We start from the raw sequence: 72,089 nt of genomic DNA on the forward strand, positions 1-72,089 counted from the left end.
ATTTGCTTTGTAGATCTTCCCTCCTCCCTTTATTTTGAGCCTATATGTGTCTTTGCACATGAGATGGGTATCCTGAATACAGCACACTGATGGGTCTTCACTCTTTATCCAATTTGACAATCTGTGTCTTTTTAATTGGGGCATTTAGCCCATTTACATTTAAGGTTAATATTGTTATGTGTGAATTTGATCCTGTCTTTATGATGCTAGCTGGTTATTTTGCCTGTTAATTGATGTAGTTTCTTCATAGTGTCGATGGTCTTTACAATCTGGCATGTTTTTGCAGTGGCTGGTACCGGTTGTTCCTTTCCATGTTTAGTGCTTCCTTCAGGGGCTCTTTTAAGGCAGGCCTGGTGATGACAAAATCACTCAGCATTTGCTAGTCTGTAAAGGATTTTATTTCTCCTTCACTTATGAAGCTTAGTTTGGCTGGATATGAAATTATGGGTTGAAAATTCTTTTCTTTAAGAATGTTGAATATTGGTCCCACTCTCTTCTGGCTTGTAGGGTTTCTGCCAAGAGATCCGCTGTTAGTCTGATGGGCTTCCCTTTGTGGGTAACCCGACCTTTCTCTCCAGCTGCCCTTAATATTTTTTCCTTCATTTCAATCTTGGTGAATCTGACAATTTTGTGTCTTGGGTTGCTCTTCTTGGGGAGTATCTTTATGGTGTTCTCTATATTTCCTGAATTTGGATGTTGGCCTGCCTTGCTAGGTTGGGGAAGTTCTCCTGGATAATATCCTGAAGAGTGTTTTCCAACTTGGTTCCATTCTCCCTGTCACTTTCAGATACACCAATCAAACGTAGATTTTGTCTTTTCACATAGTCCCATATTTCTTGGAGGCTTTGTTTGTTTCTTTTCACTCTTTTTTCTCTAATCTTGTCTTCTCTCTCTATTTCATTAATTTGATCTTCAATCACGGATATCCTTTCTTCCGCTTGATCAAATTGGCTATTGAAGCTTGTGTATGCTTCACGAAGTTCTCGTGCTGTGGTTTTCAGCTCCATCACATCATTTAAGCTCTTCTCTACACTGGTTATTCTAGTTAGCCATTCATCTCACCTTTTCTCAAGGTCTTTAGCTTCCTTGCAATGAGTTAGAATGTGGTCCTTTAGCTCGGAGAAGTTTGTTATTACTGAGCTTCTGAAGCCTACTTCCGTCAACTCATCAAACTCATTCTCTGTCCATTTTTGTTCGCTTGCTGGCAAGGAGTTGTGTTCCTTTGGAGGAGAAGAGGCATTCTGGTTTTTGGAATTTTCAGCCTTTCTGCTCTGGTTTCTTCCCATCTTTGTGGTTTTATCTATCTTTGGTCTTTGACGTTGGTGACCTACGGATGGGGTTTGGGTGTGGATGTCCTTTTTGTTGATGTTGATGCTATTCCTTTCTGTTTGTTAGTTTTCCTTCTAACAGACAGATCCCTCAGCTGCAGGTCTGTTGGAGATTGCTGGAGGTCCGCTCCAGACCGTGTTTGCCTGAGTATCACCAGAGGAGGCTGCAGAGCAGCAAATATTGCTGCCTGATCCTTCCTCTGGAAGCTTCGTCTCAGAGGGGCACCTGCCTGTATGAGGTGTCTGTTGGCCCCTACTGGGAGGTGTCTCCCAGTCAGGCTACACGGGGGTCTGGGACCCACTTGAGGAGGCAGTCTGTCTGCTATCGTAGCTCGAACGCCATGCTGGGAAAACCACTGCTCTCTTCAGAGCTGTCAGGCAGGGATGTTTAAGTCTGCAGAAGCTGTCTGCTGCCTTTTGTTCAGATATGCCCTGCCCCAGAGGTGGAATCTAGAGAGGCAGTAGGCCTTGCTGAGCTGTGGTGGGCTCCGCCCAGTTTGAGCTTCCTTGCCGCTTTGTTTACATTGTGAGCATAGAACCACCTACTCAAGCCTCAGCAATGGCGGATTCCCCTCCCCTTCATCAAACTCCAGTGCCCCAGGTTGATCTCAGACTGCTGCACTGGCAGCGAGCAAGGCTCCGTGGGCATGGGACCCACTGAGCCAGGCACAGGAGGGAATCTTCTGGTCTGCCGGTTGCAAAGACCATAGGAAAAGCACAGTAATTGGGCAGAAGTGTACCATTCCTTTAGGTACAGTCCACTCACTGCTTCCCTTGGCTAGGAAAGGGAAATCCCCCAACCCTTTGCACTTCCTGGGTGAGGCGACGCTCTGCCCTGCTTCAGCTCACCCTCCATGGGCTGCACCCACTGGCCAACCAGTCCCAGTGAGATGAACCAGGTACCTCAGTTGGAAATGCAGAAATCACTCATCTTCTGCGTCGATCTCACTGGGAGCTGTAGACCAGAGCTGTTCCTATTTGGCCATCTTGGAAGCAACCCACCTCTTTTCTTTATAAATTACGCACTCTCAAGCAGTTGTTTATAGCAATGTGAGAACAGATGAATACAGATACAGATGAAGCTATGCATAGCAGGGGAGGTGTGAGGGAAAGGGTGCACAACTTCCATGCCCTCCATGGGTTTGCCACCATCCAGGAACTTCCATGTGTTCAGCTATCTGGAAGCTCCCAAACTTAGTCCTCCAGGGATTTTATGAAGGCCTCATTACATAGGCATGATTTATTAAACCATTGGCCACTGGTGATTGACTTTATCTTCAGCCCCTCTCCCCTCTCCCAGTTAGAAGCTTAGGCTGAAAGTCCCAATCCTCCAATTGTGTCTTGGTCTTTCTGGTGATCAGCCTCCAACCAGAAGATACCTAGGGACTGCCAGCCACTGGCCAATCATTACTGCACAAAAAGATGTCATTGTAGAGTTTCTAAGGATTTTAGGAGTTGTATGACAGGAAATAGGCTGAAGACCAAATATATATTTCACATATCACAGGTGCTGTTCAATAAAAGAGAAGGATTTGGGCAGAGTGTGGAATGGATAATATTAATCATATAATTTGGAACATATTGAGTTGTGAGTATTGGTCAGACATGCAGCCAAAAGGATCAGTAATTATATATACATACACGTGCACACACACACACACACACACACGTATATATTTACCATATAAATATATGTATATATTTACCATATAAATATATGTATATATTTACCATATATGTATATATTTACCATATAAATATATATATGTATATATTTACCATATAAATATATATATGTATATATTTACCATATAAATATATATATATGTATATATTTTTTGAGACAGAATCTTGCTCTGTTGCCCAGGCCGGAGTGCCACTGTGGCCCACTCTAGCCTCCATCTCCCAGGCACAAGTGAAGTAGCTGGGACTACAGGCACGCGCCATAGCACCTGGCTAATTTTTTAAATTTATTTTTTGTAGAGACACTGTCTTGCTGTGTTGAGCAGGCTTATCTCACACTCCTGGGCTCAAGTGATCTCCACCTAGGCCTCCCAAAGTGCTGGGATTACAGGTGTGAGCCACCACACCTGGCCAGCAATTGGATATATTACTTTAGAACTCTGGAGCAAAATTTGGCCCCTAGACTTAGAGATGATAGGTGTATATGTTGTCCATGCTAGTGACCATTGGCAGTGAATAAGAACACCTAGATGAGATGAGCGGAAGGCTAAATGGCAAGATCATTAAATGAGAAGATGAGAGGAGGGAAAAGGATGGAACCCTGGAAAATACTAACATTCAAGAGATAAGTGGAGGGGAGAAAATAATATTATCCTGGAAGGCAAGAAATGAAGAGTTTTGAGAAGAAAACAGATAACAGTGTAAAATGCCCTTGAGAGGCCAAACAAGGAAAAGGCTGAAAATTCAATTATTTTGAGAAATTAAGAATTTATTGCTAACTGTGGCAAAAGCAGCTTCCGTAGACAGAGTGAGACCAAAAGATATTGGAGTGAATTAAGGTGAGAAAGGTAAAATAACAAATGTAGACCCCTCCTTTCAGTTCAAGAAGAAGGTTTGAAATTGTATTGCTAGGAGAAAGGGAGAACATGTTAACTAGGGCCAACTAGAAGGATCGGAGGTAAGGCTGGAGATCTTAAAAGAATAGTGATACCAATTTCTATCTGGTCTACCTTCATCAGCATCGTGTATAGGTTAGAGAAGGTGGGTAGCTGGGTTCACCAGGATTGGGATTTTGCCAAGTGGGTATATAGAAGAATGAGGAAGAATGGAATTGAGAGTGTTAAGCAAGAGAAAGATTGAAAGGATGGGGCTTTGTTTTTAGGCTGCCTAGAGAGGAAATATAAACTAAAGGAAGCTGAGAAATTGGGGTGAAGTAGAAGAAGAATCAAGGGGCTTAGTGACTTTGATGCAATTAAAAGCACACATTGATAAGAAGATTGTACTCAGACATTGTACAATTTAAATTGTAGTTTAAGATTTCAGAAATGAAGCAATTCTAATTGATGACAAGATCTAGGAAGTAATTTAGAGTGTAGGCTAGAAAAAACTAGATATCGGGAAAAGATTAATGATCTGTGAATCTTGGATACTTGCGTGTGCTTATATGTTGATGCGATGAATCCATTGGAGAGTGAGAATGTATCGGTCAGCAGGAAACAGATGAAATACCTACTCTAATTCTAATGTGGAATTCTAACTCCACACAATGTGGAATCTTCTAATTCCACATTGGGATATTTGAGGAAGGAACTACTTACAACAGTGCAGTTACAATATAGAGAACCAACAGGATTGTAGAGAACCCTGAGGCAAGAAACAGTGGAACAATTACCTTAGATTTGAAAGGATGAGGGGAAGGAGCAATTACCAGAACCTGGAAGAAGGCTGTCTTGAGAGGACAATGACTTTGGTCAAAAGAAACAGCCAATCCAAGAGGACTTTTCTGGGAAGAAGGCAGAGGAATAAATATAGTAGTTCCCCTTATCCATGGTTTCTCTTTCCAAGGTTTCAGTTACCCATGGTCAACCACAGTCTGAGAATATTAAATGAAAAAATTCCAAAAATAAATAATTCATAAGTTTTAAATTCTGCACTGTGCCAAGTAGCACAATGAAATCTTGCTCCATCCGGCCTGGGAAGTGAATCATCCCATTGTCCGGCATATCCATGCTATTTACGCTCCCTGCCCGCTAGTCACTTAGTAGCTCTCTCAGTTAGCAGATCAACTGTTGAGGTGGTATGGCAGTGCTTGTGTGCAAGTCACTCTTATTTCACTTAATAATGGCACCAAAGCACAAGAGTAGTGATGCTGGCATATTTTTATAATTGTTCTATTTTATTATTAGCTATTGTTGTTAAACTCTTACTGTGCCTAATTTACAAGTTAAAAGTTATAGGTAAGTACATATAGGAAAAACATAGTATATATAGTGTTTAATGCTATATTTGCTTTCAGGCATCCACTAGGGGTCTTGGAACATATCCCCTGGATCGGAGGGACTACTGTACTCTTATCTCATGCTCTTCTTTCTCTCAAGTACCTTGCTGGGGCTTCCCCATAGCCAAACCCTACCAGAAAGTAGAGGGCAGAGAAGTCTGTTGATACAGTTTATATAGACTTTGGCCTCCCCCAACACAGAGCTGGGTAGAGAAGGATGTAAAGTTGTTCTGGAGAGGCAAACAGACAGCCATCCAGCCTAGTGAGATTAGAGACACTAGCTAGAGCAGGGCAAACTGATGATGCATATTTCTGACAAATTGGAAGAGATTGAGATCCAAGTCTCAGATAGTTGAATGGAACTTAAATAGGAACCATAACTTTGTTATTCTGAGAAGAGAGAAGTAGTAGAAAATGGGTTATATTTGCAGATAGCTTTTTATGGATTTCAATTTTTCTGTGAAGACATCTATTGAGACATAGCACAGGGAGGATGACAATGGTGAAAGTTTTGGCCAGGTCTGATTTGTGTGACCATCCCTGGAGGAAGAGGACACAGAGGAGAGGGAAGTCTTGTAATTGACAGGCTTTCCAGTGTCAAAGGGGTGAGTGAGAAGAAGTTTTCCCAAGCAAAATAGGGGTGTTGAGAAGACAGTAGCTGCAGATACCCATCACAGAGATGAAACAACGCGTTGAGCCTAGCAGCAGCATGTGACAGCTCATTTGTTTTCTCAGAAAGACTGCTTTATATGACAATACTCACGGTATGTACATGTTCCAATGAGTTCTTTAAAAGTCTCAGTACTTTTTTGTCACACATATTATTCAATTCTTAAGATTTTATGTAATGGCTAATGAGCATTAAGAAGCAGCATTCTAGTGATGCTTCCAAGGACAACAGCTAACACTTCTTGAGCACTTATGTGAGCTGGGCACTATGCAAACTGCTTTCTATCCATAATGTTATCTGATCCTCATAACTCCTATGAAGTACTGAAGTAGGCAGTCACTTATTGCTGTTCCACTACCCGTTCCCCTTTCTTTTTTCTTAGTAGTGCCCAGATTTTCTCTGGGGACAAAGGGGATCTTCCATTCTTAGCAACATTGCTAAAGAAGGGCAGATAGTTCCAGAGGGAGTTAGATTAGTCAGTCACCCATCTCCCTTGTCTCAATAACTGACTGGTCAGAGCTGGGCACGTGACATAGAGTGTTTCATCAGGAACTTGGGGGCTCTTGTTGGGAATGCTGGGACTCCCTCTTCCTCTGAGTTGCATGTGGTATGAGCATGGGAGGCCTAGAACGGCTGCAGCAATGGGGGGAGCTGGCCTCAGAATGCGATGACCACACAGAAAAGGGCAGAGCTGAGAGAACATTAGAGGTGCTGAACTTGGAGCCCAAATAACATAGTGAACCTCTAAATCCAGACAGCTGGGGCAGCACTACCTCCAAACTGCAGTTCCATGAGCCAATAAAGCTCCTTCTGAGAAAGCTGTCGATTTTCTCTGAGATGCCATTTTCAAAATGGTAATGATAAAAAGAATTTTGCTTGCTTATTTTTAGAGTTAAATGAAATAATATTCAGTGACAAATATTGATACTCTAAATACTTGTCGTTCTTGTAGATTGTGACAGTGTACCATCCTGAATACACTTTCATGGGATTGATTAGTATGTAGCTCTTTCTAACTTATGTACGTATACTTTAGAAAGTTTTATACTGCACAAGTATAAAGAGGCAAAATTATTTTAAGTAACGTGCATTTAATTTTTTTCTATTACAATATTATACCCATTATAGAAAATGTAAATGGTCTATATAATTTATAGCTGTACTAAGTGTTTACGGTCTTTCTACAGAGATTGAGCATTGGGTCTTTGTTCAGCATCTAAATTCTTCATTATTTATTGTTCCATGGGAAATTGCCTTGGCTTTGACTATTTTCAACTTTTAATGATTGCAAGAGCATTGGACATTAGAGACATGAGGATTACCTGTATTTAAGTGGTCTCTCAATTTCTTTTTGTTTCTCAGATTCTGCCCTTAGGTTTGTGTTTATAGCATTTTACACAAAACAAGACAGGTGTGATCCTTAAAAGTTGTTTTTGGTTTTGTTTTTGCCTGCAATATATTCATTAAAACACCAAAGAGAAATGAGATACATTTATGTTCTTATGGTTAAGGACCTATAATGCTATTTGTCACAGAAATAGAAAGATGGGAAAGTAGAAGAGTAAATATATATATAACGAGTTCATTTACATGGTTTCACATGCTTAATCTTGCAAACCCAACTCGTCACAATAAATTTATGAAAACAAAACATTAAAAAACTTAGAAAGTAATAATAAACTATAAACACAATGCTACTGAAGCTCAGCTACAACAGCACATTCTCAGCTCTAGTTTGGATGGAACACAAGTGTTTTAAATTGCATTGGGTGGAGGCCCCGGCAGGAAGGAAGCATCGGATATTGCTGGAACATATCTTTGTTTGAGCAACAGCTAATGAAAAAGGTCACCATTATGCTTTGCTTTCAAACACTGGGTCTGTTTTGAAATTAGTACTGCACATTTCATCACAAATGCTGGTTTATAATCATCGAGGTACATAATCCTGCAGTATTAATGTTGTTTTCTCCTAAGTCACAAGTAAAATCCAAAGCTTATGTTCTCACCACTGTTTTGATCAGCATGTCAGTAAAAGATAAAATGACTTTCTATTTATGGACTCTGGGATTCCTGATTATTTACAAAATTCCAATCTTGAATTTAGAGGAAATTCAGCCTTCTAATTTTTTTCCTTCAGTTTTAGTGTTACTTGTACTCTTGTTAAACTCATCGCTGGCATTTGAAATGCAAGGCTTTTTGGACTTTGTTCCCTAACATTTATTGCATTTGTTTAGTGGATTATGTGAGTGGCACAGAAATCCTAAGAAAGAGCTTAACTTTTCTCTGCAAAGTGTTTGCTGACAAATGCGATAAACTTTAGAAGACCACCTTCTAGGAAGGGCTGACATATCGAGGACAGTAAAAACAGTAGTACCAGACATTTCTGCCACAATTTTTTCGGCAGTGGGGGGGAACAGAAATCTATTAAATAACTCAGTTTATATTTTTGGTTCTCCCTTTTGGCTAGGCTGTTGTATTCCCATGTCCACAGCACGTTCCACTGTGGGAGCCTGGAGCTCTTAGAATAAACTTTGGGAAAGGCTGGGTCCACCCTCTGGGGATAAAGGAGCCAGAGGGAGGAAGGGGAGGGGGTAAAGGAAAAGGGAAGGGGGCGGCTGTCTTCCTGTGTTTGGATGACCTTTCCTTATGTTTATCTGGAGGGACTGGGCAGCCACGCTGTGTTTGGTGTCAGCCTGCCATGTTGTCACATGTGATCTCTTTCTTAGCTTTATGTGTAGAGAGGACCTTTTCCTCTACTGGGAGAACTAGATTTAACTCTCTGAATTATGAAAGAAAAAAGGTGTACAAGACTGTTAGGCATTGGGGCCCAGAGATAGAAGTCTTATGAAACATGCACATATGCCAGTGTGCAGCAGATTCCCTAAGGGAAAGGCTTAGGCATCTCTTGGAGCCGTCTGAAGGCGGGCACACCTGTACTTCTTTCTTCTTGCTGAGAGCTGGGCTGGAGGCTGTCTTGCTTCTCCTGAAGCCTCATCATTTAGTACAATGCCCTTCACTTGTGGGTATTCCTTAACTATTTCTTGAATGCATGAGTGAATGGATGAATACATGAGCAGAGTCACAGAGAGGTGACTGGGCAACAGGCAGTGAGGTTCCTACAATACTTAATTGATTTGCTAGTCCCTGCTCTAAGAGCCCTAAGTAGCTCCACTTTAAAGAAACCAGTTTCAAGCTTCTCCATCTGACATTCCTGGTGGGTGAATCACTTGTTTCTTATGGGTGGGTGAGAATAACACCTCTGGTTTCCACCTTTCTTTTTAATTTTAGTGCTGACGTCATCTGACCTGACCTTAGCTTGAATGTTATTTTCCCAGAGAAGCTATCCCTTAATCATCCTACTCTCCCACGCCTGAATTAGATCCCCCCATATACCTCTTATGAATCTCTATTATCTTCATAGAATGTAATACAATTTTTAATTATATTCATGTGGGTGATAATCCATCCTATGTCTGATTTCTCCACTAGATTACAACCTTCTTGAAGATAGGGGACCATATTTATTTTCTCATCACTGTGTTCTTTGCACCTGGCATAACACCTGGCATATAGGTACTATGGCATATAGGCTTAATACCTGGCATATAGGTCCTCTATACACATAAGCACTCAGCAAGCCTGTGTTCAATTAATGAATGAGCAGATTAATGAGTAAATTATATTTGGAAGGAGAATTCATACCAGGTTACTGAGCAGGGTTGGGGATAAAGATCAGAGTCCAAAAGCCCTATCCCAATCAGACCTTAGACACACTAATGAGTTTGAGATTCTGAAGAGGATGAAGTGCTTAGCAGACATAAGTGACATTGGGCATTTTACCTTTGGAAGCTAACTAGTAGTCTGGACTCCTGGGAGTACCAGAAACTTTCTCTTTTAACTCTACCCAAAGTAGCAACTTCTTCCACCTTCTCAGTAATAGCAGTATTCTTGGTTACCAGGTATCTGAACCACAGAAAGACTCTCGATGTTTTGCTCTTTTTCACATCACACAGCTTCACAATACCTCTTGTTAGTTTTTTCCTTTCCATTCCCATGAGGGCCTTTTAATCTAGTGAATTAGTTGGTTTCTTTCTCTTGCAAGTTCCAGACACACAATTCCAATTAGCTTAAAAGCAAAAACTGGGAATCACGTTGTAGGGAAGTTGATGGGGACAACTGGCTTCAGACGTGTCTAGATCCAGGGGCTCAGATGTTGCTCAGGACTCCACCTTTCTTGCCATCTCCCTGCTAAGTTTTTAAAATGAACACCTATAACTCCTGACTCACAATCTCCTCATAGCACCAGGAAGGACCCTGCACCCATGTGACTGTGGAATGAAGTGGAATCTGTCACTGCAATGGGGAGGGAAGGAAGGCTCTGATTTCTTGGCCTGGGCAACATGTTCAGATTTCTGCTTGTATTGTGGCTGGGGGTGATGAGGGTACAGTCATAGACAGAGTTCCTCAAGGAAAAGAGGAATTGTGTTACCCAGATAAGCTGTGGAAGAGGTGCTGGATAATCAAAAACAATAGAATGCCTTTCTGCAACAGCCATCCTGATCCAGGTGCAGTGCTAGGCCCTTAACCTACATGCATCAGGATATACAAGGGAAATGAGGCCGCACTGTGGAATCAGATTGCTTTGGCCCAAATCCTAGCTCTTTCTCTTACTCTCTCTCTTATTTTGGATGAGTTAACCTCTCTAAGTCCAGTTTTCTCATGATAAAACAGTGATGTAAAGTATTCAGTAGAATATTACTCAGCCTTAAAGAGGAAGGAAATTCAGCCTCTCAGCTCCTCCCATCAACAGATGGCCCAGTCTTTAGTGAGGCACCAGCCATGTCCCTGAAACACCATGATGAAAGTGAAGGCCAGAGTAAATGAATTTGGCCATAATGGGCGCCTGGTCACCACGGCTGCTTTTAACTCTGGCAAAGTGGATATCATCACCATCAATGACCTCAACTACATGGTCTACCATGGAATCACATGGTTCCAGTATGATTCCACCCACAGCAAGTTCCACAGCACCATCAAGGCTGAAAACGGAAATCCCATCACCATCTTCCAGGAGTGAGATCCCACCAAAATCAAACAGGATGATGTTGGTGCTGATTATGTTATGGAGTCCACTGGCATCTTCACTACCATGGAGAAGGCTGGGGCTCACTTAGAGGGGAGAGCCAAAAGGGTCATTACCTCTGCCCCCTCTGCTGATATCCCCATGTTCGTGATGGGCATGAGCCATAAGAAGTATAAAAACTTCAAGATCATCAGCAATGCCTCCTGCACCACCAGCTGCCTAACCCCCTGGCCAAGGTCATCCATAATAACTCTGGCATCATGAAGCAACTCAGGATCACAGTCCATGCCATCACTGCTACCCAGAAGACTGTCATGGCCCCTCTGGGAAACTGTGTTGTGATGGCTATGGGGCTGTCCATTACGTCATCCCTTCATGTGTCTATTGGTGCTGCCAAGGCTGTGGGCAAGGTCATCCCCAAGCCGAACAGGAAGCTCAATGGTGTGGCCTTCCATGTACCCACTGCCAATGTGTCAGTCATGGACCTGACCTGCTCTCTGGAGAAACCAGCCAAATATGATGACATCAAGGAAGTGGTGAAGCAGCATCGGAGGGGGCCCTCAGGTGCATCGTGGGCCACAACTGAGCACCAGGCTGTCTCCTCCAACTATAACAGTGACACCCACTCTTCCACCTTCAACACTGGGGCTGCCATTGCCCTCAACAACCTCTTTGTCAGGCTCATTTCCGGGTATGACAATGAATTTGGCTACAGCAACAAAGTGATAACCTTCATGATCCACATGGCTTCCAAGAAGTAAGAGCCCCCAGACCACCAGCCCCAACAAGAGCATGAGAGGAAGAGAGAAGCCTTTAGTTGCTGGGAAGTCTCTGCCACACAGTCCTCTACCACACTGAGAATCTCCCTTCCTCATTGTTTTTACATCAGACACCCTGAAAAGGGAAGGACCTAGGGAGCCTGACCTTGTCAGATAACATTAATAAATTCTCCTGTACCCAGCCAAAAAAAAAGGAAGGAAATTCTGACATATGCTATAACATGGATGAGCCTTGAGGACATTATGCTAAGTGAAATATGCTAGTCACAAAAGGACGAATACTGTATAATGCAACTTATATGAAATGCCCAGAGAAGTGAACTTCATAGAGACAGAAAGTGAAATGGTAGTGCTAGGGGCTGGGGAGTGGGGTGAATGGGCAGTTAGTGTTTAATGGGTACCGAGTTCCAGATTTGCAAGATGAAAGAGTTCTAGAGATGGACAGTGGTGATGGTTGCACAACAGTGCAAATATACTTAAAATCCCTGAACTATACACTTAAAGATGGTAAAAATGGTGAATTTTATGTTATGTATATTTTACCACAATTTTTAAAGAAGTGACATAAGGGTTAAATGAGACCACAGATGTCAAGTATTTAGTGCAGTGTGAGTGAATACGTAGTAAGTGCTCATAAATGTGAAATATTATTCTCATAACAGCCCTACAGATATTATTATCTTCATGTTTATAGTTGAGTAAGTGGAGATTTGGGGGTTAAGTAAGTGGGCCAAGCCCACCCAGCTAGAAAGTGGTGAGACCAGACTCAAACCCACTGCTTGAGTACTAAGGCCCTGCTATTTTCTATTATGCCATGTTACTTCCCAGCACTCTGCTTGCCAGCTACCACTGCCTAATATATTTTTTTTTTTTTTTTTTTTTTTTTTTTTTTTTTTTTTGAGACAGAGTCTCGCTCTGTCGCCCGGGCTGGAGTGCAGTGGCGCAATCTCGGCTCACTGCAAGCTCCGCCTCCCGGGTTCACGCCATTCTCCTGCCTCAGCCTCCGAGTAGCTGGGACTACAGGCGCCCGCCACCGCGCCCGGCTAATTTTTTGTATTTTTTAGTAGAGACGGGGTTTCACCGTGGTCTCGATCTCCTGACCTCGTGATCCGCCCGCCTCGGCCTCCCAAAGTGCTGGGATTACAAGCGTGAGCCACCACGCCCGGCCAAATATTTTTAAATATTGCTTTGATTATGTTAAGCTTCTGCCTAACAAAACTTAAGGGATCTACCTGTGGTCTAAAACACAAATGCCTCTTCCTGATACAATTCTTTTTGCAGTCTGACCCCAGTTACTTTTCTAGCCTCATTTTGATGTCAAGGCTCTGCTTTACCTTTCTTTGTGTTTTCTATGCTCTTAGCATATGCTAGTTATTCTGCTGGAACACTGTTGAAACTCTACCCACCTTTTTTGGGGGATGGGGGGGACAAGGTCTTATTCTGTCTCCTAGGCTGGATGGAGTGCAGTGGCGCCAGCACGGCTCACTGCAGCCTCCACTTCCTGGGCTAAAGCTATCCTCTGGCCTCAGCCTCCTCAGTATCTGGGACTACAGGTGTGTATTACCACGTCCGGCTAATTTTTTATTGGTTTGTATAAATGGGATCGCAATATGTGGCCCAGGCTGGTCTTGAACTCCTGGGCTCAAGAAATCCTCCTGCCTTGGCCTCCCAAAATGCTGGGATAACAGGCGTAAGCCACGACACCTGGCCCCTACCCATCTTTTGATGCTCAGCTCAAGACCCAGCTCCTTCAGAAAACCTCACCTAACTGGGAGAGAGACGGGTCATTTCCTCCTCTTCACTACTACAGTGTTTATTATTTGATAGCAACACATAATGTACTGCTTAAATCAAAGTTATTACTTCAGCTGTTCATGTCTTAGCCCCACAGCAGTGGAGAGCAGGTATTGTACCTATTACTGCTTTAAATTTCCCTCAGTGCCAGGTTAGTGTTTTGCATTAAGTAGCAACTTGATAACAATTTCTTAAGGATGCTGATGCAGGAAATATGATTAATGATGACTAGTTCAAAGAGTCATGATTTGGATTTAAGAAAAGCATGTATTATTTTCTTTTTGCTGGAAAAGATACTGGAGTTTCTCCTTGTACTTTTAGGTCAGTTCAGGACATAATGATTCCTAGTCAGCATGGAAATGAAAAGATTGAGCCTGGTTAAAAAAGCAAATCTGCTGGTGAGCCTGTGTGAGAGGTAGATGTCTCTTGCTGATTACATTCTGAGAAACAGAAGCAGGCAAAAGTGTTTACAGAGCAACCAGAGATGAGGCAGTGGTTACTTTGAGAATATCTCAAAAAACAGAAGAGGTCATTTTAGGTTCTGCAAATAGTGCCTCCTATGCAAATACTTCAGTATCTACATAGGTACTAAAAATGTTAATCATGTATAAGCCCCTAAACCTTTCTAAATAACGCTGTCACTCACCTCCAGCCCCTGCTCAAAGGTCCTCTGTGGACCATGTAAAGGATCTGCAGACATGCCCAGGAAAGAATCAAAGCCACAGTGCTGGAAATGGCAGCATCAGCCAATATCCACCAGGATGCTCTTGTGTGCCAGTCCTGAGTGGTCATGGGGTTTGTTCTGATTGGTCAGTTTCTGTTCTTTAAATATGTTGAATATCACCTCTGGGCAGAGAGAACAGCACTGGAAGTGAAGGCAGTTCTGTGTGGTAGGAGCGCAAAGCACCAATGAGAGAATGACAGAAGATGGGTCAGGAAACACAGGTAAGGACCAGAACTTGAAGGAATTCAGACCATTTGGGCAGACGAGCCATAGATAACTATTAGGAAGAAAGGTATTATAAGCGGCTGTACATTTTTGAAGGATGAACAAGACTATTTATTAGGCTTTTGTAATGGACCTGATGAGAGGTGAGGAAGACTTGAATGAAGAACTTGGCAGTGCCAATAGGTGGCGGGGGGATGAATATAAGAGATATATTTTGAGGTCAAATTGACTGGATTTATGATGGAATGGAGAGAGTGGGAGTAGAGGTGTCAAAAGGAATCAGATCTGAAATGTGAATATTCTAATTGGTGGTATGTGCTAAGAATACATTGATGGTTCAAGTTTATTTTCACTGTCTTACCTCAAAGTTCAAGGAATAAGTTGTGGTTAATCATACATATGATACATGAACAGAGCAGTTGAATGTGAGGTTGCTGGCAGCTCTTGAAAAAGGCAATCACCCTGCCTGACCACATTTTGGTTCAGTGAGAGTCTAGACTGGAACAACAACTCATTTAGAATTGCATGAGACCTGCTTCCCATGGCTGAAAGAAATATGGAGAACGTTCTGAGGCTGCATGAAACTATGAAACAGCAGGAACTATGAAAACAGCAGTCACATACCTTGGGACAAGGCCATTTTATAACCAATTTACAAGGCATCATTTCTGCTTCCCTGCAGTAGTCAGGCCCTGGGTATCATTGGGATTGGCACAGTTTTTTTGAGTCTTTCTCCGCCTCACAGGCAGTCGGGCTTAGAGAGCTGTGATGGGGATGGGCAGGGTCTTGGGTCTGGGAAGTCCCAGAGGAAAGACTGCGTTCTTTCCCCAGGTTGAAGCTGTCAATCACCCTGCTGAAGGCTGGATTCACAGAGACAGAAAATGTAAAAGGGCTGCTTTGTGATATCCATGGATGTGCCCTCATGGCCGTGAACTTCAATAGTTCTTAACTTTACTTGCCTAAGTAAGGGAAAACATAATAAACCAATAGGCAATTTGAAACATTAGTAGACTATTATGTTTCATCTGAATTTTAGGTCTTCACTTTTGTAACTCAGGATTTTATGTGAAGCTATATTTCTTTAAAGATGGCAGCATTTTCTTCTTAAAATGAGGATCAGGACTGTGGTATCTTTACAGTATTAAAAATAAACTGTGCTTTGGACCTGCAAAGAAATATTCAGATGTCATAACCTGAAAATAACCTCTGAATTTTCCCACACTCTAACAAATCTCCAAACTGCCAAATGGATATGCACCAACATTTCCAGATTCCCCTGGGAACACATTTGAGAATGCTTAGTTCCAAAGAAAGAAAATGTTAGGGGAAAATATCCACACTCAAAAAATAGGGGTTTACACCAAAAGTGCCCTCCTGTCAAAAGAAAGTATCTCAAGTGTAACACGGTAAAAAATATATATATACACAAGATAAATTATTTATACAATAAGAAGTTCAGTTGTAATTTAGCTTTCTTGTCCACAAGAAACATCTTATATAAAGATGTTTAAAGCAACAACAAAACAAAAAAATTACACCTCTCTTCATTTATTCATATATATTATTATTTGGTGAAAGACAAACACAATTACTTCTATTCTGTCTTTACTGAAAGGAAGACAAAGAAATAAAAGTATCTTCATTTTTTTTGCCCTTTTCTCCTACTGCTATGCTTGTCTTGCAAAACCCAATCCCAGTGTAAGACCAGCCAAATCATTCTTTACGCCTGCTCCTGAGTGGCTGAACATTGATGAAAATCACCTAAACTGCAGATTGATGCCACTATAAATACTTGGTTGCCTCCTTATCTACAGGACAATCTGATGGACTAGCTCTTCCATTCTTCACAACTGTTTCGTATTGTCATTCTCTTCAAACATCACTTCCTTTTTATCTTATTCTAAATATGTGACTTTGAATAATATTTCCTCTAGAAAATATGGGCAAATCATAACCAAAACTCCAATGGGATTTTATAATGGAATATAAAGCAATTATAAACACCGTCCAGAAAAGTAAATACATAAGAATAATCAATAAAATGAGAAAAATGAGAAAAATGGGAGTAATTTGACCTATCAGTTATCAAACAAATTATAGATCTACCATAATTAAATAATGTTAAATTCCTGCTGGAATAGACAATACATCCATGGCACAGACCAGAGACCACATGTAAGGGTAAAATAAGATAAAGGTAGCATTTCAAAATGATGAGAAAGGATAGGATATTTAACAAATGGTGTTGAAAAGTTGGCTATCCATTTGAAAAAAATACAGTTATATGTCTACTACTTATCAATTTTGAAAAGTTAAATAGATTTTAAAAGCTATACATTAAATATAAAACAAAATTTCAAAAGTACTAAATGGACATATAAGAGGGTAGTTATAATTTTCTTAATGGGAAAGGCCTTATAAAGCAAGACATAACCCAAGAAAAAGCAAGACTTTGTTTCTGTACAGTTCTGCCTAGCAAAGCACTGATGCTCCTTCTTTTTCTTCCTGTAATAGCAGTCATGCCTAGTACCCAAGAATTAACATTACTCTCTGTCCCTCCTCTTTATGCATCTTTTTATCTTCAATGGATTGCACAGGGCCTGGCACAAAGTATGTGCTCTAGGCTTATTGATTTCACTTGACTGAACTCAAATTACTTTGATTGTGCTACAGTCCTGGGGAGAAATAGACTTTAATCATCAATACTTAATAATACCCAAATGATAATAATCCTTCCTCATTTATAAAAAAATTTTTCATAGGTTATTTTATGAACCTCCTCTCCCCTTCCCCACAAAAGCCCCCAAAACACTAGAAAGTAGGCAGGAAAGATGGTAGTAGTAAGGTTCCCAATTTACCCACCTTCCCCATCCCCTGCTTCAGAGACATTGAGTAGTTTCCCCAAGATCTTGGTCTGGGTCTCTTCCAATTAGGTCATGCAGTCTCTGATTACAATTTGATGCAAAAAGCCAGGTGGGGCATTTGAGATTCCATTCCTTAATTCTATAGAAACACACAGTGTCTAGAAAAATAGGTTAAAAACTAATGTGTAAGGCCTACCCTCTTTTTCTACAGAGATGGCATATAATCCCTGCTAAAAATACCCAAGCCAAGTCACGTCATCACTTTTTGGTTTTTCTTTCTGTTGGATGGGGTTGTATCTTGTGCACCATTTCAAATCCTCCTGATCTCACCTCTTAGTCCAGCCACTGCACCAGGATCCCATTTTGAGCCAGTTTCAAAGGTACAACCTGACATGGCCTTGTCTCCTCCTGCACCTTCTACCTTTCACTTCCTCCCCTGAGGCTCTGTGGTGTCCACTTGGCATTTATGTGTGTGTAACCCTGAAGAGAGGGGAGTCAGTGCTCATGGACCACCCCTGATAGATGGGAATGGGAACCTTTGGGTAAATGCTGCCCCTTTCAGTTCCCAGGATGGACAGTTCTGAGACACATTTCATAAGTTTCCTCAGGAGGTTGTGTGGGTCAAGGCTGCCTGCAGCCTTGAGCAACTTAGTGATCCGAATTTGCACTGGACTGCCTCCTTCCCCTCCTCCTCCTCCTCTCTCCTGCTCCCTGGGATCACACTCCCAAGTGTACAACAGGGGAGCCATTGGCTCAGGCTCTTGTTGCGGGGACACCCAGACCAACTGGGATTAGCCATTTTCTTTTAAAGGAAACTATTGCTGTACAATACTTCCTAACATTTGTTTCATACTTTCAAGCATCCCTATTTCATAGTCACAACAAACTTATGAGAGAGCCACAACTATTTCCATTTGATAGATGAGGAAACTGAGGCTCAAAAGAAATTAAGTAACTTGATGAGGATCACAACAGTGAGAGGATGGTGGAACCAGGACTCAGCAGAGGTCCTCTGAGAGGGGAGGTCAGGGCCCTCTTTGCTATAACACAGCTGCCTCCTATCAAAATGTTTGCAGAGTGCTTTGATGTCAGTGCCTTGCACTCTGGAAAGTGTTCCTTCTCGCTTATCAGCCCTCTGCTGTAACACTCACAGCTGTTACCAAACATGTCCCCGCTTTTTCTAGCCACAGACACATTATGCACAGATGATTTTTTTGTTGTGAACAAGTATAAAGGAATAGATCAGTAGCTGGAGAGGAGAATGTGGGACAAGGATAGGGGGTTTTGAAGGTGAGAAATATGAGCAGATGTATACGCTAAAGAGAATCACCTAGATGAGAGGGAGGGATGGATGATGCAGGAGAGAAAGAGTGAATGAGAGGCCATAGGTCCCAAGGTAGAAATAAAGAGCCTATCTTTCGAAGACATGAGAGTCAATTCCTCTGTTACAACCAGAGGGCGGGAGAAGAAACTCCTACAGATAAGTTCAGGTCTCTAGGTAAATGGCGATCTCCCTTATTCAAAAATACAAAACAAAGGGATGTTCTTTGGGTCTTATGCTGCACACTTCATGAACACAGGGGCCATGTCTGTAGCCCAGTACTGATATTTTAGAAGGCTCTCAGTAAACATTTGTGGTTGCTGAATAAATAGATATGAGTAAACATACATTCCCTTTACCACCAAAAACTTCTGAGACTAACACTAAATGATTAAGAAATGAATAAAAATGTCATTAAGAATTTTAGTAAGAGTTCAAATGACCCACAGATAAATCACTCCTCCAATCCTTGCTATTTAATATCGGTACACATGAGGTCCCCAGAAAACTGCCACAACTGCCCGAGTATGGGGTGGTGGAGTCCTCACCTGGCAGCAATACCTGGGCAAAACAGACACAGGGGTTGTAGTAGACAAAGAGCTCAAGCTGAGTTCACAGGGTGGGGAAACAGTGAAGAGGAAGGAGATCCTCAGCTTCCTGTCCCAGGTGAAGAAAGGCATCTATGGCCTGGGAAAATGGGCACTCCATGCCTACCCCCAGCTGGATGAAGCCATGTAGTAGTGTCCAGGTGCCACCCTTTCAAAGGCACATGCTGGAGCGTGCTCAATAGAAAGCAAACATGCTCTTTATAAATATACTGGAAACATTTCCCTATGAGGACCACTAGAGGAACTGAGTATGTTTAATCCAAGCAAAAAGACTCAAGAGGACCACCATAGTAATTTCCAAATACGTGAAAGGCTGTGATCTTTCCAGCACAATCCCTTTAAAACCTCTGAGTCAACCGCTCTTTGACCTCAGTTGAGCCTCCAATTGATTAATCCTACTTCCTTTTTGCTATCTCACTTTCTTCGTTGGTTAGCTCAGATTTCAAAGGCCAACATGGTAATCAATGTTGTGTTTATACTCTCAAATTTCTCACTCTCTCACCTATTTGGTGCTTGCTTCAGTGATAAAGGGGGGCAGGAAAGGGGGAGTCAAAGGCCCAGGCATGGGACAAGGCAGCCACCTAGGGTCCAAGACCTCACTTTCAATTCATGAAAGGGAATCTTTCTTCCCCATGCCTGCTGTTTTCTTCCATGTGGGGACATGAACTAGTGTCACACTCTTGGCTTCCTTTTACTCTCCCACTTGCCCTTCTCTACTGCACTCTTGCCAGATGGAATAACATACTTGATTAGTGGCTTTGGAAGGAGAACTGAGCCTGCGCCAGATTGGGACACCTTCCTTGCCTCTCTCCTCTTGGCAACAAGCGCCTACAAGGAGCCACTCATTTCCTGACCTATTTCCTCCATGCTGTTAGTTTCAGAGAAGCCTACCTTGGAGAGGTCTGGGAGGGTTCACTGAAGCTTGGGTCTGGATGGGTAAGCCTGTCTAATTCTGGTGTTCAGTAAGTGAAAGGTCAAATCTAAGCCACATTTCCCAGTTATTAATGTCTTTCCTTCTAAAGGGAGCTTGCTGCCTTCGATGAGCATTGATTTCCCTCTGTTCATGGAGGATGAAGGCAAAACTCCCAATGGAATCAATCTGTTCTTCTCTCCCTCTCTCTCTCTTGTCTCTACCCACCAACCAGTCTGTCCCTGGAAAGAACATGCCCTCGACTGCACCTCTGCACCAGAGGCTTGGATAGGTGCAACACAAATGCTTGTCAGATCAAATAAAATAATGATGTTATTATGTCTTAAAGAAGATCATGTTTGAGGGTTAAGAGCAAAGTGCGGTCTGGAGTTTGGTGCTTAATCTTAAAGACCCAACAATAACATCAAATTTTAAGTGATCTCAAACCCTTCGTGCTGCCTGGCAATTCCAGCTGATTTCCTCAGTCAACTCACTCTTCCATTCAAGAGATTATTTCACTGATTCTTCTCTCTTCTCAAGCCCTCTTGCTTTTAACTCTTGGTTTGCTTCTTATTTCCCTGAAAAAATAAGAGCATAATAAGAGAGCTTCCACATATGTACCACTAAGTCCACTAAATGTCCACATCTGTATCCCCATATGCTGTCTGCCCTCCCATTACAATGCAAGGCTCCTTCTGTAACTATGTTCATCTCCAAGGCCAGCCCTCACCTGGGCCCTGTGTCTCTTCTTCCCCCATGCAATGACCTTGCTCTTACCATCATCCCCTCTTCTGCATCAGTTTCTCTCTTTCTACTGGATTATTCAGATAAACATACAAATATAGGGTGATAGCTCCCACCCTTAACAAACGAACAACACCTTTCTCTCACATATCCTCTTCCAGTTGCCACTTCGTTTTTCTGATTCTCATTGTGACAAAATTCCTTGAAAAAGTTGTTATATTTGCTGTCTTCACCAACTCTTCCTTCATTTTCTCTTGACTATACGCCAGTCAGGCTTTCCTTCCCATCCTTCCACATCCCCCTAACTCCATTGTCAGGATAACCAATGAACTCCACATTGCCAAGTCCAGTGACCAGCTCTTAGTTCTCATTTTACTTGACCTATTAGCATTGTACAAATCTGATCCTGCCTTCCTCCTTCTTCTTCATTTTTATTTGTTTTTTTGAGTGGTTTTAGGTTCACAACAAACTTAAGAAGAAGGAACAGAGATGTCCTTCCTCCTTCTTTTTTTTTTTTAAGACAGAGTCTCACTCTGTTGCCCAGGCTGGAGTGCAGTGGTGTGATCTTGGCTCACTGCAACCTCTGCCTCCCAGGTTTAAGCGATTATCCTGCCTCAGCCTCTCAAGTACCTATGATTACAGGCGTGCGCCAGCACATCCAGTTATTGTTTGTATTTTTAGTACAGACAGGGTTTCACCATGTTGGCCAGGCTGCTCTCGAACTCCTGGCCTTAAGTGATCCATCCATCTCAGCCTCCCAAAGTGCTGGGATTACAGGTGTAAGCCACCACACCCTGGTCCTGCCTGGCCCCGCCTTCTTCTTTAAAGTTTGCTTCATTAGTTTCTGAGTCATCCTTCCCTGTAGGTACTTCAACCTCAATGACTACCCCTTCTCAATCTCCTTTGCTGGGTGCTGCAGCTTCCTGAATTCTGAATGGGAGAGTGCCTAGGGCTCCAGCCTCAGACCCCATCCTTTCTTCGGCCATATCTCATTTGGTCTGTGGCTTTATGTACCAGCTATGTGCTAAGTCATAAACATTAAAATTCCAGTATGGGCCCCTTCCCTGAACCCCAGACAGACCTCAATCACCTTCTCAACACATCCTCCTGGATGTCTAATGAGTGTGTGAACCCATGTGTCAAAACTTGAACTTCTGATCTTTGCCCCTAAACCTATAGACTTTCCCATCTCAGTAAATGAGAACTTCACTTTTCTAGTTGCTCTGGAAAATCTCCTTCCCTTTCTCCCCCTCCTGCTGCTCCTCGCCCCAGGGCCTTTGTACTCTCTACCCGAGATGCTCTTCCCCCTAGTTATCCATCCACATGGCTTGCTTCTTCCTCTCATTAGGGCATCTTCCATAATGGCATCATCTCAGAGAAAACTTCCCTGACTAAGAAACAAGACCCTCTTTCTCCCCACAATCACCCCGCTTTGTTTTTCTTCAAAATACTTGTTCCTATTTGATATTACCCTTATTATTATTTAAAGTGTATCTCCCCCCCATCTCACGCCAGTTAGAATGGTGATCATTAAAAAGTCAGGAAACAACAGATGCTGGAGAGGATGTGGAGGAATAGGAACACTTTTACACTGTTGGTGGGAGTGTAAATTAGTTCGACCATTGTGGAAGACAGTGTGGTGGTTCCTCAAGCATCTAGAACTAGAAATACCATTTGACCCAGCCATCCCATTACTGGGTATATACCCAAAGAATTATAAATCATGCTGCTATAAAGACACATGCACACTTATGTTTATTGCAGCACTATTCACAATAGCAAAGACTTGGAACCAACCCAAATGTCTATCAATGATAGACTGGATTAAGAAACTGTGGCACATATACACCATGGAATACTATGCAGCCATAAAAAATGATGAGTTCATGTCCTTTGCAGGGACATGGATGAAGCTGGAAACCATCATTCTTAGCAAACTACCACAAGAACAGAAAACCAAACACTACATGTTCTCACTCATAGGTGGGACTTGAACAATGAGAACACTTGGACAACAGGGTGGGGAACATCACACCCCAGGGCCTGTTGGGGGGTGGGGAGCTTGGGGAGGGATAGCATTACGAGAAATACCTAATGTAAATGACTAGTTAATGGGTGCAGCAAACCAACATGGTACATGTATACATATGTAATAAACCTGCACGTTGTGCACATGTACCCTAGAACTTAAAGTATAATAAAATAAAATAAAATAAATCTCCCCACTGGAAGGTAACTTTTTGAAGGCAGTAAGTTTGAACACTTTGTTTACTACTCTGATCCCTAACACTTACAACAGTATCATTTAAAACATAGCAGCCACTTGGTTTAAGAATGAACTTCCAGGGAGTTAAAGTTGTTCAAAAGCACAAGGCTGCTTCAGAAAGCTGCCTCTCAGAGTCATTGCATTAGGCAAGCAGTGACCATCTGGGCGGGCATCAGTGACATGAATAAGTATTGGGGTTAACTGAACCCAAGACTCCATGATTCTGGGGGATTGTGCTCCCTGAAGTCATCAGTAGCTCCCTGAACAAAGAACCCACAGGTCTTTCTCATTTATGACACTTACAGATGAAGTTTTCTCTCTCCTTTCCCTCTGCTTAAGAGGCAGCACTGAGTTGGCCAAATCCTCCACCTATTCCCTGACCACCACTCAGACAGACCCCTTTGCTGGCTCCTCTTTCTCTTGCTAGCCCTTTAAACCTGTGTGTTGCCAAATAGCTTTTTACTTTAACGCTCTCTCTAAATGCCTGTTAATCATTATCTAAGATGATAGCATGAGAAAGATTGCAAAAATGCTAGGAGTAATATTTAAAAAGCACAATGCATTTTGCTTTGCATGTTGGTGAAGTCTCCTGATTTTTATTCAGAAGACCTAGGCTTGAGCTACTTACCCATTTTGTGTCTGGGGACAAGACTCTTAACTTCTCTAGGCTTCTACTTCTGCATTTATAAAACAAGGAGAATAATATCTCACCTTACATGCATTATCTTAATGTATGAGGTTTGGGTGATATATGTGTGGATAGGTTTTATAAAATATAATCTGATCTATAAATATTTTGTTATGATAAACCATAAAAAGGGGTCACTAAACCATTGTCTATAGAAGATAATAATCGATATAGGGCTGGGCATGGTGGCTTACACCTGTAATCCCAGCACTTTGGGAGGCCAAGGTGGGCAGATCCCTTGAGGTTAGGAGTTCAAGACCAGCCTGGCCAACATGGCAAAACTCTGTCTGTACTAAAAATACAAAAATTAGCCAGGTGTGGTGGCAGATGCCTGTAATCCCAGCTACTTGGGAGGCTGAGGCACGAGAATCTCTTGAACCCAGGAGGTGGAGTTTGCAGTGAACTGAGATCACATCACTCCACTCCAACCTAGGCAACAGAGCAAGACCCTGTCTCAAATAATAATAACAATAATTGGTATAGGGAATTGTCGTTTCATGTCTGTGTCTGTAAGGAGAAAGTTGTCCTTGTAGGCCTGTGATTGTTTTTAGGCCCTCTGTCAAGATCCAATCAAATCAGTAATGCACTGTAACTGCCCATAGATCTAGGCTTATAGTCTCAAATAATGTACAAATATGCAACCAAAATAATTGAGCTGAACTGCTTCTTTTGTCCAAATAAATCAGGCCACTTTTTCATATCTAGAAATTAACAGTTCCTGAATCTTATTTTTTTTTTTTTTTTGACAGGTTCTTGCTCTGTTGTCCAGGCTGGGGTCTAGTGGTACAATCATGGCTCACTGCAGCGTTGACCTGGGCTCAAGCCATCTTCTCACCTCAGCCTCCTAAGTAGCTGGGACTACAGGCGCATGTCACCACACGCAGTTAATTTTTAATTTTTTGTAGAGATAAGGTCTCACTATGTTGCCAGGTTGATCTTGAAATCCTGGGCTCAATTGATCCTCCCACATTGGCTCTCTGGGATTACAGGCATGAGCCACCGCACCCAGCCCCCTGAATCTTCATTGGCTTCATTCACACCAGCCCTGCCTGTTTGCTGCTGGAATCTGGCTGGATCATCTTGCCAGGAAAGGGGGCTTATTTGGGGTTTCAGGCAGGCATATCACCACATTCCTGTATAAGACTAGGGGAGTTTCAACATATTCCAGGCTGACCTTTCCTTTCAGTTGCAGATCAGACAGAGTCAACCTTAGTTTTATTTAGTTGGTTTATTGTTGTTTTCCCTCTGTGACATAGAAGTGTGCACTTTGAGGGGGAAAAAAAATCCTACCTGTTTTACAGTTAGTTCCATGAGAAGTCAAACTAGTTATTAAAAGTAAGAAATATTTTAAGTTGCTCAGCTGAAATTTTAACAGCTCTTGTCTAATCGTTAACATACAAACCTCCCTAACCAGAATATTTGTGGGGGATGACTTCTTAACAGGATCTAAAATCAGCACTTTCCCAAAAAGCCTGTTAAAAATTACACATTTGGAATTTTGTCCTAGTCTGACTAGGCTGCTGAATTCCCTTCTGATGTTTCCTGGGGGGTGGGGAAGAGATAAATAGCCTGATTTCATTTAATGTAGCACATTTCTTTGAAATCTGGTGTCAGATTTGAGAATTTGCTGAAAGGTAGGGTGACCAAGCATCCCCTGGATTGAGGGGTTTCCAAGGACACAGGATTTTCTTTGATTTGGGAGGCCAAGTTGAGCTGATCATCCTAGAAAGGAAACCCTAGTCCAAATCACTCACAGGACAGGTGAGGAAACTGAGGCCCAGCCAGATGAAATCATTTGCCACCATATTACATAGTTAGCCAACACTGACTGCATTGCTGGGACCAGAACCCAAATCTTCTGAGTCTTAGTTCAAAGCTCCCCTGACCCACTTGACTTCTCCAAACTTAAGTTTGATGACTGGTTTGTCAGTATTTGACTGCTTTATTTAATTTATATGTGAGCAGAGGAAAGCGATAGTCCAAGTACATTCTAATCAGTGATCATAAAGACACAGATGTTCTAAAGCAACATAAAAATAACATCTACTGAACACCCATGTTCACAACAGCATTACTCACAATAGCTAGAATGTGAAAGCAACCCAAATGTTCATGGATGGATGAATGGATAAGCCAAGTGTGGTATATACATACAATGAACTATGTGATTCAGTCTTAAAAAGGAAGGAAATTCTGACATTTGCTTCAACAAAAATGAATTCTGGGACATTATACTAAGTCAAATAAGCTAATCACCAAAAGATAAATTCTGTATGATTCCACTTTTATGAGGTACTCTATGAGAGGATACTTACAGATCTAAGATATAAATACTATACTTAGAGTGTTTGTCTACTCTAAGTAGTCAAAATCACAGAGCCAGAAAGTAGAATGGTGGTTTGCTGCAAGCTTGGGGGAGGGAGGAATGGAAGTTATTGTTTAACAGGAACAGAATTTCAGCTTTGTCAGATAAAGAGAGTTCTGGCCAGGCACGGTGACTCAGGCCTATAATCCCAGCACTTTGGCAGGCCGAGGTGGGCAGGTTGTTTTAGCCCAGGAGTTTAAGACCACCCTGGGCAACATGGCAAGACCTCATCTCTACAAAAAAAAAAATATGAAAATTAGCCAGGTGTGCTGATACATGCCTGTAGTCCCTGCTATTAGGGAGGCTAAAGTGGGAGGATTGCTTGAGCCCTGGAGTTTGAGGACACAGTGAGCTATGATCTTGCCACGGCACTCTCAGCCCAGGTGACAAAGCGAGACCCTGTCTCAAAAAATAAAAGAAAGAGTTCTGGAGATGAATGTAATGATGGTTGCACAACAATATGAATGTACTTAATAACACTGAACTGTACACTTAAAAATGGTTGATAGCACATTTTATGGTAGATCTATTTTATCACTTTTTTTAAATGGACAAATAAAATAACCACAAATAGCTCATCTATTCCATTGGTGCAATGTTGCTGTTAAAGAGGTCTGCAAAGTGCTTTGCAGCCATTTATTAGCTTTGGGATGTTTTGTCAAATCAAACCACATTCTTTAGATAAGGAGTTTGGTTTGCTTTGATATTTGGTGACCTTCCCTTAGCTAGGGCATAGGATTTCCAGATGTGCAACACTCCCAACTTCTAGCTGCAAGCTCACAGCCTGGCACATAGTAAGTGCTCCATAAACATTTTTTAAATAAATAAATAACAGCAAGGGCTAATATTTATTTGAAGCACTTATTCAGAGGTGGGTTGAACTTGAAGCTGGTGACGCTTAAGCTTCAGGACGTCTCGCTTTAATAAGCCTTTTCTAGACCTTGTGTGCGGGCGAGGGGAGGACCTGAGCAATGTGTTCACATAGTCACATATTCATATAAAACTTGCAAAGGTAAGATTTATCTTCTTTTTATTAAAGAGGGCTTCCAAAGTTGTATAGTCTTCAAGTCCTTTGAAACCCAAATCTGTCCCTGTACTTACTGCCTTTCTAAGTATTCTATGAATTCCTTTCCATGGTTTCCTCATGCAATTCTCACAACAACCTTATGAGGTTGATGCTATTATCTTCACTTCTGAGATGAGGAAATTGGGCAGCTCCACCATGGTTACCCCATGAGGGAGTGATGGGCAAGGACTTTCACTCTGGCATTTGAGGCTAACTCTACAACCCCACTGAACACTAGGGATGGCCAAACCTAACTCTAGCTCATGTTAAATTAGGCATGTAGCCAGGTGTGGTGGTGCATGCCTGTAATCCCAACACTTTGGAAGGCCGAGATGGGAGGATCTCTTGACCCCTGGAGTTCGAGACCAGCCTGGGCAACACAGCAAGACCTCGTTCCTATGAAAGAGTTAAAAATTAGCCAGGCGTGGTGGTGCATCCCTGTAGTCCCAGCTACTTGAGAGGCTGAGGTGGGAGGATCTCTTGAGTGCAGGATTTGAGGCTGCAGTGAGCTATAATTGCACCACTGTATTCCAGCCTGGGTGATGGAGCAAGATCCTGTCTTAGAAAAAAGAAAAAAAATTAGAGGTGGTCTTGGTAAATACTATAATTTCACCTGATGTAACTGTAATAGCAACAATTGCATGATTGGCTGGTCTTTAAAAATAACCTGTGATTTGGGGAAAACACTTATTTTACAGGTTTTTTCCTGTCCGTATCCTCACTTCATATTTTTGTTTGGTAAGATAGAAGGAAGTTTGGGAAAGGGGAAAAAGAAAAGGGCAAGGCCAAAGAGGAGAAAGGAACAGAGATGTCATCCTATGTTAAGGAAGATTCTTCTCGCCCCCTCCACAGTTTCTTTCTCTTTCTTTTTGAAGGATGTACAAGGGTGCTTTGTCTCTTGGGGAGTTCCTCTCCGGTTTCACCTATTCTCTGAATCTGCTCAACTTCTACATTAGAGTCCCTATTTCTAGTCTGACAGTCCTACAAGTCAAAGGGCAGAAAGGAATCTTTCCTGTAAACATCCTCTGGGCCACTCCTGGAAAAGGTGACCAGCAACCACCGCTTCCTGTCTTTATTCTGACTCTTGGAGCAAATAATACAGCTTTCTATTCCTCTAAGATTTCTTGGAGCCAATAGGAGAACAGAACTGAAAATGTCATAGGACTGAAAATATCCTCCTATTGAGGATGCTGCTTTCTTTAGATTCAGGTTCTTCACTTTAAAAAGTCATTCCCACCCCTGTATGGCTTCCATACAGATGCTGGGGATACGCGCTGTGCCTGGCACTTAGGAAATGCTGCTTACTGACTCCCACCTCCTCAGAGAGGTGCTGCCATTCACCCAAAGTCAACCCCTCCCCAGTTTCGTGTCCCTCTCCCCCACTGCCCAGAATTTTCTGTCTTGATTTCCCTATTTCTGACTGCAGTGCAGTTATCACCCAGCTGGTCAAACCCCAGGGTCACTCTGCCCACCCTTCGCTTCCCTCAGACCTCATTAATCACCAAGTACCATGGGTTTTCCTTCCTATTCATGCCATACTCATTCTCTGTTTTCCATTTTCTTTGCTGACAGTTTGTTCGAGGCCCTGCTTATTTTGGGTCTGGGACATTACAATTGCTTCCTGGCGGGGTTCCCTGCCTTTAGAGTCGCTCCCTGCTAAAAGTGGATTTGTCATGTAGCTAATAAATCTCAAGCTCCAGGACAGATGCTTGTACCTAATTTTGTATCTTGTGACTTTATATTCTCGATCTGCCCACCCCCTATCCATTTTGCACTCAGCTGCCAGATTAATCCTTTTTACAATAGGTTTTATTTTTTGAGCAGTTTTAGATTCACAGCAATATTGAGCAAAAAGTAAAAAGAGTTCCTGTGTGTCTCCTGTCCCCAGACATATACACAGCCTCTCCGATTATCAGCATCCCACATCAGTACATTTGTTTCAGTCAATGAACCTACATTGATACATCATTATCTCCAGAGTCCATAGTTTACATTGAGTTTAATCTTTTAAAAATACTATTCTTTCGGCTGGGCGTGGTGGCTCACGTCTCTAATCCCAGTACTTTGGGAGGCCAAGGCGGGTGGATTATCTGAGGTCAGGAGTTCGAGACCAGCGTGATCAACACGGTGAAACCCCATCTCTACTAAAAATACAAAAATTAGCCGGGCGTGGTGGCAGGTGCCTGTAATCCCAGCTACTTGGGAGGCTGAGACAGGAGAATGGCTTGAGCCTGGGAGGCGGAGGTTGCAGTGAGCCAAGATCATGCCATTTGTACTCCAGCCTGGGCAACAAAGCTAGACTCTGTTTCAAAAAATAAAAATAAAAAATAAAAAAATACTATTTTTTCATATCACTGGTCTGCTTTAAAACTGTTCATAAAAATGCTGACCATCAGGACATATTTCAGAATTGAAGGAAAAAATTGAAAAAATTAAATAAAATTCTGCCCATATCTCCAAAGTCTATGTCCTTACTTGGATATTCAAGGCTTTCCACAATCTTCCCCAACTTTCAACCTGATTTCTCAAGAGTCATCTGTGCATGCCCTTTGCAGGGGGTGCTCTTCACTGACTCCCACCCGCCGTCCCCATTGTCACATCTGTGGCTTTGCTACACGTAAAATCTGATTGAATTCAACTCCACAAAATTGCTGTAACTTACTTAATCTAGGATGTCTATCTGCCTCCATTCTGACCATGAAAAACCCAGCCAGTTTACTATGCCAGTCCACGAGCCCCTCCTGGCTGCAATCCTGTTTGCCTCAATAGCAGCAGTTTCTAGCTTGAGAGGGGTTGAAATGGACTAGTAAGACTTTTAAAAACAATAATAAAGTACCGGGAGGCCGAGGCGGGTAAATCACCTGAGGTTGGGAGTTCGAGACCAGCCTGACCAACATGGAGAAACCTCGTCTCTATTAAAAATACACAATTAGCTGGGTGTGGTGGCACATGCCTGTAATCCCAGCTACTCCGGAGGCTGAGGCAGGAGAATCACTTGAACCTGGGAGGCGGAGGTTGCAGTGAGCTGAGATTGCGCCATTGCACTCCAGCCTGGGCAACAAGAGCAAAACTCCATCTCAAAAAACAAAAAGAAAATAATAAAGTACAACATCTGATTATCAATTTTTTATTCTGTCAAATAAGAACTTAAAAAACAACTACCACCATCACAATATCTTATTTTAAAAAAGACATTTACTAATCAAAAAGCATGAAAGGCATAATATCAGAATAACTGTTGGTTCTTTAAATGTAATTCACTTAGCTTTAGGAAAAAAATCATTTTTTAAAAAAATTGTATGACTGTCTGAGGTAGCGATCTCCACCACCTGTTTCGCATTTAATCACAGGCTGCTTTGGGGCACACTTTGCATTGTTGCCTCTCTATTTAACTTATTGTGCACATATGTTATTTCCCCAACTGGAAGGTAAGCTTTATAAGGAATCTGTAAAAGGACTGCATGCTTAACTTTCCAGCAAGGCTTTGCACACAGAAAATGTTCAATAAATATTTGTCGAATGAATGAATCAACCTTTTCTAAGCCTGTGCTAACCAATAAATCCCCTCTTAATGGGATCTGAGTGCCCCATCCTGAGGCAATTTCTCTCAACAGACTTCTTTAAAATGAATTATTCAGTACAAATTGCTTTACTTTTTAGTGAAGCCTAAAAATAAAAATTGTCTAAACCTGATATGAAAAGTAAACAGTTTTTTCCTCAGGGCAGTAGCAAGCCCCAACAAGGAGGAGAATCAAGACACAAACACACTTCTGTACCTGCCATTTAATTGATCCTAGTTATTTTGGGCTTTGTTGGTAGGCACGCACACAGTCCATGCTTCTGGCTTGACTTGACTGCATAGGGTGGTCGGCATTCTTTCTGGGGCTCTCATCCCTGTGCCTAAAGCCTCCACAATAACCATGTTGTACCTTTCCCTCTCTCTACTCGGGTAACTTGGAAAGAAAGGTTAGGAAGAAGCTTAACATCTGGCTAGCCAAGCCTTGGTTTTAGATTCCAGAGTTGATACAGAGCAATTCAGAAAAGTGTCTTTTGGATTTACAGCATTGTTTTTGCTCAGAATCTCGAGTTACCTTCAAAACATTTAAATAAGATAAGGCCACATGCTTGCTTAAAACATTCATCAACTTTCAATTCAATTCCATTCAACGGCTATTGATTGAAGACCTGGCCCTGATGACCAGGGCCGGAATGCCAGGCCCTGTTCTAGATGTTGGGGATATGTCAGTAAACAAAGCAGACAAAACTTTCTGCCTCACCAAAGCTTAGAGGGAGGTAGGACTGAGGTGGGGGAGACAAACAAGAAAGATAATGAATAAATAACGTATTATTTCTGTGTTAGAAGGTGATAGATGCAATGGAAACTAATTGGAGCAAGGGGGTGTTGCAATTGAGACGGGAGGGACAGAGGAGGCCTCGTTGAGAAGGTGGGTGGAGCAAAGGCTTGGAGGAGGTAAAAGGTGTGGCCATGAGACCATTTGGGAGAAGAGGAAATGCCTTCCATATTATGACCTCACCCAGCACCCTCTCACCCTGTGGTCCTCCCACACGGATCTCCAGCCGCCCCTGCAGTCTCCTCCCCACCTCCAGGCTTCACACACATTGTTTCATCCTCAGGACTGTATTTTCCTTCCCTGTCTCTTGACCAACTCCTCATCCTTCCGACCTCAATCTAAATGCTACCTCCTCAGGTGGGCTTTTTTTTTGCTGCCCCTCATCCATTATAACTTAGATGCCCTGCCACAGTCATAGCCCTCCCTTCAGATACTTAATAAATACTGTTTGAATGAATGAACAAAGAAAAGGGCTCAAAGCGGGTGTTGAGGACAGGGATTCTGACTCATTGATTTATCCCCAGTGCTGGGCACATTGTTGAAGGTATTTGGTAGACTTTATCTTCATAAATAAGCTCCATTATCAGGGATGGATAGAAGGATTATGTTATGGCTTACTTAAATTTAAGCATAATAATACTATAGACAAGATTTTTGAAAGGGGGAGTGAAGCATTAATTTGTGTTACGGGGAATGAATTCCCTCCTTCCTTCACTTTTTCCAATGAAGCAGGCCTTGGTTTCAGTCCTTGGCCCAGATGAGCCCTGTTCAAGGAACATTTCCCACCAGTGACGGTGCCTTCCTGTCTGAGATCAGCATGTCCTTCAATTTATTCTGCAACTCAGTCAAATTAATTAAAACTAGATTTGTCCTGAGAGTTCGTTCACTAAGGTGTCACTGTATATCAAATTCCCAATTATCTGGGATAATTAAAACATCCTAAAGTTTTCCCCAAATTATTTATACTTTTGGGAGTATAAACCCTTGTAGGGTTCAGGACACACTACCCCAAAATATGGCACCTTGGCACTTCAGAAAACCCCAGAGGCAGGAAGGTTACGCTCACCTTCCCCTTGCCTTTCTCTTAGAAGCAGGTCACAAAACCTTCTTTCCAGAGGTGCCCACCCTGTAGCCAGGGGGAAGGAACGCCCCTATCTTTGAAGACACAGAGACATAGAGAAGAATCTGAACAAACAAGCCTTGCTAAGTTCCCCCTAGTTTATTAGCATTAGATCATACAGCTTTTGTCTAATCATCTCCACAATCATCCACTTATTCATCAGACTTAGCATAAAAACCCACAGGTTTCTCTGTCTCTTTGGATTTTCATTTCCGAAGCTATGCCATATAAAACTTACATATTAAATAAATTTATATGCTTTTCTTTTGTTAATCTGTCTTTTGTTATTGATGCCTCAGCCATGAACCCAGCAATGGGTGAGAAATTTTTCCTCCCTTACACTCCAAAGGTATATTTTTATTGCTATTTGCTCAGGAAACGCCATAAGGATGATTTAATGATTTCAAATCGCCACCTCATTTGACATGCATTTTAGGTAACATAAAAATCATGCAATATGATTGAAACAAAAGAAATTAATTAGAACAAAGAGAAAAATACAAGCAAGGCAGTAAAGTGAAACAAGAAATAAAACCACTCACGACACGGAAATTCCAACTGTAAAGACTCAAGTAGTTTCTGGAGGGGGATCACAAATTTGGTTCTGAGCAATGAAGAAAACAGACCAGTTATAGGATTCACAGTGTTTTATAACATACATACCACGGTTTCAGGAGACCTGAAAGACGTTTCTCCCATATGTCCTCAAAAGGGACACTGATGTCACGAATGACACTTAAAGCAGATGAGTTTCCAACAGCTGTTTCTTATGGTATCACTCAAGGAGCCTTTAACCTAGGGCCTAATGACAAAGTGAGGTCCTTTAAAATTCAGTTCTCTGAGGGAATGACATGATGCAGTTCAGAAATGAAGTTTTTTAATTATCTGACTTGATCCACAGATAAAGTTTAAAATATCTAAAATATCTAAAAGAAGGCCAAGTGTGATGGCTTCCATTTGTAATGCCAGCACTTCAGGAGGCCACGGTGGGAGGCTTGCTTGAACTCAGGAATTTAAAACCAGCCTGGGCAACATAGGGAGACCCTTTCTCTACAAAAAATGTAAAAATTAGCTGGGCATGCTGGCTCATGCCTGTGGTCCCAACTACTCAGGAGGCTGAGGCAGGAGGATTGCTTGAGCCCAAGAGGTCAAGGCTGCAGTGAGCTGTGATCGCCACCACTGCACTCGAGCCTGGGAGACAGAGTGAGACTCCATCTTGGAAAAAAAAAAAAAAGAAAGAAAAGAAAAAGGAAAGGAAAGGGAAGGAAGGAAGGAAAAGAAACAAAAAGAAAGAAAGAAAGAAAGAAAGAAAGAAAGAAAGAAAGAAAGAAAGAAAAGAAAGAAAGATGGATGGCCTGCATCTCTCCCTAAATGTTGTTTTCTCCAGTCAAGCTTCCATAAGAATTAAGCAGCAGAGAAGTCAAGGATAAATTGTCTGGCAGGTACCCAACAGCTGAAACTCTATACTTCTGATTAGATGCAGATGTATACCTAAGAACTTGGCATCCACTTGTGAAAGTGAAGGTTCCTAACCAGGCCATGTACTTGTATAGACCTACGTCCTCAAAGAGGCAGACTACAGTGTACCCATGGGTAGGGGCCAGATTTCCTTCAGGAAATAGTCCACGTTTGCTATAACAAGAGAATAAATGAACAGCCAAGATCCATGGAGTGGCCATGGTGTGGGACATAGATAACAACCCCCTTACCAACATTAGACACTGCACAGTTAGTTTTCTGTTATCCTGTTTTGGTTTTATCATGTATATCTCCCCACCCATTAGAGTAGTTAGTTGAGAATTGACTGTTAAAAATGAAATCAACCTGCAGAGAAAAAGTTATGTTGGATGAATCACTGGGGCCCTAGGCTGTTGGCTTCATGTTTAATTTGGATGCTTCCCAATCCAGTCTTGAGTAGGTCACCCCATATAGCTTCCTCCATCAGCAGGATGATTTTGTTTTAGAAAATATGTACACTTGGTAAACTGTCAAAGTGAGTTGTACGTAAGGTATGTGTTGTTCAGAGGGAGAAAATATTTTCAGCACTACTTGAAGTCTTTATACCTGACAATGCATTAAGAATTCAACACAGTAATCTTATTGTTTTAGCTGTTGCTTTTACCATTACTCATGCAGCATGACTGGGAAAAAAATTAATGATCCCCCCCAACCTCCACAGTGTTTGGTGTGTGTGAGTTTAAAAAAAAAAATCTTTTGGTTTGGGATGAATGCGTCGAACAATCCACCATCTGGTATACAAATATTTTTATAGACACGAATCCAAATACCACAAAATCACTGCCATGGCTCAGGTTCTGTGAATCTTTTTCTGAGGTAGACTTTTTATTAAATGTGATTATTCTTGAACTAGGAGACTCTCTGCAGGAGAATTAAGATTTAGCCTTGAGAACAAACCTCTTCATGTTGACCAATATTTTTTAAAAGATGGAAAGAACTCTCTCTTGAGCTAATTTCAAGGAGGACAAAAAAGAACTTTGTTTTTGTTTTTGCTTTTTTGTTTACATACTAAGCATATACAAACTGAATCAGTGACAACTTCTGTTACATTCCTGCTGTAATCCTGGCTGGTGGAAGAAGATAAGATACCAGTGAGCTCTGCGGGCATCAAGTTTCAGCCCTGTCAGGTGTAATCAGAACCCGGGTCTTAAAACGAAGGCCTCCACTCCACCTCCTCAGGCAGAGGACACTTCATTCCCCAGCCCCAGGCACTAAGAGGAAAAGGAAGGATCCATCCCGTAAGAGCAAAATAAAACAAAATAGCAACACTGGGTTTGTGTGTTCCCTTTAACTCTTGACACCCTGGAATTAATGCAAAGTGGTCTGTACTTAATATCGAATTCCCTCCCCTCACAATGCGATAATGACAAGAGATTTTTAGAAGGCATGGATTGTAGTTTTAGAAAATTAAGATTCTCCTCTGAACCTAATGTAAAGAAAATTGATGAGTCTGTGCATTTGATGGGATTCCTAGGTCAGCACCATGTCGTGAAGACATTTTCTGAGATAGTGAGTTTGCTCAAAATGTCACTTCAACTTTTAAAGCATGGAGAAAATTGCTTGTCAGTGAATGCACCACTCAGAGCAAAATAGAATTTTTATTGCTAGATTTCCTTTCAAAGTTAAAAATAAGGGTAAACAGAACCAAAAGGCTGTTTGGGGGAATGTAGTGATCTAGGGAAGAGAATGATGGCACATCGTTGGAGCTTCCAGCTTTGCTAGTGGAACTCATTGGAATGTCCATGAAAATCACCACAGAGCTCAGACATAGTTCTTAACTGGCAAAACTGTCCTAAAATGACTGGACACTGATGCAGCTGCCTTGGGAGAGGTGGGAGAAATAACAGTCCCACTTCAGCGATCGGCAAACTAAGGTACAGTGGAAATTGAGCGGTCGGGCAAGTGTCACCAAAAGTCAGTGGTGAGCGGGAGACAGGCCCAAAAGAGCTGAGGAAGTGTAAACTCCGGTGATAAGGCGATAACTTGAGGAAATTAAAACCCGGTAGTGTGGGAAAGAACAATTAGCCAAGACAGAGGGGCAGGAAGGAATACAGAATGAATTACAATCAGAGGAAACTAGCCAGCAACAAAAGAGATGAACTGGCGGGGGCGGGGCGAGAGGGATGGGAGAAGTGACTTAAGAATGCTGGCCTCTCTGGGTTCCATTACCGCCTTCTTGTTAGGTCGCCATCACTGCGCTCATAATTTAACCCCTTCATGCCTCGGAGTGTCTAACTCCAAGGCAGCTATCTTTATCCATGAAGTTATTTGAGACTGCGCCACAAATATGATGAATTCTAGATAAGAATGACTGCAACATTAGTTTAGAAAAAGTTACCCCCCCAAAAAAAGACAGAAGTTTAAGCTTCTATGGATTAGCAAAATATTTCCATCAGAAACATAAGAAGGAACATGTAAAACACAAGTATCAGCAAATGCAGATGTTTTAAGACCAAGAAGAAAGTGCTCATGAAAATGAACTATTTTAAAGGAAAACATGTAAAAGTGTTTAAAAATAATTTTGATGACTATCGAGATGACCTAAGGGGATGAAATGTCCTATAACTAGTAGGAAATGATAGAAAAAAGTATGATTGTTTTATGAAAATAAGAATTTGCTTATTTTAAGCCAATGAGTTTGTCACACATGATTATGGGCACAAGAGAAGATATGCCATGAGCCCAAAATTAAATTGTCTTTTACTTCATACCTAAAAGTCAATAGGCAGAAAGCTAAGAGGAAGCTCTTCTTTAATCAACCAAGATGCTAAAATCATGAGAGAAAGGCAAAAAAGATAGACCACAGCAGCTAAGTCATTCAAAAGAAGGGGGAGAATTGATTTCATAGAATGAAGTGGAATGAAGATGCTAAGTAGGAGTAGAAAAACATGATACTATTACAAAGGGCTGACTGAGCAAACAAAGTGGATAATAAGGCAAATTAAAGATTCTTATAAATCCTGTGTCCAGCAAATGAATTAACTGCTCAGACTAATAAATGAAGAAGCATCACACAGAAGATAATGATTAAATGTCACCATGGGAAAACAGAAGGTTCCTGGTTTATAAAACCAGCACACTTAAAAAGAAGAAAAGGGTGGGGGCATTTGAAACAATACTAAGAGGCTTTAAAAGTGAACTGAAAAAAGAAATGTAAAGTAGACAGTGATGGAAGGCAGCCTTAGAAGATACCTCAACGATACAAGATTCTTTAAATATCTTAAAGGGATTGTGGGTAAGGAGGAGCATCCGGGAACTTGAAACATTAAACTCGGGTTTATTTTAATTTATTTTACTTTAATTTTTTGGTCTTGCCTTCATGAGGCCAATAAATGTACCAGAAATGGAAACAGTATCAGAGAGTGATAAATTAAGAACAATGAGGAATTCTCTTCCAATAAATTAACTCAAGAAAAGATAACTCCTGAGTGGGAAGAATAAGCTGCAGAGATTAATACTACCTTCATGCTGCGTTTGGATGGTTCCTAGGAATCACAAAGATACCTGGGGAAATCAGAGCCAAGTAAATCTAGTACCTTTCAAAAAAAAAAAAAAAAAATGGACTACCGAAGAAGCAGAAAAATGCTAGCCTTGCAACTCGGGAGCAATTGAAATATTTAAAGTATAGATAAAGCAACCAAGGTGGAATTACCAAATACCTAGAAATATATGAGTTCAGCAGACAACACAATCAAGTTTTAGGAAAAGTGACCTCCTGAATAAAATCCTTATAGAAGTTTTTAGGCTTTTGAATTTTGGCCACTATACTACAGTTTATAGAGAAGATGAATAAATGGACACCTATTAGCAACATCATGATATTCTGCAAATGGCATTTGTTAACTAACATCATAGAATACAGACTGATAAGGAAGAATTGGAGCAGATTAAACAGTCCTCTCCCCCTGGATGTGCTGACATCGGCGTAGATGCAGAAGTATCCATTAGCGTAGGCATCCAATGACCGGAAAGCTAGTGGCATCTGTCACACGTGCGTTGTACAATTGCAATGAATTGTATGCGTGAGCAAGAGCATCTCAATCTCAGATTCATTTAAGCAAATAAGTCATCATGGAAATAGTACCTATGAAGAAATCCTTGAAGAGGTTTTGGAATGAATGGTTTGCTGGGCAGGCAGGATATTTCTGATACAAGAAGAGCCTCTGAGAAGGCCCATAGCCAGGAGTGGGAAATAGGGCTGAGGAATCAGGAACAGGGCTGAGAGAGCATAATATTGGTAAGAAGTGATGGGAAAGATGAGGTAGCCTATAGTAGGAGAGAGATCTGAGCATGGGCTTTGGAGTGAGACAACCTGGTTTGAAGCCTAGCTCCATAGTGGTATAATCTCTCCCCCACCCCCACCCCGACCTCTCTGTGCTTTGGTCTCTCCATCTCAAAATTGGAATTTTAATAAACTTACCTTAAGGACTGTGCTAAGAGTTAAGTGAGATGTTCTGTGTTCAAGCACCTAGAAAAAATAAGAACTCCAGTATTAGCTATTGCTGTGAATGAATTGTAGTCAGTCCAAAGATGAGAACACTCGCCTTCCTCACTTCCTTGGGGTCATCTCTTTTGACTTTCTGCTGCCTTTTCAAAACTTTTACACTCTCTAAGGACAACAGCCCTACCTGGCTCTCTCACTCTAAGAGATGGTGGGAAGGACAGTTTCACTCTCGGTTTCCCTGTTCTCCCCTCAAAACACACTCTTTCTTCTTAGCCCCCTCTGCTGTTTCTGAGAACACAGTGCCCCATTTCTTTCCAAGGCTAAAACCTCTTTGGCAACAGAGAACCCGACTGTTACGGATTCAGCAGTTGACGGTTGACCTCCAGCAGGTTGGTGCTGGGTCAGTAAGCCCATTCCTCTCTCCCAGCTGCCGTAACTCCCTCCTGCCAGCCTCCAGCCCTGCTCAAGTCTTCTCTGGCTCTGTGCATTTCTTCCTCCAATGTGCAGAGCCACCACCACCCACTTCTTTCCTTCCCTGCATAAATGAAATTCCCCTCTCTCTGATTTTTACTCCTCCTTCCTCTGCTGAAGCAGCTGGTTTGATGGCCACCAAAGAACAAAGTTTTTCTCCATCTTATTCTATTCTAGTTTATTGTGGTTCTGTGTTACCTCTATTGACATATTGTTTTCTCTTTTCTGATGGTTTCTTTATAGTCTTCTTTTTCTTTGCTCAGGCTGTTCCTGTAAGTATCTCCAGGGATTCTAGACTTGGCTTGTTCAGTTTCTCACACTGTTCTGAACAACCTCATGTAAACCTTCAAGCCCATGATTTATCATTTCGTTGTTATTGTTGTCGTTTTTGAGACAGAGTCTCGCTCTGTTGCCCAGGCTAGAGTGCAGTGGCCTGACCAAGGTTCACTGCAGCCTCGACCTCCTGGGTTCAAATGATTCTCCCCTCAGCATCCCAAGTAGCTGGAACTACAAACACATGCCACCATGACTGGCTAGTTTATTTATTTTTCTGTGGAGACAGGGTCTCACTATGTTGCCCAGGCTGGTCCTGAACTCCTGGCCTCAACTGACCCTCCTGCCTTTGCCTTCCAAAGTGTTAGAATTACAGGCAAAAGCCAGTGCATCTGGCCATTATTTATCATATCTCTGCAGGTCATTCCTTGACTATCCTTCTGAGGCTGGAATTTCCAATTGCCTTTTGAAATTCTCACACCATTGCCTTTTCATTCATTTATTCATCCACTCAAAAATATTTATTGAGTGCTACTGAAACATGTTTAAAACTATCTGATTATCGCTCTCCATCCCCACTGTCATCTGCATTTTGTCCTGCCTTTTCTCTGGGTAAATGATATCCTTTTCTTTTCTTTTTTTTTCTTTTTTTTTTTTCTTTTTGGAGATGGAGTCTCGCTCTGTCGCCCAGGCTGGAGTGCAGCAGTGCGATCTCGGCTCACTGCAGGCTCCGCCCCCCGGGGTTCCCGCCATTCTCCTGCCTCAGCCTCCCGCGTAGCTGGGACTACAGGTGCCCACCACCTTGCCCGGCTAATTTTTTGTATTTTTAGTAGAGATGGGGTTTCACCGTGTTAGCCAGGATGGTCTCGATCTCCTGACCTCGTGATCAGCCTGCCTCGGCCTCCCAAAGTGCTGGGATTACAGGCGTGAGCCACTGCGCCCGGCCAATGATATCCTTTTCTTAGGAGCAGAAGCTAATTTCATTTCTTTGCAATCTCCCAGAGTGACTTAGTATAGTTTCTAGAACTAAATGGGACTCCATAAATACTGTTGAATTATATTGAGCTGAAATCATACATGAAGTGATAGACAGTTATGAGAAGGATCTTAGAGGACACACATCTATTCATTCTTTGGCAAAAACACAAATAGACTCAGTTATCAATTAATACCTCTCTTGCACTAATTTTACTTTTAGCATTAAGATTCTAAAATGCTATACAAGTAGTGCAGAAAATTTATGTAATAGGCCTAAAACCATTAATTTTAAAGATGGAAATAGAATTGTTCATAGAAAGGACTATCCTTTGTTTAGCAAAAGACCTTGGATACGAAAGATGAAATCTCCAAAGCTAACTTAATTTGTATAAGAAAAGTATCAAGAATTGAAAGCTATTACATGCCTGTAATCCCAGCACTTTGGGAGGCCAGGGTGGGCAGATCACTTGAGACCAGGAGGAGTTTGAGACCAGCTGGCCAACATGGTGAAACCTCATTTCCACTAAAAATACAAAAATTAGCCATATATGTTGGTGCATGCCTATAATCCCAGTTACTCTGGAGTCTGAGGCATGAGAATCGCTTGAACCCAGGAGGAAGAGGTTGCAGTGAGCAAAGATCGTGCTACTCTACTCTAGCCTGGGTGACAGAGGGAGACCTTGTCTCTAAAAATAAAAAAATAAGAATTGAAGTCTGAATAAAAAAGAATGAGATTATGTCCTCTTCAGAAACATGCAGCTGCAAACCATCATCCTCAGCAAACTAATGCAGGAGCAGAAAACCAATCCTACATGTTGTCACTTCTAAGTAGGAGCTAAATGATGAGAACTCTGACACAAAGAAGGGAACAGCAGACACTGGGCCTACCTGAGGGTGGACGGTGGGAGGAGGGAGAAGATAAAAAAAATTATTAAGGCCGGGTGCAGTGGCTCACGCCTGTAATCCCAGCACTTTGGGAGGCTGAGGCGGGCAGATCACAAGGTCAGGAGATTGAGACCATCCTGGCCAACATGGTGAAACCCCGTCTCTACTAAAAATACAAAAATTAGCTGGGCGTGGTGGCGCATGCCTGTAATCCCAGCTACTTGGGAGTCTGAGGAAGGAGAATTGCTTAAACCTGGGAGGCAGAAGTTGCAGTGAGCCAAGATCATGTCACCACACTCCAGCCTGGTGACAGAGCGAGACTCCGTCTCAAAAAAAAAAAAAAAAAGTTATTATTGGGTACTAGGCTTAGTACCTAGGTGACAAAATAATCTGTACAACAACCCCCCCATGTCATAAGTTTCTCTATATAACAAACCTGCACTCGTACCCCTGAACCTAAAATAAAAGTTAAAAAAAAAAAAAAAAAAGAATTGAAAGCTGAAAGCCAGAAGGGAAGTGAGAAAGAGGAGCTCAGGGCAGTGAAATGAAGTGGAAATGTTGTAAGGAACTCTACATATAAGTGGTTAAGAGTGACCAGGTGAGTTTTAAACACAGGGATGTCCCATATTTGGTTTTAAGTTATTGGCTGTGCAGTGTTGTAATTCGATGTAACTCCCATCCTATATCAAATTATGTTTACATAATTAAGAGAGTCCACTAAAGTGATTTTTCCTGAGCAAGGAAAGTCTGCTCTGTGTTCTGATATATATTTTTAAGCACCTCTCACTCTATCACCCAAAAGTGTCAGCTGGGTTCCACCTACTAATGACCAGTTATTCTATGAGATGATCTGAAAGATTATAGAATGGCTAATAAAGGGAGTAGCAAAAGCCTGTCACACAATGAATACTTGAAGGACTACCAGGTGTCTGTTTGACAGAGGGGATTGCCCTGCATGGCCATGAGATGTGCGTGACTCACCCTGGAGAGGGGAGCTCCTGTACAAATTGACCGTTCATGGTCTTAGTTCTGAACTGCCTTTCTGGACCCTTCTTTCTGTTTCTCCTCTACTTTTGACGCTCTGAGCTAGCAAGTTTGATGTTCTTCTTCTGTTCCCTATCCTAGGTCTGGGCTTGATGTTCACCGATTTTGTTAGGTAACGTGGGGTACCTTAAAATGGCGCCGTACCTTAAGATGGGGCCGGTTCCGGGTTCTTCTCCCCTCCTTGACCGGGCACTGTCTGAACCCGCCAAAGGAGGGCCAATCAGAAAGAAGCATCTCCCGCCTTCCCTTGGGCCCACCCCTAGCCCAATCCACGTAGGCCCAAGGTATATAAAACCCAGCACACCAGCAGCCCTCTCTCTCTTCTCTTCCTTCTCCTTGCGTGGTGCCGCTCGATGCCTCCAATAAAGATCTCTTGACCGCGACCGGTGTAGTTTCGTCTCCGCCCGGCCCCTTTCAGAGTTTCCCTCAGCTCTGACTGTGGCTCCTTTCAGCTGACTCTGACCCTGCTCTCAGCTGGGCTGCATCTGCCCATCTCAGGTAAACATGGCTGGGCCTAGGTAAACTGTGGGACCTTTCAGCTGGAGCTCCACTCCTGTGCGCGGAACACCTGGCTGGTTTGGCAATTGAATTAGACACTGGGAAGGCATGAGCTGACAGCGCTCTTCCTTCAAATATTTGGAAGGGGCAGTTTCCTTATTCACTATGGCCTCGAAGCAGAGATTAAGTAATGCTCGGGCACTAAAAGGACTGAGTGTAACTTAAAACAAAAAGGCGCTCGACAGCAGCCAGAGCTACCACAGCTGTCATTTTGTCCTCACTGAAAGGGCTCCAGCAAAGGCTGGATAACCATCAAGTGGCAACGCTCTGGGAACGTTTGCAAAGGGAGCCATGCATCCTACAGATAATTTTACCAGCAGGTTTTCAGTTTCCTTCAGCACTGAGCTTCTCAGATTCTAAACTTTTATAATTCTTTCAGTTAAAAAAAAAAAGTCAGATGCAGCTGGGCACGGTGCCTCACGCCTGTAATTCCAGGACTTTGGGAGGCCAAGGCAGGCAGATCACCTGAGGTCAGGAGTTCAAGACCAGCCTGACCAATATGGTGAAACCTCATCTCTACTAAAAATACAAAAATTAGCTGGGCATGGTGGGGTGCACCTGTAATCCCAGCTACTTAGGAGGCTGAGACAGGAGAATTGCTTGAACCCGGGAGGTGGAGGTTGCAATGAGTTGAGATTATCCCACCGCACTCCAGCCTGGGCGACAGAGCAAGACTCCCTTTAAAAAAAAAAAAAAAAGTCAGATGCTTGACCAGAAGGGACAACTCGGAGTGAGAACCACTGGAGGGTCATTCGCGTGTGGTTGTTGCCAAGGAGGAAATTAAAAACTGAGAAACAGGACAGTTAAAAATCCAAGTTGGGAGAGGGGAACCTCAGATCCCTTCTGAGGATATAGTTAAACTGTCTGTGTTTTCTGTGCCAAATAGAGCAGCTTAGACCTAAAGAATGTCAGCAATTTTCATCCTCCCACACAGCTACTTTATAATAATTAGTTTTACTACTTTTTTTTCACAAGTTATTACTTTAATGATTTTAATTAAGTTGTTCATGCACTTGCGTTGTTTACAAGCACTTTTTATAGCACATCAATAAACAGCAGAGGGAAACTACCACCTTGGAGGGAGCCAGGCAGTTTCTGCTGGGCAGGCCGCAGCCCGGAGCATGGAAGTAGCTTCTTCCATCCTACACTGGAAACCACCCAGCATCCCTGGCCCTCCAGAGAGGAGCCAGACTCCCTTCCCTGGGAAGAGACTATAGTCCTATCTGTATCCTCCGTGGTCATTGCCCGTCAGTCACAGCAATGAAGAGCAAATTACCTGTTTTCTGTATGTTCCTCTGACAACAACTGCCACAGAGTAAATATGAAAGGTTCTGGATGATTTGTTGTCAGCTTTTATTAAAATTCCACATACTTGGCATTTCTTAGCTATCTGGGTTGACTCCTGGTTCCACCCCTTGCTAGTTGCGTGACCTTGAAAAAGTGACTTACCTTCTCACATTCTCAGTTTCTGTATCTGTCAAATGAAGGTAAAAGCACCAAACTGGTAGAGTTATTTTGAGAATTATATGAGTTCCGAGTAGGAGGGTGCTAAGACCTTGCTGGTTAGAGTGGTTTTTCAATCCTGATCGCCTCCTTCTCCCTCTTAGCTTCTTTTCTCCTCCCCCTCCTGCTTCTAGTCTAGGCTTCTGGCAATTTTGACATAACAAAAGTGGGATTCCTTCATTCCTGACTTCGGAGCCTTTCCTTACTTCATTACTGCATGATAGTTCTCAAGCCTGTTCTTTACATAAATACAAAAAAGGAGAAAGTGAAATAGTTGAGGAACTGACCGATTTGAAGGCGCTGCCACTATTTGATTCCTCCTGTTCGGACATCTGAATGACCCCAAGTTCCTGTTCTTGAGGCTGTTGTATCATATTGTTAAAAGCTATGCATGCATTCTGCTTTGAATGTGTCCCTCAGCCTCATTCTTCTCCACTTGCTGGGGGCCATCCCGCCCCACGGGAAGGTAAGTTCAGGCTCAGAGGGAAAGACACGACAAAGTCTTGCTCTTTCATTTTTGTTTTCTAAAATCATGTTTCGTTCTCTTCTTTGAACAAAATCTAGGACTCCAGAGATGCCCTGTTACTTTTCTTCTAGCAAGTCTCTAATTTGCTGAGGAGTAAACTTGTAATGAAAAGAAACCAGAACTCCCCAAGGTAGCTCCCCTCTCACAGTCATTCCTCAAGGCAGGGGCTCTTTAGAGCAGATCCCAAGAACTCCATCCTTTCTGTGAAATAGGGCTGCTAACTCGCCACCTGTTAAGTATGATTTTTTAAAATATATTTTTTGTTAAAACTGATTAATAGAGACAGAAACTTTCACTCCAAGACCTTTCCTATGATTAGATCTAGAACAGAGACTATTTGGTCGATGTTTGAACTGAAAAGTTTGCCCTTGACCTCATGAATTGTATTGTTCTAATTGAAGTGATAACTGCAGTATTAGTTTTTATATAATTTAAATAACCAAACCGAGACTGCCCACTTAGGTTTTCAAAAGGAATCTAGTAGCATCATCTTGTGCCTATTTTGGTACCGCTTAAAGAACAAAACTTTCAGCCTGGGGCTTGCTTGTGTTCAAAAGGCATCTTCTCGCGCCCTCTTGTGGTATGTTACAGAACTGGGAGAAACAGCAGATACAGGATAACACCTCTGGTTCCAGGAATTGCTCTTCCTGCTGTCATAGCTATTAGTGATTCTTTGAAAAATCATGGCTATTAATAAAAATCACTTTTATTAATTTTGCTTGTAAGTTAATAAAGCAAATTGCAAAGCAAATATATGTAATTTGCTTTATTAATTTACAAATATAAAGTAATATGAGAAATAACAATAAAGTCTCATTGTAACCTCAAAAATGGAAATCAAGGTGGGAGGCCGAGAAGGGTGGATCACAAGGTCAGGGGTTCGAGACCAGCCTGGCCAACATGGTGAAACCCCGTCTCTACTAAAGATACAGAAAATTAGCCGGGTGTGGTGGCACGCTCTTAGGAGGCTGAGGCAGGAGAATCGCTTGAACCTGGGAGGTGGAGGTTGCTGTGAGCCGAGATTGTGGCGCCACTGCAACAGGGTGAGACTCTGTCTCAAAAAAAAAAAAAAAAAAAAAAACCCACAAAAAGTTAAAGCTGGCCAGCCAAAGAAAACATAAACTATATTTATGCTATTTCCTCACAGCAGCAGCACTTTGGTTTGTAAATGGAAGTGCCCACCATCTTGGTAACTAAGCTTTCTACACACTAAGTGCTGCTCTAATTTTGTCACATGTGCATTTGCACCACAAAGAAAAATCTCTACCATAATCCTCATTTCCCAAAGAGAAAACTGAAGCACAGAGAGGGAACTGCCAAGGGCCAGTGACTGGTCAGTCGCAGAGCTGGCGAGTGAAGCTGGGACTGAAGGCCAGCCACTGCAGAGGCCAAGGGAGAGTTTTCCCCTTGTTTCTCTGAAGGTTCTCTGAAAAAATCAACTAGCAAAAAGCAGGTTAATTGGAAAAAAGGCATACACATCTATTTAACATGTATATGCGGGCACCTTCAGAATGAAGACTCAAAAATACAAGAGAAATTGTCCATTTTTATGCTTAGGTACACCACAATAGGGACGGCCATGTAGAAATATGACTGGATGAAAAGAGTATGATCCAATGCTAATAGACTGAATGGGGACGCCCAGCAAAGCCTGTCTGTCTGGATTCTTCTTGGCCTCCTGAGCATCATTCCTTCCTTCTGGGTATGGGGCAGGACCCTGTCTGGAATGGGGGGGTCATATGACTCATAGTCAAACAAGGTGGGTCAGATAATTTCTTTATAGCCTGTTTTTATACAGAAAAGTGGACAGAAAATTAAAGTAGTATTTTTCAGTTTTATGACTAGCTTTGGGGAGAAAAGGTTCTAGTTTCTATGACCTGCCTTGGGGGCAGAGGGATTCTAGTTTCTGTGGCTAGCCTAGGGGAAGTATGGCACTGATAGGGTGGAAGGGCAGGGAAAAGGTTTTGCTTCTGAGGGTGCTTCCAAGGCCTTCATTTTGAGGCATTGATTGCTGGGCCCCAACACACCCCTACTTCACACTACCCACGACCGTGGCTTTGGGCAGAATTTTAGTGTCTATTGCCACCTGCTTTTAACCTTCATTGTTCTCATAGCCCTTTAGCAATGTCATCTAAGCACTTGGTAAACGGTGGTGTGAGTCCTGAAAAAAGCACCTGAAAAACCTCGCATTGGAAGTGGACTTTAGGTGTGATACAATTTGAAGTACAATATAAGAGATATTGATAAAATCTCATTTTAACCTCTAAAATGGAAACAAAGAAAATCCTTCCCATTTTTGGCCGGGCGCGTTGGCTCACACCTGTAATCCTAGCACTTTGGGAGGCCAAGGTGGGTGGATCACAAGGTCAAGAGATCAAGAGATTGAGACCATCCTGGCCAACATGGTGAAACCCCGTCTCTACTAAAAACACAAAAATTAGCCGGGCATGGTGGCACGCACCTGTAGTCCTAGCTACTTGGGATGCTGAGGCAGGAGAAGTGCTTGAACCCAGGAGGTGGAGGTTGCAGTAAGCCAAGATCACACCACTGCACTCCAGCCTTATGACAGAGTGAGACTCCGTCTCAAAAAAAAAAAAAAAAAAAAAAAAAAGAAAAGAAAAGGAAATCCTTCCCATTTTTTCACACTTGTTAAAACCACAAAATCTTAAAGCTGGCCAGCCAGGCAGTTGCCATAATATCTGTGCTGTACATTTAGGAGAAACTTTGCAGGCTTTCTCAACCTTGGCACTACTGACATTTTGGCCTTCAGAATTCTGTGTTGTGGGGGCTGTCCTGTGCATTGCAGGGTGTTCAGCAGCATCCCTGGTGTCTATCCAGTCAGTGTTGGTAGCAACCCTCCAGTCATCACAAACAAAAATGTCTCCAGACATTGCCTGATGGCTGGGGATGGGGCAAAGGAGAGGGCCCAAATTCTCCTAGGTTGAGATGGAACATACTATGAGAGAGTTGAGAAAAGGTAAAAATTAAAGTAGCATTATAGCCGGTATAATGTTAATTTCCCCAAGTTGTCCTAAGGCAGAGAAAGGATTGGAAACGTGCAACATTGCCATTGGCTTGGCTGAAAGGTCATTTCCCAGAAAAGTACCATGAAACTACCATGTTATACGTCATGCAGGCTAAGCATGCAGCCCTTATGTTGATTCCTCTGGAAAAAATCGATCTTGAGTGTGTAAGATTTTCATGATTGCATTGTACGATCGCATCATAAAATCTGCTATGTTTTCAGAAAATTTGAAAGACTTACTCTCATGATTTCTTGACCTTCAGGTTATCTGTGGGCTCAGAATTTGAACTTAATTTATTATCTCACTTAGCTTTCTCTGAACCCTTCTTCATGGGCTCTTCTTGGTTAGTAGTTACAATTCCTCCTCATATTTGGTATTAGCTCAAAGATTTAAATATCTTCCTTCCACATACAGAATCTTCTAAGAGTTTTCAAGTACAGCCTCATCTCTTCCACCAATATCTACAAATGTCTCAATATCCTAATTTAAATATTTCACAATTTCACCCCTTTTTGTTACCATTTTTTACCTGTTCCTTTTTTTCATTATCAACATTTCATTCAGCACTCATTTGATAATCACCTATTTATATCACAGGGACTTAATATAAATTAATATTTATATATATTTATATTAAGAGCCAGGGATACAGAAAGCATTAAGCTGGTCCCTAAGGAGCCCACCCGCAGTCTGGTACAGAAGAGGAGAACAGAGAAAAACAAGCGTTTGCCAGGCAAAGGAAATGGCAAAGAGTACCCTCGGCAGAATGAATAACATATGCAATGACCAGAGCTGTGAATGGGTCTGGTTCCTTTCCATTCTTGCCTTCTGGTGTTCCCCAAAGACGGGAGCTCTTTCCCTCTCGCTGTGACAGGCAGGGCCACCACATCAGGAAACTCATTTTCTGTAACCACAGCATGGCTTTTGCTCCAGGCTCTGCCCCTCCTCCATTCACCCCTCTCTCATCTGCTTCATTCTCCCTTTCTGCTTCATCTCTGTCCTTTCTGTCTCAGCCCACCCTCATCTTTTGTCCTATGGCCATTATCACTAGTCAGACGCAACTGGCATCTGTCCTAGAATCTGGCAAGGGCCTCCTGACTGCTCTTGACCACCGTCTCTCCTCTTTGCAAACTGCCTGAACAGAAGCTATGTGACATGGATTGCAAATCACTTCCTCATGCCCAGCTGCAGGGCAACTATGTGATATTTTCAGCCTTGCATGGGATGTAAGCTCTGTGGCAAGGAAGCAGTGGGGTGGGGGTGGCAGTGACATAGCCACCAAGTGTAGCCACAGCTGAAAAGCCAGGCCCCTGTCGGCGGAAGTCCAGGTTGATTTCCTCCCTTGCTCTCATTCTCACCATTCTTGCCATGGCCTGCCCGGCCCCAAATGCCCAGACCCCATCCCTTCTCTCACCCTCCCTTCACGCCACACCTTGGTGTTCCTCAGATACTGCAAGGACACTCCCATCTCAGGCTCCCCGTGCTTACCTAGTCCCCCAGTCCCCGTTCTTCATCCTCTTAGCTGCATGGTTCCCTCTCTGTTTTCTCCAAATCACTTCTTGAATGTCACCTTTCCTGAGAACTCTCCTCGTCAGCCCTCATAGAATTGCACCCTCATGGTTCCCAGTAATTCTTACCCTACCTGACTTATTTCTGTCTGTTTACTTTCTGTCTCTCCTCCATGACAGCAGGGCCTTTGTCCATTTTGTTCTCTGCTGTCTTCCCAGGGCATTGGAGAGTGTCTGGCATGCACTCGGTCCTCACTGAACACTGGCTGAATAAATGGTGGAAGAATCAAGTCCCCTTTCTGCTCCCCCTGACAGAATTGATATTCCCAGCCAGGAGGTTTGGGTGAGGTTTTCCCACCTCTGGGTGCTGGGAAAGAGTGGGAAAGGGGGAATGTGATGGCCTGGAAGTCCTATCCTCTTAGCAGCAGTCGTGGCTCCAGGATGTGCACCTCCCCAAGCCCAAGTTGAACAGCACAGGGGGTGGTTGGTTCAGGACAGGGAAGGTGTCCTATGTCAGTCCAGTCCAGATAAAGCTCCTTTGGCTTGATGGTTATGGGAATGGGAAGCTCTCTGGTCTCTGGATGGGCATAACTGAGTCTGGTAAGAGTAGTATAGCTGCAGGTACTTTGCTAAAAGGAGAAACCCCAGCTTGAAAATTAGGTCAAAAGCTGAGCCAACAGCATCATAGACTTAGAGAGCCAGAACCTTTACCACAGTGTCAAACTCTCCGAATTCTGCTGGATCTCCACAGCCTCTGGGCTCTGTGTTTTGTGAACTAATGGATTCCTATATTGTTTAAATCAGCTTGAGGTTAGTTTTTCTTTTTTGTATAGTTTCAAGCATGCTAACTGGTACACTGCTCTTAAAATGTCACCAGGCCCTGGTAATGTTTGAAGGACGTTCACAAATTAGAATATTCATTCTTTATTGAATGAATGAATTCACTCATCAAGTATTTATGGAGTTCCATACACATACTTTAGAGAGTGAGCAAAATTTTTAGGGATAGAAAACCTATCTTATTTTAGAGAAAATGATAAGAAATGAAGAGTGTTTGACCTCAAGGAGAGAAGACTCAAAAGGGCCATGATAACATCTTCGTGACGAATGTAGTTTCATATGTTTGAAGGGTGTGATGGGTTGAGATATAGATTTAGCTGGAAACTGCTGGAATACGTGATTGTCTTCACTCTGTTTTGGCTGCCAACCCCTTCTCCTAAGGTACCAGAGGGAAATATATGAAATATATTCATAGAGAACAAAGCAAGGCAAGGCAAATCACGCAATTGGCTCAGGGATCAGCTTCAAACATTACGTTTCCTTTCAAAAAAAAGAAGAGCTCTTTACCTAAGTTAGACCGGCCTGAATGGGCTAGAATCAAGGCAAGACAGAGGTCCTCTTCTGGTCCCTTCTGTTCCAAAGTCCAAACACTTAACATAGACCTTACCACTCCAATGGGAAGAGAGGATGCCCATGCCCATTCAAACCATATGGGGAGGACAATGCAGGAATAAAAGATACATGTGTGTCTATATCTTCCCCTTCCACACCCACATCAAGTTTTCCGATGAGATCATAGCCCTAATCAACAGTAGAACTGCAACCTCATGACAGACCATGAGCCAGAGGTACCTAGCTAAGCCATGCAGGGATTCCTGACCCACATAAACTGTGAGATAATAAATTTTTGCTGTTTTTAAGCTATCAAGTTTCCGGGATAATTTGTACACAGCAATAGATAACCAACACAAATTGGTACACAGAGTTTCATTATGTCAATTTAGGTTATTTCCAAATTGTAATCTAGCATTAAACATCTCTGTACGTATATTTTTTGTGTATTCCTGAAGGTAATTGTGTAAGATAAATTATTAGACATGGAATTATTTACTCCTATTTTGAATTATAATAAGTACAGTCAAATTATTCCCCTCCCCGAAAGACTACATACCTGTTATACTCCCATTAAAAATTTCTGAGAGTGCCTCGTGCCCTATAACCTTGCTCATAACAAGTACTACAGATCTTTATCATTTACCAATTTGAAATAAAAAATAATAGATATCATGTATTGATTGCTTGCTCCATGCCAAGCACTGCCCCAGGGCTTTAGATGCCTTTCTCCACTTGATCATTGCAACAACCCTGTGATGTAGATACTATCATTACTCCCATTTTACAAAGGATGAAAACAAGACTTGATAAGATTACATCATAACTAAGCAGTAGAACAGACAGACTTAGGCAGTCTGACTTCAGAATCTGAGCTTTCACGACTGCTGAGATTGAGCTAGTCTCAAGTGGCCAATAAGCCCATTAGTACTCTTCCTCTGTGAACTGCATACTCATATTCTTTCCTCCTGTGCTGAATATCCTGTTTGCCACTTCACATTCACTCTCTCCATTTTCCATCTTGCTCTTGCCCTACAAGTGGGACCTCTTTGGGATTCGTCAGCATGGCGCTTGTGCCCTTGGGCTCCCAGCTGGGCTCAGCCAGCAGAAAGCCTGGCAGGAGATTGGAGGTAGGAAGGGGTTAAGTTCAAAGTATTTATTTCCTTAGGTCCCTTCCCGTGAGGTTGCCTCTGACCTGCTGTATCTCTAGAACAAAGCTCAATGATCTTCTGAACACGCCTGCTCTCCCTCTGAGCTCTTGTAACCTTTCCCTCCTCTTATCTTTTCAGATCAAGAAGTGATAACTCGGGCTGCTACCTGGAGCTATCAGGTAACTGCACTATCTTAAGTAGTTTCATGAAATCACAACCAGATAAATAGTTTCTTCGTAAATAAACTCTCTTTGGTTTATCCTTGGGTATGTACTATCATTTTTACTTTTTTGTTATGTTGACTTTTCTAACTGAATTATAGATACTCTCCTCTCCACATTAGGGCACCGCCCTTTGTTCATCATGGGAACATTTCCCTCAGCTTGTTGCTTTCTAGTTTTATTTTAATGTGGCTTTTGTATAGGTTTACTTGAGTGAGGTCTGTTCACTCAAGACTCAAGAATGGAGTCTCAAGGTCACTCAAATGTGACCTAGAGTTTGAAAAATACATGGCAACTCCCCCCTCCCTTCTCTTTGGAGTGAAGTGAAATTCTGGATCTGATCCACTCATGGCCCAAATATCAGCTTCCCCTCCATAAAAGGTTACAATCCTCTGTAAGCATTTGGAAAGATTCATCTTGTGTTCCAGAGATGCCTACCGGGAGCTGCTCTTCAACTTCATGTGCGTCTTCCCTCTATCTCCTCTGCTGTGGAGCTCTGGTTACCTCACGGCTGCTACCTACCTGCATTTCCTAGGCATAATCCCCTCCCTGCAGAGGGCCCTTCAACCAGGCACCAGTTGAGCTGAGTCTGGGGGAAACCACACTTTGTTTATTATATGCTCCCTTCATTTTCCGTAATACCATCACTCACTTTGAGGGGGTAGGGAGAAGGTGAATTGCCATTGAATTGAAGGGAATTATAACATAGGATGGTGGGGGAAGAAGACAAAAACTGAGGGTTAAATGTGATTTTTCCAGAAGGCACTCAGGAAGTTAAATTACTTCATGAGAAGTTCTTCATGGGTGTGCCATGTCGCCAAAATGACTCCCTGTTCTTAGATCTTTCTTCCAAGCTTCTTCTAACCCCACCTCTCAAGGAAACTCTGCTACTTGTCCACAAGGGTCAGTCTTATCCTAAGATTACTTCCCTAACCGCAGCAGTACCTTTTCCTTAGGACATTGAAGGGGAAGAGGAGCTCTTCCTGCACACGCTTATGGAGTGAACAGTTGCCTTTGCAAGTTCCCTAGAGCTGTGTGGGGAGAGGGTTCAATATTCCAAACACTATGGAGGAGTCCGGAGTGGGCAGCATTGGTCCAGCCCCCTTGGAAGTATCCTGACCCACATAAGCTGCAGACCCCTATCTTCATGTTCCTATTACTGAGTGTGTTCATATCTTTCCCAAATCTCATGCTTTCAGACTGTGTCCCCTCAGGCCTCACAAAATGAGAAATGGACCCAACCCACGTGACCACTGTCTGAGCCACCTGGCGGCAGCTTTCTAGCACCTCTTGTGAAATGACGGGATGCTGGTTTTTTTTTTTTTTTTTTTTTTTTTTTGAGTTGGAGTCTTGTTCTGTTGCCCAGGCTAGAGCACAATGGCACTATCTCGGCTCACTGCAAGCTCCGCCTTCCAGGTTCAAGCGATTCTCCTGCCTCAGCCTCCCGATAGCTGGGATTACAGGTGCATGCCACCACACCTGGCTAATTTTTGTATTTTCAGTAGAGACGAGGTTTTGCCATGTTGGCCAGGCTAGTCTCAAACACCTGACCTCAGGTGATCTGCCCACCTCGGCCTCCCAAAGTGCTAGGATTACAGGTGTTAGCCACCATGCCAGGCCAGGATGCTGTTTTTAACTAAGGACCACCCTTGTCCTTAGTGTGGAGAAAAATGAGAGAGAAAGGGTTGGTTACATATCTTTTGGAGGAGGAGAAGGGGAGCCAAAAGGGAGAGATGCATTTTACTTTCTCACCCGAAAGGACAACAGGACCAACAAGTCAGATCTGAGGCCACTGCTGGACATCAGTGGGACAGGACACTGGGAAGATGCCAGCTCCATGTCCTTGGAAGTGCATGATTAGTAGAATGTCATAGAAAGGATGACATAAGAAGGATTCCCGTCTTTTAAAAGAAAACTCAATGTCTTTCTCTTTACCTGGCGTTTAAGTCAGTCTGTACTGTTTAAGAATACAAGTATGAAGTCCAAGTTGGACTTAGCTGACTTGTGAGGGAGGGAAAAATGCTAAAGGTAAGAGGATTAGGGGCCTGGAAGTAGAAAAGACACAAAACAGGCCATGCCACACTGTTGAAGGGAAAAGCTGTCGTTATGGGGTGGGTGTGTGTGTGTGTGTGTGTGTGTGTGTGTGTGTTGTGTACCTGTTGCCAAAGACAGACACTGATAGGTGGGGCTGGGTAAAAAGACTGAAGAGATATGGTGTGTGTGTGTGTGTGTGTGTGTGTGTGTTGTGTAATGTTGCCAAAGACAGACGTTGGTAGGTGGGGCTGGGTAAAAAGACTAACTGAGAGATGATTAGCTGGAGAGAGGGAAAGGATGCCTGCTGTCAGAGCAAGGGCCAAAGAGTAAGTCCTCAAACATGCAGGGGACACCATGGGTGTGTAGAATCTGGATGCTCTGGGAAGGGAGGCTGACGGCCAGGGACCTGGGCACTCAGGTCCAGAGAACAGAGGAAAGTCCAGAGGGGGTTGCTCCATAAAATGACCCCACCTCGGAGGAGGACATTTATCACAGGGACTAGAGAGAGACAGTATATTTTGTAGAATCAGCTTTATTAAGGTTTAATTTACAGCCAATAAAAGTGACATGGGGTGAAGAGGGACTGGGGAGTTATTACTCAATGGGCACAGAGCTTCTGTTTGGGGTGATGAGTTCTGGAAATAGCGGTTGCACAACATTATGAATGTCATTAATGTAACCGAACTGTACACTTCATGGTTAAAATGGCATATTTTATGCTATATATATATTTTACCACAATAAAAAGTCACCAAATAATCAAAACATAGAAAATAGTCATTACCCTCAAAAGTTTCCCTGTGCTGCTTAGCAGTTAACACTTTCCCCAACCCTGGCAAACACCAATCTACCTTTTGTCACTGTGATTCTGCTTTTTCTAGAATTTCGTATAAATGTAATTATGAAGTATGTAGTTCTTTCTGTCTGACCTCCTTCACTGGACATAATTCATCCACGCTGTTGTGTGAATCCGTAGTTTGTTTTTTTAATCGCTAAGTGGTATTTCATTGTACGGATGTACCATAGTTTGTTTATCTATTTCCCAGAAAATGGACATTTGATTGGTTACTAAGTTGTTTTTTTTTTTTTTTAAGCCAGCCTGGATTAAATGCCAGGCTGTCAAGAAGGTAGATCTCACTCTTACACAAGGATGAGGTACAAACGCTGGCTGTATACAGTTATGAATAAGGACCCACAGACCAGCCCTATGTGTTTTCTCATGACAGCTTAATATCTTGAGCCACGATCTGCAGATGACCTCCAGATCTCAGATTTTCCTGTTCACAGTTCTCAAATTTTATTCTGTGAGCCATGCCCCATGTGGGGAGCACTGTGACTGAGAACCTATGTTGACAGGCTCCATGAACACTGTGGAGCAGCAAAGACATTCTCCTTTTGTGCCTTGCTTTCTACATAACTTCCATGGCAGTTGCATGGAGATCCAAGGTAGGCCAACAGGAGTTTCAGATAACATACCATATTATAATATATTTAATATAATATAATTTATTATATATAGTGTCATATAATTTAATATAAAATATATAGTCATATTACTTGCCTGCATACCTGATGCTCTTATTCTTGCATAAGAAAAAAATATCATGGCCAGGCATGGTGGCTCACGCCTCTAATCCCAGCACTTTGGGAGGCTGAGGCGGGTGGATCACTCGGTCAGGAGTTCGAGACCAGCCTGGCCAATATGGTGAAACCCCTTCTCTACTAGAAATACAAAAAAATCAGCCAGGCGTGGTGGCGGGCGCCTGTAATCCCAGCTATTTGGGCGGCTAAGGCAGGAGAACCATTTGAACCCGGGAGATGGAGGTAGCAGTGAGCCAAGATCACGCCACTGCACTCTAGCCTGGTGACAGTGTGAGACTCCGTCTCAAAAAAAAAAAAAAAATCATTATATGTTTGGAGTTATAATTTATTCAAAATCAACTTTTTTCTTTTCCTTCCTCCATAAAGGACTCCCTTACCTGGCTTTGGTGCCTCGGAATATATCTTCAGACTCTACTACGGGCAGCTTGCCTTTAGGAGTCCTTGGCTGGTATCTGGTTTCAGAATTTTGTTGACACACCTCACTCTTAATCCGGTCTCCCAACCTGTGCTGTGAGCTTGATATTTTAGATCATGCTTGTTTCCCCTGAGCGGCCCTGGGCAAGACGAAGGACAGTTAGCTTTTTGCCTATTTCTGACGCATGAGCCACAGGCCCCGAATAGCAAACCTGGTCACCTTGCAGATTTTCTTTTCTCCATGGTCTCTGGTGAGAGGCTGGTGGTATTTAATGAGACTTCTCAGCCTCAGGCTTCAGTTGTACCTTCCAGTGGCCCCAGGTGGCCTTGAGCACCCAGTGATTAATGTCCAAGGTCTCTGCCCAGCCGTTTTCTGTTTCCCTGCATCCCCCGTCCTCTGGTGGCCAGAGGAAACTACCCACCCTGGTCTGGCCTGTTGCTCCCATGAATGCTCAGTAACAATGCCTTTAGTTTCCTTCCTCCTACAGATGTGCTCAAATCAAGATATGAAATCCCAGACTGGGAGGAAGGATAGTGTAGGATTGGTGACCATAGTGGACATCTGTTGTTTTTCTCTGCCCAGTACCACTCTCACCCCATTCTACTGTTAATGGCATTCTTTTCTTTTTAACTTTTATTTTAGGTTCAGGGGGCACATGTGCAAGTTTGTTATATAGGTAAGTTGCATGTTGTGGGGATTTAGTGTACAGATTATTTCATCATCCAAGTAATAAGCATAATACCTGATAGGAGGTTTTTGATCCTCACCCTCCTCCCATGTTCCACCTTCAAGTAGGCCCTGGAGTCTATTGTTCACTTTCTTCAGTTCATGTGTAGTCAGTGTTTAGCTTCCTCTTGTAAGAAAATGTGATATTTGGTTTTCTGTTCCTGCATTAGTTCGCTTAGGATAATAGCCTCCAGCTCCATCCATATTGCTGCAAAGGACATCATCTCATTCTTTTCATGCCTGCATAGTACTCCATGGAGTACTGTATGTGGACCACAGATTTTTTTATCCAGTCTACTGTTGATGAGAATTTAGGTTAATTTCATGTCTTTGCTACTGTAAATAGTGCTGTGATGAACATACACGTGCATGTGTCTTTATGGCAGAAAGATCTACATTTCTTTGATGATATAGTTTGGATATTTGCCCCCACCCAAATCTCATGTTGAATTGTAATCCCCAATGCTGGAGGTAGGGCTGGTTGAGAGATGTTCAGGTCACAGGGGCAGGTCCCTCATGGCTTGGTGCTGTCTTCGTGATAGTTGAGTTCTCACAAAATGTGGTCATTTAAAAGTGTGTGGTACCTTCCACCTCCTGCTCTTTTTCTCTTGCTCCTGCTTTTGCTGTGTGAAGTGCCTGCTCCCACTTCACCTTCCACCATGATTGAAAGTTCCCAAGGCCTCACCAGAGGCTGGGAAGATGCCAGCATCATGCTTCCTGTAAAGCCTTCAGAGCAGTGAGTCAATTAATCGTCTTTTCTTTATAAATTACCCAGTCTCAGCTATTTCTTTATAGCAAAGCAAGAATGTCTTAACATGTTTGAGTATATATCTAATAACGGGATTGCTGGGTCAAATGGTAGTTCTGTTTTAAATTCTTTGAGAAATCACCAAACTGCTTTTGACAATGGCTATAGTAATTTATATTCCTACCAGCAGTGTATGTGGGCATTCCTTTTTCTCTGCAACCTTGCCAGCATCTGTTACTTCCTAACTTTTTTTTTTTTTTTTTTTTTGAGATGGAGTTTTGCTTCCGTTGCCCAGGCTACAGTGCAATGGTGCTATCTTGGCTCACTGCAACCTCTGCCTCCCGGGTTCAAGTGATTCTCCTGCCTCAGCCTCCCGAGTAGCTGGGATTACAGGCATGCACCACCACACCCAGCTAATTTTGTATTTTTAGTAGAGACGGGTTTTCTCCATGTTGGTCAGACTGGTCTTGAACTCCCAACCTCAGGTGATCCACTCGCCTTGGCCTCCGAAAGTGCTGGGATTACAGGCGTGAGCCATTGTGCCTGGCTTGACTTTTTAATAACAGCCATTAATGGCATTCTTTAGAGCCATTAATAGCTATTATTTTTTAAATAATTATAAATATTATTTAAAAAATAATAGCCATTATTATTATTAATGGCTATTATATGATCCTTCCTTATTTTACCTTATGGTTCTGAAATAGGAACAAATTCCAGTATCTTGCTCCAACCCCTAACCCCCACAAACAGAGCGTGTGACCTAGCCTGGCCTTTCAGAGGCATTCTCTTTGATTCTTTCTCATCTGTCACTGGTAATGAAGATGTAAGATGTGATCCCAGAACTGCTAGCAACAGTATTCCCCATTATGTGGAGAAAACAAAAAACGAATCTCATATGTAGGAAAATATCTCAATTTTTCTCTGAAAATCTGTCACTCTCCCTGAATGCACTTTTGTTCCAACTGGCAGTTACCATCCCTATCCTCTCCTGCCCAAAACATGGGCATGTGGCCCAAGTGTGGCCAATCAGATGCTGTCGTATGAGAATTTGAATCTTGAGCAGTGTGACACAAGAATAAATGACATTAGGATCATCTTAACAGCATCACCCAGAGACTGTTTTTTAGTTCCTAAATCTAGATTCCTGGATCTGCTGTGGTTCCTGTTCTCTTAAAGACTGAATTGTCCAACTTTTTCTTTATTTCTCTGTGCTATTCCATAGTTCTGTAATAAATTTTATTGTTACTTATATTAACCATAGTAGATTTCTGCCATTTGCAACCAAAAAAACCTTCTAACTAATAAATCTTCTAATACCTGTTGCCTCTCTCTGTTAAAGTCCCTATCAATTATCCCTATTGCTGGCTTTATTTCCTCTACCAATATTGCATCTCCCATCTGTGAAGAACAAGAATGGAAAGTAGACTGTGATTCACAAGAGACTTATGAGGAATGGTGTGACTCAGAGAAGTAGTTGCTAAAATTCATTATCAAAAGACGAATCTCCTTGGGTCTCGTATGTTTCTGCACATCTTACAAGCACCATGACTGACACTTTTGTTATGAACTATCTTTTTAAGGATACTTGTATAGCAAACTACTTTGGAAGATAGAGTATCTTCCCCTGGAACAAAGGTGCGTGTTTACTTGCTGTCCATTATAAAAGGTTTTTGGTTTCCTAAGCTCAGGGTTTCTCTCTTGCAACACAATCCACTACACGTGCAGGTGTCATCTGGCTCTGCTTGCATTGATCTGTGCCAATTAGGGCTTAGGAAACTGGTACAAATGCCAGTATCTAACTACTGCTACTGCTGTGAGCAATAACGTTTTTTGTCTGTGATCCGGAGTCTTGTGTCTTCTGTCAGCATCCATGAAACTGTGGCAGGATAACTTAGATTGTAAGTACAGCAAAATGTTCACAGTTCTCGACAGTCTTAGTGACTATGATGGGATATAGATTGATAAGTAAAAGAGGAATGATGAGGGCCTCATAGGCCAATAAAACTCCATCTCAAAAAAAAAAAAAAGTTTTTGTGGGGGGCCTCTGGTAATCAGTAGTGAACAATGTTGACCAAATTTTATGATCAGGTAGGCATGAAATGGTTCTCTGTTTTTTGCCAGTTGTGAGTTGGAATTGAAGAGTTGCAGGCTCATTGTGTGAGTCGAGCTCAAGAGTGCAAAGTGACATAAACCTGGTGACGCCCAGGCAGATAACAGTGTGGCTATGACTCTGAGTCAAAAGGTCCCCAGGCTGAAACAGAAGGTGTTAGACATGAGGACCTTGCTGCCCAATAGAAGGCACTGGACCGGCCAAAAATATTGTGACTTCATTTGGTTGAGCAGTGAGCAGCCACCACGTTGTCTAAAACTGAAAGTAAATGAAAAGCCTCACTGCTGGAGAGGCTCTTTCCCCTTTTGCCCTCTGGTCCCTCCCTCCCTCTCTACCCTGGCCTCTGCTACTGACAGTACAGATATTCAGTGGACCTTCCAAGCCCCTTACCATCCACAGGTATTTGGTATTGTTTAGCAATGGAATGGCCTCTTCAAAAATTGAGGAATTAAAAAGATTTCTGACTCTACTTCCCTCACCTTCTCTTGGTCCACTTTAGTAAGGCAGTTTGGTTAGTGAAGGCAGCTGTCCCCAGAGAGAGATCATCTCCTCTTGGTGGCTTTTTGGATAATAACCAGGACAAAAGGAGTGGAAGGCTATGTAGACTTATTTTGAAAATGTGAAATTTCTTCCTGACCATTCCTGGCCATGATGCATCTTTCTTTTCCCTAATAGCAACCCCATGCCAGCCTGATGGCCAGGAGAGTTCAGCTGATTGGTTCAGTCGTTTGTATGCTCTATTTGGATTGACTTGGATTACAATGATAATTGCCACTTGGTTGAGCACATGCCCACCAAATCCCCCTACAGTGAGTGGCTCACACAGGCCAATGTGGGGGCTATAATGGGTCTCTATAACTTTTATAAAAATGTCCAACTTTCTGAACAAAGGTCTGGGTGTGATTAGGCGACAATTAAGAAAAGGTGAATTGCACCTACTAGAATGTCGAAGCAGGACAAAACAAACAACAGCACCTGAGATGGGAGTGCCTCAGACCCCAAGAGACACAAAATAGAGGGGGATTCGGATGATGTTTGTTTTCCAGAACCACCTCTGGAGCCTTCCTCATGAAGGAAAACTCTGACAAGGCTTTTCCAAACTGTCGGAAGGGCCTTAAATGGAACTGCCTGCTGGGTCTGCAATCCTCTGCCAGATGGTTCTGATCATGATTTGACTGCCACTTCCTTTAAACTTACTGAGAAGTCTATCAGAAACAACAGTGGATGGCCCCAGCTCCCACACCTCCCACAAGAACACCTGCTAACACCTCCAGATGTCTTTCCTAGCCCCTTCTCATAACTGTCACTCAGTCATTTTCTCTGGTGGAAAAATGCCACCCAGGTGGTGGTATGGAAAAACAGGTCAGGTTGGACCGGCTGCCCTCAGGCAGTCTTTCTAAAAACAAAGACTAAACTCATTCATTTAAACTAAACTGGGAATTTTAAAGTTTACCAACTGGCCAAAAAGTCATGTCGGAGGCATGTCAGCCTCTCCACCTACATGATGTAGGTTCCACTGGGGACCCCCAACAATTATAAACAACACTTTTTTTTTCCATGGACATGATGTATACCCTTGGGACCGTACTTTTTATATAGAACTCAGGCATTAACCTCTCTGCCTTCTGAAAATACATTGACTTAACGACTTAGCAATGGTCATAAGAAATCTTCAGATGTTTAAAGAAGCACCACCAGTAGATGACATAGCCCACTGAACTACAGATATCTCTCCCAAAAAGGGGCTACTTTTGGCTACGTGGGAGAGATTCCCAGAGAGATAACTGTATCCCTTGTTATGTATGTGTCCCTAGTATATAATTATCCCTATGTCAGGAGTCAGTTTAAAAACATGGCATAAATTAGTACCTGACTTTAGTTTAGATGATCAACACTACTGCCTCATTCCTGGAAGGCATTCTGGTTGGCCTCAAGTGTCCAGGGTTGTTATGAATGTAATTGCCCTGGATTTCCATTTTGAGGGCCAAGACAGAGCCTATGCAATCACTGATATATATTGATGCTCCTGGATTAATGTCTTAGGCCAAGTAGAAAGGCCAGTACAAAAACTTATGGAGAAAGCCACGTGACTCACTAAAGTGGACCCCGATGATTCGTAGGATTTGTCCAGCTGCCTCGGTCTGGCACCCTGGGCAGCATGGTGAAGGTCAATCCTGTAGGTTGGCCTCATTCTGCTGATTTGAGTCCTCTTGATAATAGCTTAATTAAATGCTATATGAGACAAACGGAACAGATTTGCTCTTAGCCTCTATTCAGATTAATCAGAGTGGCCAACGGAGTGGCATATTCATGGGAAATTTTGACAGAACCCAGGGAGTATAGATAGACAAACTTATTATCTAGTCTAGTGTAGTAAGGATAATGTCTGCTTCTGGGAAAAAGAGTAGACAGGCTTACATTCCATTGTAAAATATTTGTTGGTTTGTCTGTTTGTTTTTGAGACAGGATATCGCTCTGTTGCCCAGGCTGGAGTGCAGTGGCACGATCTTGGCTCACTGTAACCTCTGACTCCTGGGTTCAAGTGATTCTCATGCCTCAACCTCCTGAGTAGCTGGGATTACAGGCACCTGCCACTACGACCAGCTAATTTTTGTATTTTAGCAGAGACAGGGTTTTGCCATGTTGCCCAGACTGGTCCTGAACTCCTGGCCTCAAGGGATCCACCCGCCTCGACCTCCCAAAGTGCTGGCATTATAGGCATGAGCCACTGAGCCCGACCCCCATTGTAACATATCTGGATTCTTGGAGCTTAGGGTTTCTCCTCTGTGATGTAATCCATCACATAACACCTGACTCTTTTTGCATCACCCTGTGGGAATCGGGGCTTGGGCAACCAGCACAAATCCTCATACTTTGGCTACTGTTATTGCTGTGGGTAATAAGGCCTTTAACTCTGACCCAGAAGTCTCAAGTCTTCTGCCAGTATCTGTGAAACTATGACAAGCTAACTTGTTAGATTGCAAGTAGGGTAAAATCTCAGACACTTCACAGCTCTTGACATCGTTCCATCTTGTTCGTAATCCTCGTGGGTTAAAGTTTTCCACCAAGTGAATTTAGCATAATCCTATTCCTTTCCAACCGCAAAAGAAGGATTAATGAGGGACTAGGGTGGTATTTGCTATCTTCCACAACTCTCTCCCCATCAGCGGGCTTCTCCAGGCTCATTATCGTTTTTGTTTTTGAGACAGGGTCTCCCTCTGTTGCCCAGGATGGAATGCAGTGGTGCAATCATAGCTCAGTGCAGCCTCAAACTCCTGGGCTCAAGGGATTCTCCCATCTTGGCTTCCCAAAGTGCTGGAATTACAGGCATGCTGGCCATGCACAGGCTCTTTAAACAGGAAATTACCTCAATGGGTCTCTCCAGGCTCTGCCTCTTGTACTCTCTTGTGCCGTCCTCTCTCAGCCTGTTCTTGGTCTTTGTCCACAATAGTTGTAGTGGTCATTATTGGTTGGCTACTCAGTATTCATTCTCTACCACTTTCCCACCCCTTGCAGGATGGTTCCTGTTAGAACTGCAACACCATTCAGACATTCGCTTATTTCCAAGCAGTGAGAGGAAGCTGATCCCACCCTCAGCTTCAGAGGTGAAATTGATCAGTCTAAGGGAAACTCATTCACTCCCTTTGCCAAAAGACCAATTCTGGCCAATGAGGATTTAGAAGTCTAAGGAGGAAACCTAGGCTGGAGTACAGTGGTGCCATCATGGTTCACTGCAGCCTCGACCTCCCAGGCTCAAGTGACCCTCCAGCCTCAGCCTCCTTAGTAGCTGGGGCCACAGGTATGCATTACCATGCCTGGCTAATTTTTAATTTTTTTTGTAGAGATGAGGTCTCCCTGTGTTGCCCAGGCTGGTCTCAAACTACTGGGCTCAAGTGATCCTCTTGCCTCAGCCTCCCAAAGTGCTGGGATTACAGGCATGAGACACTATGCCAGATTTACGCTTTTCTTTTAAAAGAAAGCCACAGAAGGAAACACATCCTATCTCATAATGTGATGTTAGGAGCTTCTGTAGCCATCTTGCTACTAGCCTGAAAACGAAGCCCCCATTTAGGATGGCAGAATGGAGAGATGGCGACAATGTCATCCTGCTCAGCCAATCAACTGTGGTGCCCAATCTGCCTCTGGGCTTCCTGTTAAGAGAAATATGTAATACATTTTCTAAGTGTTCGAGTCAGTTTGAGTAGAGAATTCTATTACTTGTTAACATATATTGAGCTAAGTTTTGGGCACTCTTCTAGTACCTTAAATAAATCCATGTATTTACAGCTTATAACAAACCTATCAAGTTCATTATTTTCCTCATTTTGCACAAAAGAAACTTAAGATACAAGGAGCTTAAATTTTTGCCCAGGTCACACAGCTAGTTAAGTGATAAAGCTAGGGTTGAATCTAGAGCTGGCTCAAAATCCATAGACTTAACCACTCGTCTATCACTTTGCACCAGGCTGTCACTTGCAACCTAAAGCATTGCAGCTTATACTAACTACACGTTGCTTCTCAAGGCTGCCTCAACCAAGACTTAGGCTTTGGATCTCCTTAGCCTCCAAACCTATTGCTTCAGGCAAGCTTCACTCTCCCATGCCCACCTGCAGGGACCAGGAGTCCAGACATTAATATCTAATTTCATTTCCCATTTGAATACCTAGAAATGCAGCCAAAAGTTAAACGTGAGTTCTTATTTCATACTCTGTGTATTTTAAGCACCTTGATTTGGTCACCCTATTCAAATGACATCTGTTGTGTGAGCCAAATCCTGCCTTTCAGAAGAGACCCTCTTAAGGACCTTAAGAACTGGCTGGCAGCAACTGGGAGCTTTTATATTAGTCCTGTTGCCATTGAGGAAATAGACAAGCTCTCCTCAAGCCTGTCTCAGGGACTAGGTGATATATATGCATATATTATATACGTAAAACTTAGAGTTCATTGCTACATTTTGATAAGTACGTAGGCAGACAATAGATAGGAAGATCAACAATAGACAAATAGATAGACACCCCCCACACACACATATATTTACCAAGCTTATGTTGTGATAGGAAACTCCTGAACCTAGCACAGCTGTATATATTCTTCCCTTGATAATCAGCACTGTTTTCCACTTCATTGTATAACATGGGAGTGGGAAGGAACATAATTACCAGACAAGATCAATCAATTTCCCTCCCCCTCCGAGAGTTTTAGGCTGTTGATCACATTCTTCCTAGCCTGTGAATGGAAGAGGATCTGGACTTTGCATAGGAACATTTTAGCAGCTCACCTTCCCTGCCAGCCTTCCCATCCTCCACACCTACCACTATTACCAGTAAAGTATTAGGCAAATTTTCAGAATTATTTAAAAAATAATCAAATCATCTAGGGGACAGATGAAAGGAATTCTAAATCTGAGGCAGAGGTTATCAGTGGGTGGCTCTATTTGATTAAGTCAGGCATGTACTGTTGCTTAATCCTGAGGCAGCATTCTTTCAACACTAATCTGTTTGAAGTCACTTCATAACGATCAAGAAGAGAAATAGTGTTAAATAACTCATTTCTAGATTTATCTGAACAAGAAGGTGTGTTATCTGGAATGATGTGGAGAGAGGAAGACTTCACATTTGAGAAACTCTAAAATGGTAAAGGATCTAAAGTGTGATAGGATCTCCTTACGTCTAAACATGGAGGACTTGGGTTTTTTCTCCTAAAATCTTTTGTAATACAAACATCTGAAGCTTCCTTTTAAACAACTAAAATGAAGCAGATAGTTCAAACTTATCTGAATTTAGGGTGCAAAAAAGTATAATGTCTCTTTTTCAACTCACACTGGGCTTTGGATAAAGGTCAGAGGCTTGAGAGGTCTTGTCTTTATGTGAATAGCTAAAGAAGAGAATGCTCACAGAGAACTGGGATTTTTCTTCATGTTCAGTCTAGAAGAAACTTTTTATTTTATATTTTAAAAATTCAAATATTATTTTCTCCAGACAGAAAAAAAGATAGAGAAAAGTGATAATAGGGATGGGGAAAATGCTGGAGGAGCTCCAATTATGAATGGCTTATGTGTTCTGGTAGAATGCTCTGCTCCCTGACAGTCCTCCTGGTTTCTTAATGGAATAGTTCAATACTAAGGAGATGGTCAGGGTGATGTATTTATCTTTTGGAAATACCAATCCTCAATTTATAAACATTTTTAGTTATTCTTATAATTTTTTTGTATGGTGTACTATATGATATACTATAGTGCAGTACAGCCTTTCATATTGGTGGTTTCCACATCCACGGATTCAACCAACCGAGGATTAAAAATATTCTGAAAAAAAATGTCCAGAAAGTTCCAAAAGGCTAAACTTGAATCTGTATCATGCTGAGCACTGTGTTGAAACCATGAGAGTAAAGTGATGTGTAGGCATTGTATTAGGCCCTGCAAATAATCCAGAAATCATTTAAAGTATATGGGAGAATGTGTGTAGGTCACTTGCAAATAAAACATCATTTTATATAAGGAACATCCTTGGATTTTTTATTTCTGCAGGGGGTCCTGGAACCAAGCCACCACAGATACCAAGGGATGGCTGTATAATAGTATTTTTTTCTGATTTTAAAAGTAATACGTTTACTGTTAAAAAATTTCAAAAGTATTCTTCATTCGAACAATAAATATTTTTGAGATCCTATTATATGTAGCCTCTAGGAATGCAATATCAAACAAAAATAGACATAGTCTCTGTTTTCATGGAGTTTAGAATCAAACATAAAGCACACAGAAGAAATGTCATTCACTTATTCATTCAACAGATATTTATTGAGCATCTGTTCTTATAATCATGTGAAAATTGCCTGTAATACCAGTACTTATAGTTCATTGTTAAATTTTTCTTAGTAAGTAGGCAAACAGTAGGTAGGAAAATAGATAGATAGATAGATAGATAGATAGATAGATAGATAGATAGATAGAGGGATAGATAGATAGAGGGATAGATGGATGGACAGATGGATGGATGGATAGATAGAGAGATACATAGATAGATAGAGGTAGACAGATAGGTATAGATAGATAGAACTGTATCTTGAACATTTCCTGAGTGAGTGAATTGTTGAGTTAGTATAACTAGCCTCATAATCTCAAAGTGAAAATACGCTCATATCATTTTATTTTTTCCAAGTAATTGCCTAAGCACTCATCTGCTGAATAAGCAGGAAGCTCAGTATTTTCCTCCAAGGATTCTCTCTCTTGTTGAAAAGTCTGAGAATCCAGGCGCTTTCAAGGTTATAAAGGGTGGATCAGGCTGATTTCCACCTGAGGCTTCACACAGTTGTCCCACCATACCTTCAACATGGAGTGAGACCTGCATGATCCCAGAGCAGATGTTTATCCACTGTTGACCTGAGGCCTTGCTGACACAGGTCACCACGCAGTTTTCTCAGTTCTTTCAGAGAGCATGATCCCATGCCCTCAGATCCAAGGGCCATCAGTATTCACCTCTGCAGTGCTCTGAGTGTTGTGGCATTAAGGATGCAACATTTTCGAATTCCAGGCAAATCCACATTCTAGGCCATCACCAGCCCGAGAAGAGCCGAGTCAGACCTGAACCCTGATGCTCTTGCCTTCCTATGGATCCACCTAGAACAGTTTTCTCAACCCACCGTGAGAAATATATTTACTCAACCCAGTATACACACATGTGCACAGGCACTCATATACATAGATTTGAAACAAAAGTATCGCAAAACTTACCTTTACTACATATGATTGACATTCCTATAATCTTCCTCTATTCTATTCTGTCATTTTTTTTTTTAAATACTGGTGGTCCATTAGTGATTCAAGGCCCACAGTTTGAAAAACACTGATATAAACGTTGGCTACTTTTTCTATTTAAACCTTAAAGTCAAAAGGGTCTGATTACGCCCTGTTTCCTTAGACAATAGAGATAAAGATGAACCCTTTTAAGGAAGCTACCTTCAGAGATCCAGGGGCCCTGTACCCATTCTCATAGGAAGCCTTTCTCAGTGATTTAAAGAGACTGACTCTTCAGCGAGGCCTCACCCATACCTCTGTACAAGTGATTTCAAGGCGCTAACACGCTCTCTTCCAGATAATGAGGATGGACTTTCATTGATCGCAAATGATTTTCTGGCACAACTCTTGCTGGAGAAGAGAACATTTCGTTTCTGGATGGCGTCAGGATCTCTTCCAACCTCAACAACGCTAACTAGTAGTCAAGTACTACTTCTAAAAATTAAATGATATTTGAGTTACTCTTGGTGTATACTGGCCGGAAGGGCATATGAGGAAGGCTTTTGTTTTTCCACCTAGGTGCTGGTCCCCTCGGAGTGTTCAGTTGGTGAAAGATCAGTATGTACCACCCACTCTTCAAAACAACTCCGGGAACCTAAATGCCCATCAAGGACTGAACAGATAAATACACTGTGGAATCTTCACACAATGGAATAATATACAGTAATGTGAGTGAACAATTTACAATTACAGGCAATGTGTGGATCACAGGTTAAGGAAAAGGTGCCAGATACAAAATAGCACGTCCCGCATGATTCACTGACATGAGTTACAAAGTAGGCAAAGCTAATCTACACTTTCAGACATCAGAACGGTGATAGTGATTACACTGGGACATAGTGACAGGAATAGAGCACAAGGCAGTTGTTGAGAGCAAGGAAATGTTCTGTTTCATGATCAAGGCACTGGTTACAAGGGTGTGTTAAGTTTGTGAAAATTCAGGACACATTAACAATTGCAACAGCTTTATAAGAAAATGATTGTTACTATTTGCATTTGTAGGTGGGTACTCTGAGGTTCAGAAAGGCTGATGACTTGGTCAGGCCACATGTTCTTGTAAGTGGCAGGGCCATGAGTGGATCCGGGCTGTCTGCCTCCAGGGGCCCAGGAGCATAACCAGCCTAGGGAGTGATACCAGCCTGGGAATTACAGCCCTGACTCTGTGAAGGAGCTTCCTACCAGGCTTTTCACATACCCTGTGATAATGCTGTGGCAGGCTTCCCTGTGTCTATTACACTCAGTCTGTAATGGAAATGCCTTACTTAGATCCTAATCATGGTGTTTACTGTATAAAGACAGAAATCAATCACACAGAAAGGCTGCATACAAATAACCAGTGTTTTGTACAACATAAAAAAGTAATTTGTATACATAAGCCAGCATAAGACATTAATCTAAAATACATCAAAATACATTGTAGAGTCCAAACTTTTTTTACATTAAATATCAATAGAATTTTTCAGAGTATTTTCACCTTTACAGATAAATGGAATACAAACTACAGAGTTCTGATATAACCCTAGCCCCCACCACTACCGGTTTCTTCCATTAACATCTTGCTTGTCTATTTCCTCAATGGCAACAGAACAAATATAAAAGCTCCCAGTTGCTGTCAGCCAGATCTTATGAGCAAAGTGTCTCTCCTGAAAGGTAGGATTTGGCTTACATAATTGATGCCCTTTGATCATATCAAACTGCTTAAAATCCACAGAATATGAAATAAGAGCTCACGTGTTAACTTTTGGCTGTCTTTCTAGGTATTCAAATAGGAGATAAAAGTAGACATTAATGTCTCACCTCCTCTTCTTGTGCCTCAGCCTTCCAGGTGGCTGGGATTACAGGCATGTGCCACCAAGCCCAGCTAATTTTTGTAATTTTAGTAGATACGAGATTTCACCATGTTGGCCAGGCTGGTCTCTAACTCCTGGCCTCAAGTGATCCACCTGCCTCACCCTCCCAAAGTGCTAGGATTACAGGTGTGAGCCACCATGCCCGGCCTCCTCATGACTTTTTTGCTTTCTTATTTATTATAATATTCTTTAGGAAATGAGTTTAAACTGGACATTATTGGTATTGAAGAAGAAAGTTCTGGACAGTAGGAATTAAGGGCCTTTGCTTGTTACCACACCATCAGGTGGCCAAGTCCAAGCTAGGGACTTGCTGCTTCTTCATTTCAAGAAGTCCTTGTCTTTTGGTTTCATGTGTGAATGAAAATAAATCTCAGGACCCAAAAATCACTAAGCCAAAGGGAAAAGTCAAGATGGGAACTGCTTCACACAAATCTGCTTCCCATTCAAAGATAAAAAGCTGCATACCTTCCTCACAGTTTGCCCCCACTAGGAAATTCCTTGTGGACCCCAAGATCTTGACTCTAAAACAGTTCTGTCAAATTTCACCCTGATGATGTAAATTGATAGTTTATCTTCACAGGTAGAGGTCAAAGGACAGAACTCAAGATCATCCCTCTGCTCACCTGAGACAAATGCATGTCTGATTACTCCCTCTTGCCCTATGCTTATTTTATCTTAGTAAAAATGCAGATTCACTGAGCTTGATGAATGCATAAGTGACTATTCCTCTACCCCCTCACATGTGAATACCTCATCAAAGACTCAGAAGAGTGTAACCGTTTGTCTCTTATCTACCCACACCTTTTAAAAATTTATTCCTCTTTCCCCAGTATCTGCTCTTTCTCCTTTAAATGTTGAAGCCCTCAAAATCATCTTTGGAGAAAGGCACAGACCTGTCTCCCAGGTGTGTGTCCTTAACCTTGGCAAAATAAACTTCTAAACTGATTGAGACCTGGCCGGGCATGGTGGCTCATGCCTGTAATCCAAGCACTTTGCAAGGCCAAGGCGGGCAGATCACCTGAGTTCAGGAGTTTTGAGACCAGCCTGGCCAACATGGCGAAACCCTGTCTCTACTAAAAATACAAAAATTAGCCAGGCGTGGTGGCGGGTGCCTGTAATCCCAGCTACTCAGGAGGCTGAGGCAGGGAGAATTGCTTGAACACGGGAGGCAGAGGTTGCAGTGAGTTGCGATCGTGCCATTGCACTCCAGCTTGGGCAACAGAGTCAGATTCCATCTCAAAAAAAAAAAAAAAATTGATTGAGACCTGTCTCAGATATATTTTGGTTTGCACATGCCATTCAGGAGACCATATTTTTTCAAAGGATTGGGCAGCTACTTTCTGTCAGGCTCAGAGGGAGACAGAGATAAAGAAGGCAGAGGTTTTGCTTTTAAGCAGTTGACAATCCTAAAGCCTCAAAGTGCTACCATTTGAATACTAGTGGCTCTAGGCAAATTCTTAACTGCTCTTGTTGTCTTCACCCACTTGGACCTCAGCAGAAAGAATCACTGAGGAGTTAAAGAGTGAAAAGATGGATCGTGATTATATGATGTTGATGCATGATTCAGTGAAATATAAAGTAAGGAAACAGGGACTGTCTGTAAACTGTGCTACTTAAAAAGAAATGACATGTTTCCCAGTCCTTCTAGGGCAGTTAAAATGTCATTTGATTAAAAGTTAAATGTATAGACAGGTCTCAGGGAAAATATGTATTTAGTTTTCAAAACCCTTTTAACCCACTGTACCCAGTGGCTAATTTTGAGGAAGCAGAGTCTTGACAAGGTTGTTTCCTGCCAAGCAGGATGTGGGGAGGTGCTTGGGCAACTGCTTGCTTTACTTTTTAAGCAGGTGTTTCGCTTGGCATGCGGTCTCTCTTTGGGAAATGGCTGGTCCTGCAGGCCCTTACATAACCTTCCTCTCAGACAAGTCCTGCCCCGCCCTTCACGCCATGGCTCTTGCAGCCCACAGTCTGTTTAAATCTTTGATGTCTCTTAAGATGCAGGGCCACAACCTCCATGAAGGGCTCCTATCTCAATTCAACCTGCTGGGATTTCCTCATCCTTACAACATACAGGTTTAGTAACCTATACCTGTCACTTAAAAAATATAGGGACGGGCTGGACATGGTGTCTCATGCCTTGTAATCCCAGCACTTTTGGAGGCTGAGGCAGGCGGATCATGAGGTCAGGAGTTTGAGACCAGCCTGATCAACATAAAGAAACCCCATCTCTACTAAAAATACAAAAATTAGCCAGGTGTGGTGGTAGGTGCCTGTAATCCCAACTACTTGGGAGGCTGAGGCAGGAGAATCGCTTGAACCCGGGAGGTGGAGTTTCCAGTGAGCTGAGATTGCGCCATTGCACTCCAGCCTAGGCAACAAAGTGAGACTCCATCTCAAAAAAAAAAAAAAAACACATATATATATATGGACAGCAGAGCATAAT

The 72,089-nt window shown here is 42.4% G+C and overlaps 1 long non-coding RNA gene and 1 pseudogene across 1 annotated transcript; one reads left to right on the forward strand and one right to left on the reverse strand.

Annotated features, from left to right (window-relative positions):
- Positions 1–10,814: 10,814 nt before the first annotated feature.
- Positions 10,815–11,803, forward strand: LOC134734631 (glyceraldehyde-3-phosphate dehydrogenase-like; annotated as a pseudogene).
- A 3,457-nt stretch (positions 11,804–15,260) lies between these two features.
- Positions 15,261–42,753, reverse strand: LOC134734121 (uncharacterized). Its single transcript, XR_010117483.1, has 3 exons — positions 42,419–42,753; positions 38,807–38,854; positions 15,261–15,729 (listed from the first exon to the last, which is right to left on the reverse strand). It is a non-coding gene; the product is annotated as an uncharacterized lncRNA (long non-coding RNA).
- Between the last annotated feature and the right edge of the window lie 29,336 nt (positions 42,754–72,089).

The sequence above is a fragment of the Symphalangus syndactylus genome, chromosome 12, assembly GCF_028878055.3.
Source record: "Symphalangus syndactylus isolate Jambi chromosome 12, NHGRI_mSymSyn1-v2.1_pri, whole genome shotgun sequence".
Taxonomy (NCBI): domain Eukaryota; kingdom Metazoa; phylum Chordata; class Mammalia; order Primates; family Hylobatidae; genus Symphalangus; species Symphalangus syndactylus.